Source organism: Lytechinus variegatus, chromosome 8, assembly GCF_018143015.1.
Source record: "Lytechinus variegatus isolate NC3 chromosome 8, Lvar_3.0, whole genome shotgun sequence".
NCBI lineage: Eukaryota > Metazoa > Echinodermata > Echinoidea > Temnopleuroida > Toxopneustidae > Lytechinus > Lytechinus variegatus.
In genome coordinates this window covers 15587642-15659730 of record NC_054747.1, presented here as the reverse complement: position 1 = coordinate 15659730, position 72089 = coordinate 15587642, and the positions used below count along the sequence as shown (strand labels likewise).

At 40.9% G+C, this 72089-nt stretch overlaps 2 protein-coding genes across 4 annotated transcripts; both read left to right on the top strand.

The window, feature by feature from the left end:
* The first annotated feature begins 12613 nt into the window (after nucleotides 1-12613).
* LOC121420046 (protein capicua homolog) lies at nucleotides 12614-38047 on the top strand. 3 transcript variants are annotated; one of them, XM_041614570.1, is made up of 21 exons: nucleotides 12614-12889; nucleotides 16954-17752; nucleotides 18397-18555; nucleotides 19725-19815; nucleotides 20839-20953; nucleotides 21437-21622; nucleotides 21966-22368; nucleotides 22878-23098; nucleotides 23481-23682; nucleotides 24681-26258; nucleotides 27060-27249; nucleotides 28018-28175; nucleotides 28529-28963; nucleotides 29458-30257; nucleotides 30800-31037; nucleotides 31915-32179; nucleotides 32912-33078; nucleotides 34181-34360; nucleotides 34841-34978; nucleotides 36152-36298; nucleotides 36698-38047. In XM_041614570.1, exons 1-21 carry the CDS (start codon nucleotides 12710-12712, stop codon nucleotides 37261-37263), a joined length of 7218 nt encoding a protein of 2405 aa, XP_041470504.1. In that variant the 5' UTR covers nucleotides 12614-12709; the 3' UTR covers nucleotides 37264-38047. The 3 variants fall into 3 exon arrangements, with proteins under 3 accessions (XP_041470504.1, XP_041470505.1, XP_041470502.1); XM_041614571.1 differs by having other exon boundaries at nucleotides 31912-32179; nucleotides 32933-33078; XM_041614568.1 differs by having other exon boundaries at nucleotides 31912-32179.
* A 31681-nt stretch (nucleotides 38048-69728) lies between these two features.
* LOC121419512 (uncharacterized protein K02A2.6-like) lies at nucleotides 69729-70118 on the top strand. The gene has a single exon (XM_041613965.1). It carries the CDS (start codon nucleotides 69729-69731, stop codon nucleotides 70116-70118), a length of 390 nt encoding a protein of 129 aa, XP_041469899.1.
* The last annotated feature ends 1971 nt before the right edge of the window (nucleotides 70119-72089 follow it).

Here is a 72089-nt window from a genome sequence, read left to right as displayed (position 1 = left end):
AATGTGACTTGCATTTGTGATTGAGAAAAAAAAGTGGAATGGGAGATGGAGAGAGAGGAAGAGAAAGAGAGAGAGAAAGAGTAAGAAACTGGAAAGAAGGGATTAGAGATAGAGACAAGACCGACAGAAAGGGAGAGAGAGAGAGAGAGAGACAAGGGGGAATTGAAATAGTAAGAAATAAAAAGGGGAGAGCTAAAGAAGATGTTGAGGAAGACAAGAGGAATGGAAGGCAAATAATGTGTTAACAGGAGGAGGTGAGGTTTGTCGGCATAGGGGTTAAGAAAAAGTGAATGGGTGTCGAGAAAAGGACTTGGATGATGTATATTTTGAGAAATAGAAATAATGTGTGTGACATATTGAGTGAGAGAGAAAAGAAAGAAAAAACGACAGACAACAGAGGATAGAAGGGATGAGAGACAAATGCGAAGGAAAGTTGATAAATGAGATGGATAGGATGGAAACAAAAAGTGATGAAGCAGATTCGGGAATATTATCTTCAATTTCAATTTGATTCTGAAATCCAGATTACGATACAAACAGATAGTGATTGACTTTTTTTTGCAAAAAAGATTTTCCTATTTTGGATGAGCAGTATTAAAAACAAAATTAGTGAGGTAAATTGTGAGGAAAGGGAAGTATACATAAAAATTTGAACAGTGATTAGAAGAGGAGGGAGCGGTTCAGATGCTTGCAAATACAAGGAATTGGAACAAGTATTCGGTCATGTTCTCGCAGACGTCATAATGTACTCTCCGTTTTCTTTTGCTCGATTTAACCATAGATCCTGTATGAGACCTCCACTCCTTGCTGATTGCCGGGCATGTTTTTGACATTATGCAATATTGCAGTTGAATTTTGGATGGTGAAACGCACTGAACTTAATGCGAACTTCAGAAGCATGTACATTCTGTTACTTTGGGGAGGGCTTAGGTTGTGTTTTTTACGCGAGACAACTGCTTTTACTTCTCGACCAGATCCTTTTACGATTAATGAAATCAGTCTGCTTTATCTTTGTTCGTTTCAAGTTGATTAGTTTTTCTCGTAAAGTCATTTTAGAGTTAAGTTTAGTGTTACGGGCAGTGGGTGGGCTCTGGAGTAGGAATTAAGTGCTTAGGCTGAAAGATGGGAAAGATAGGCTTGTCATTTAATACAAATTCGATGCGCTCGTTTGGTCAGTGTCCTTGCACTTATAGCTGTTCAGTCTTAAAGTTGCCGCATTTGACACTTTTGTGAAGAAACATTGTAGAAATCATCGTTAAGGAAAACAATGTGTGCATGGGAATGGTTCATGGAAATGAGTTACGAAAATAGTATTTTAATTACATGGTAAAAAGAAATCATAAAAGCAGGCTAATTGAAACATTAAGGTAATTATATACATGTAAAAACATAAAGCAGGATTATAAAAGAAGGTATGTAGAAACATAAAAGAAGGTTTAAAGAAGCAGGTTATAAAACATATAAAAGAAGGTTTATACAAATATATGTATACAGTGTATATATATATATATATATACACATATATATCTAAGAAGGTATATAGAAACACATGAAAGCAGGTATATTAATAGAAACATGCATTTATGATCACTGAAAGAAAGTTGTAAATAAGCTCCTAGATAAAGGAATAAGAAAATACGAGAAGTATAGCTTACAAAGAACCTCCAAAAGAAAAAAAAATAAAGAAAAGATGCACATGAAATAAATCAAAATGATACACTTTTAATAAAACATACTTTAGGATAGATGCTCACCAAAATATAGGACATGATTTTGCTATACAATGAAGTTGAGTCATCCATTAATAATTGAAAGAATCTTTATCAAAAATTCATCATCTATTTTCATCTATTTCTAATTCATTTTGATCATGACATATAGGGCAAATTTCATAGGAAAGTTTGGAGTGAATTTTTACCCCCCCCCTCCTGATGTCTCGGTTTAACCCATTCAATAAATTTGTTGAACTGTTTTGTATATTTGCTTTTGTTGTACTTATCTATTGTTAATTTCTTTCTTTCTTTCTTTCTTTCCTTCTCCTCTCCCTTCCTTCTCTCTCTTTCTGTTTCCTGTCTTTATGTCTTTGTGACTTTTTTTCTTTCTCTTTGTCTATCTTTATTATTCTCCTTTATTTTTCTCTTTCTTTTCGACCTCAATGGATTATCTTAATATTTTCTTTCATATTTGAGTATTTCTCTCCCTCATATTTCATATGTCTTTTTCATACTTCAATAAATTTCATCTAGTTGCCCACCTGTTCTCTGCTCTCCAGTTTTTGTCTTCTCTCTGTCGGTTGTTCATCTGCTGTGCCCCCTTTCCAAAGTTGCCCTTTCACGTTTCTTCTTCAATCAAGAGTTCAAAACATTGTGTAATAACACAGAAATAGATCATGAACGCCTTTTGCCTTGCATTGGCCAATTTTAATCAGACACGATGTGCGTTATTACTCTACAATGAGAGTGAATGCGAAGGGTTCTCTGGCCTAAAAATAGAGCGATACTTCACCCAATAAACTTGGTTTAACACATGTTCAGTGTACGACAAATAATGCTCTCGATATATCGCAATGAGACAGAATAATTGGCTTGACTTTGTAGCTCATATTCTACGTGTAATAGCTCTGGGGAAGCGAGGGGTATACATATATGCTCATCAACCAATTACAGTAATGGCTCAAAAATAAAAGCAAATATTTCCCCATTTCGTTCTCTCCTCGAAATTTCTCATATGACGATGACGTCGTCGAGAGTACCTCAGCCATGGGTTTGTGAGAGAGGTGCGTCGTCGGGATGACATTGCAAAGGTTTTGATGTAAAGCCTTGCTCCCAGGCTCTAGGATGTATTATATATTTTCCTTGTTCATTTTCATTTCAGGTGATTTGGATGATTAAAAATCATAATTTCCATGAACATGTATAATTATCCAGAATACACTGTATGTTTTAGACGATACTCTTGCAAGGCACAAAAAAAATTCGTTATGAAAAAGATGGTTAAGTTAGACTATCCATAGCCAATCTGGATATATTTTTAATCCTTGGGATTTAGAGTGTATAATTTTCTCCTTATAATTTCTCTCTTTTATATTTTCCCCTTTGTATTCTATTTTATATTTTACAACTACTAGTTACAGTGTGTGTTTGTGAATCTCTGTCCTCAGTCACACTTAACGAAACTGACCCCAATCCGACCAACGGTATGTCATTGGTAATAACACATTGGCTTTGGTCTGTTTGGAGTCTGATTCACTCGTGTGACTGTAGCATAACTATCTTTCTTTTGAAAAGTTGATTCATTTCTTTGTTCTCAACAAGCCCAACCTGACTCATCTCTGTATAATTGATGCAAGTATGAAAGGAAGGGTGTGTTTAGGCCAATGATATAAAACGCTTTTTATCGGCTTGTGTGCTGTATAAATGGCTGCTTAGCTTAATATAAATATTAGTTTGGAAGCGCATAGAGACATATTTAATTTTGCTTTCTTTGTTCATTTTGTTAGTTTGTTTAGTCATTCGTTCGTTTGTTCGTTGGTTAGTTCGTCCGTCCGTTCGTCCATCCATCCATGTCTGCATGGTTTTACAGTTAACATAGTGCGATCATGAGCATTACACCATATGATAAATATTTAAATATTCAATTATTTCACAATTGCATTTGGCAATTACACAGAAGCATACAGAATTTTCAGAAAAAAATACTTTATTTTTATTGATCCAATACTTTAATAAGCGAACATGATCTTTAGTAACAAGTTTCTTCCAAATCCATGATTCTAGACCAAAAATTATTCGCTTGAACACATTCTAGATGATGGGTTGGTCTGAAACAAAGCCCTGTATTTGATAGAGATGGAATCTGTAATGAGGAAATACTAATAACAGACTATGAATCATAAAACCAGCGAAGATCTTTATTGCCATTTGGCCTATTTAAACAAAAATTATTTTGGGGTAATGAACTTTTTAAAACAGTAAAAATACTGTTTAAAATTTTATACTTTATGCTGATTACTTTATCAACCTTTCTGTAGTTTACCAGTTTAAATTACCATTCTGAATTGATTGAAAATTGGATATTTGAAATTAAACTTTCCTGTTTGAGTTTTTTTTCATTTAGACATACTAATAAGGGAACATTGATCATAAAACCACTGAAGATCTTTATTACCAATTGGCCTGTTATAAAAGGGAGGGGGTAATGAACTTTTTAAAACAGTAAAAATGTTGTTTAAAATGTTGTACAATGCTGATTACTATGTCAACCTTACTGTAGTTTAACAGTTTAAATAGCCATTCTGAATTTATTGAAAATTGGATACCGGTATTTGAAATTAAACTTTCCTGTTTGAGATTTTTTATGAGGACATATACTAATAAGGGAACATGAATCATAAAACCAGTGAAGATCTTTATTACCATTTGGCCTGTTTGAACAAAAATTATTTTGAGGTAATAAACTCTTTAAAACTAAAAATGCAAAATTTTATACCTTAAGCTGATTTCTATATCAACCTTACTGTAGTTTAACAGTTAAAATAACCATTGTGAATTTATTGAGAATTGGATATATAATGAACTTTTTAAAACAGTAAAAGTGCTGTTTAAAATTTTGTACTGTACAGTGTAGATGCTGATTACTATATTAACCTTACAGCAGTTCAAATGGTTTAAACAATTGTTTAAAATCTTAAAGAAAGTGTAATATATAATTTCTCAAATTAAGCATGGCTATTTAAACTGTTAAACAACCCTGTGTAAGGTTTATGAAATAAACTGCATTGTATAACAATTTTAAACAGCATTTTTACTGTGTGTGGATGAAGGATTTGCATGCTTGTATTCGTTTATTAGCCACTTTTGAATGAAATTATGATATGGATGGGGTATGTGATCTGAAATGTGTTGAATATTAATAAATGAGAAGTGGGAAAATTTGGAGTGGATATCCAGTAGGTGGAATAATTTAATGCTATATTAGCCTTATTGAGTGATTAAAGAATGATGCATGGCATAATAAAAACAGTTATGGTAGGTAATGGTATCTTTGGAAATGCACCCCTAAAACTTTGAATTAGGCATTTTCTCTTTTGACTATTTTTATTTATTATTTATTTTTTTATCTATCTATCCATCCATCCATCCATAATGATGAATTTATAGGTATTTTAGATAAACATGAAGGTGTATATTTACTTCAATAACTCCATACATCTACTTGATTTGCTAGTTCAGCCCTCTGGACTGCCATACCCGAATAGAACTCCCAAGGATTTAAAAAGCGCGAGCGCGCCCTCTCCCGTTCAGGCTTACTACCCATGATCACCGCGCAATTAGCGTCCATCTTCCTCTTTTGCTTTCGGCAAGCCACCTGTCAAGACGTGCTCAGATAAGTCTCCTAAGAGCTCAAATCTTTTTGAGCTTTGGTATATTATTTTCGCTTATCTGTGGTGCATTCTCCCTTTTAATTTCAATCTTTCCATTTGTGTGTAAGATTGTGTTCAGAATTTACACTTGGCGTGACTTTTTAGACGTGTTTTTGGTGACACTTAAATTGTTTTTCTAACGTTTGAGTTCTCGTCGCGCCGCATCGCTAGCGCGTTCGCGAGGCACCGGGCTTGGCCTGCCTACGTGGCAGCAAGCCTTCACCACCTGTCATGGTTATTGTTCTTCACGTTCAAAGCGTGGTGGCTTTTGGTGCCGTTTTTGAATTAAATTCTAGACAGCCTCTACACTTTGTTGTCGAGGGTGTTATTGTTATTTCTTTTTGCAGGTTGGGATCTTCAACTCTGTTCCTTCCTTGCTTTCTGGAATTGATTTATTAAGATTTTCGATTGATTATTGATTGATTAATTCTTCAATTCTCTTTCCTTTCTGTTCTGAATAAATTTCTTAATTGATATTTTATTCACAGGCGGATCTTAAAGCTCAATTCCTTTTTCCTTTTGTTCTGAATAAATTTCTTGATTGATATTTTATTCACAGGCGGATCTTAAAGCTCAATTCCTTTTCCTTCTGTTCTGAATAAATTTCTTGATTGATATTTTATTCACAGGCGCATCCTAAAGCTCAATTCCTTTTCCTTTCTGTTCTGAATAAAATTCTTGATTAATATTTTATTCACAGACGCTTCGGGGATTGTTTAATTCGGCTTACGCAATTATACTTGATGATTGTTTGGTTATTCAATCCCCCCTAAAAAAAAAAAAAAAAAAAATTTTGTTCTTTACAGGTGGGGTCTCCTTCCTGTTAGAAATTTTTTTTGACCTGTCCCGGAATTGTTTTCTTCGTTCAATTCCCTCTTCCCTCCTAGTCTTATATATTTTTTTTTTTATTTCGACAGGCGGGCTCTACGATTCCCTTTGAGGATTTACTGTGTCGTTCTTCCTCTTGGAATCGTTACTAGAGACGTTCCTCCTTCCTCCTGTTCTGAATTTCTTTACCTTTCCACAGGAGGTTACTTTTTTTTTTCCTCTTGGAAATTATCGTAAAATTTCTCTTATCTGGAATTATTTGTCTCTCAATCCCTTTTCTTCCTGCTCTGAAATGCTTGTTTTTGTGTTTCTTCGCAGGTGGAAACTTCGTTCTCTTCTGAACTTGCATTCATTTTTGAATTTTTGTTTCGAATTTTTCCTTCGGGCACAAAAAAAAAAAAAGAGAATATAGTAGGGGAACCTTGTAGGAGTTTCTTTTTTCAAAGTCTCCGACCTCCTTTTTATTTTCTTACAGGCAGATACCTAAACTATTCTTAGGTTCTTCTTCCTCCCTACCCCTCCCCTCTTGTTTTGTTCTGTTTGCTCAAACAAACTCCTTTTAGGAGGAGGGAAAGACCACTCCGGTCTCCACTTTTAATCTAAGCGAGATCTTTGTAAAAAAAAGAGAAAAATTCTTGTTTTTCCTTTTTCAGGGTAGAGAGAGGTATCTTTGAATGGGACTAACACAGCCCCAGAGGACCTGGTGCCCTCCACGGGGACCGTCCCGATTGCAAGTTACAGAAGTCGGCCGCCTCCAGGCGAGCAGGAGGGACGCCGCGGTGAGCGCCCAGCGGCGGTGAGTATGAGGGTGCGTCGATCAGCATTCCGAATTTGCGGTCGGATGCTAAGAGAAGGAAGGCCGAGACTGTGGTGCCACGGTCTCGGACAAAGGAAAAAGTGGTAGCCAAGGCTTCCAAGCCTAAACTAGGTCCTGCCGCCGCAGCACCCATAGGGCTATGCGACCCACCGGCTACCGGGTCACCAGAAGTCCGGAGGGAGAGTGCGGTTCTCTCCCCCCGGCACAGGTCAGGATCTCTGCCGTATAAGTCGTCCTCCGTTGACAGCATCGGGAGAGATCGCCCAGCCCCTGACCGCGAGAGGCGTCACACAGACTGTAACCACAATCTGATCGTGACCACAATCTGACCCCGTCAGATTCGGGTGAAGTTTCGTTGTTGGCGGCCGCCCTGCCAGGGGCGGCAAATCGTGAGAGATCACCCGTGCCTCTTGTGCCTTCTTCTGCTCCGGCCACGCCGGCGGAGCCCGCAAAATAAGAAGAAGAAGAAGAGGTCGAAGGAGAGGTCGGCCAGCCCTGTTGCCATGGGCATTCCTCCTTCAGACCCTCTTATCGGTGGCCAGATGTTGCAGTCATACATGTTATGCTGCTATATTCTGCTACCGCGAGAGGCGTCACACATCGGGCTGTGACCACAATCTGACCCCGTCAGATTCGGGTGAAGTTTCATTGTCGGCGGCCGCCCTGCCAGGGGCGGCAAATCGTAAGAAATCACCCGTGCCTCTCATGCCTTCTTCTGCCCCGGCCACGCCGGCGGAGCCCGCAGAAAGAGAAGAAGAAGAAGAGGTCGAAGGAGAGGTTGGCCAGCCCTGCTGCCATGGGCGTTCCTCCTTCAGACCCTTGTGTCGGTGGTCAGATGTTACAGCTATTCATGCTGCTACATTCTGCTACCGCGAGAGGCGTCACACATCAGACTGTGACCACAATCTGACCCCGTCAGATTCGGGTGAAGTTTCGTTGTTGACGGCCGCCCTGCCAGGGGCGGCAAATCGTAAGAAATCACCCGTGCCTCTTGTGCCTTCTTCTGCCCCGGCCACACCGGCGGAGGCCGCGAAGAAGAAGAGGTCGAAGGTGAGGTCGGCCAGCCCTGTTGCCATGGGCGTCCCTCCTTCAGACCCTTGTGTCGGTGGTCAGATGTTACAGCTATTCATGCTGCTACATTCTGCTTTCGAGTAGTGCGGGTTCACCCCACCCTCGACGTCTACTCACCCCGCTGATGCCCCTGAGCATCAAGCGAGACAAGTGGGCAATAACCACCAGACACCCGGGAAATCCTCGAGCGATTCTGTTAAATCGCCAGCCAGTGCACCGACTAACCGGGTGCCCCAAGATCGCGTGTGCTTTCCAGCATTTTCGTCGATCTCAGAGCACGTGTCCCAGCCGACACGCGGGGCCACCCCGGCGCTTACTGGACAACCCCCCGGTTCAGTCCATAGAGCGAGACTCCCTTTACGAGGACAACCCCTATCCCGCGGTCGACTTTTCAGTAAGCGCTCAGGCGCTGCTTGACAAGTATCTACCTCACATCTACCCTCCGAGCGGGGGTATTGATGAAGCAAGGGAGTCCATATTTTCTCGCCCCGCCTCTTCAGGCGCTCCGAGCTCAATCGGCCGAATTGGGGGTCTCGGAGAGTGACGGGGTCGCTCTAGACGAGGCGGCTCCTACGACGAGGAAGCCGCCAGCTCCGTGGGTGTAAACCCACCCCCGCTCTGCTGCTGCCCGGAAGCGCCAGGCTCCGGCGCCGCCGTCTCGAAATTTTCAAGCCTCTCGAGGCTAGCGAGAAGGCAGAGGCAGGGGGGGGGCGATTATTATGCAGGTACTCCCGAATTCGCCCTCTACGTCAAGCTCACATACGGCGACGACTCCTTCAGCGGTAACTCTCTCCATTCTTCCCCCTAAGCGGGCCCGTAGATTGGAGGTATGAATCTCTTACATACCGCATGCCGCACTTGGCTGCTTTGAGAGGACAACCTATCACGTCCGCGGACCGTCCGCCCAGGCGACGGGACCGTCGCTTTTCTGGCCTGAACCTCACTTTCTATTCGAAAGTAAGGGTGCCCTGTCTTACTTAGCTCCTACCCTTGCAACGCCAGAGTCAGGGCTAGTACAGACACCCGCTCTCCAGCGATCGCCGCTGAAGAGAGGGCGACTCTGATATGAGCACCATCACCGCTCAGCGGTATGTCTCACTATCTCATAGCTCTCCGAGCTTATGAGTATGTATATCGGATCTGAATGTCACGGCGATTAAAAGTTCTCCTGTGCTTAATAATCGCTATGCCTTCACCACCCGGTGCATTATGGTTATGTTAACCTATTTGTCTCGTATTCGGGCGGCTCGTACGAACCCTGCCCGAGCTGCCATCACCGGTCGTCCCCCTGGACACCGCCGGCAGCACCCGCACCGAATACGTGGAAGGAATCAGCTTTTCATATGCTAGATATCCCTCCTGTTGACATTCACAGCTGTTCCCCGAGTCTTTCCCGGTTGGGTAAACATCATCTCGGAGGAAAGTAACCGCCGTACATCTCATGAGATTGTTGGCTATGTACGCGCGTTCAAACTTGTTTAAAGCCCCAGGATTCTCTGTCGGCATTCTATGCCTACTTTCTGGGCACACCCACCGTACCGGGTCGGCGAGTTCACACCAAACTGTACACCGCCAGACCATCGGTCGAGCTCTAACTGTCTATCTTATAGACTGCCCTCTATGTGGGTCAATCTTGCGGGCGTCTCCGCCGCTCCCTCCTTGTGCGGAGTGGTCTACGGTGGATGTCTTTACCGTGCCCGTTAGTCGAATCGGCTTCTTTCTTAGAAATTTTTTTTTTTTTTTCACGGCACACTCGAGTCGCCCCGCATGCTGCTTTCATCCTCCTTCCATGCAAGGCATGTGGCCAGGGTCACCGCACGACCGAGGATGATGTAACAGTGGATGGATGTATGCTTATGCCTTCCTAACCACGATCACTACGACCCGCCTTCTCTCGGGCCGACTGTGGATGAGCCTCTCCATGTAAGTGATTTACTTCACTGGAGTTCTTCTTTTAGAAATTTAGATTCTCATCCCCCGCTGCTTAGGGCGTCATTTTTGCCGCCCCCCCCCCGCAGCTTTTTGGAGCTCCTTATCTTACCGATATCGGACTGTTCCACGCTGCCGCAACCGGCGCCGGCGGTGCTCGCTCTTACGATCACCTGAGAAACAGGCCTTGTGACTGTTTTCATAAACAACTGGTTCTCACCGCAGACTGATGGAAATTTTGTGATTACTTCCTCAAGTCTCCTTCGCTTGTTTCTTCAAGCGAGGACTTCGACACTCTTAGCCAGTTTCCGTCCCTAACTTGACAGGACAGGGCCGTTGCTACCTCATTCGATTCCGTTGGGAATGTAACGGTTGAGGTATCATATCTGGCGATGTCTGTTCGTTTAGAGCATCTCTTGATGGTCGTTTACACGTAATATCGTGACAGATTTTTTTTCGCCAGCTCCCTCTGGCGTACACTTGCTGCTGCTAGGGATTCCCCCGCCCAGCGGACAGCCATCGCAGCCTAGCCTCACGGGCTCTCTCGGCGATGGTGGCTTGAGCCAAGCCACCTCTTCCACGGCGGGCACTGCACCCTCAGATGGGTGCTTCAATCAGTATGGGAGAAAGGGGATCCTGAGTTCTCTCTCGATCACTCGGTCTAACACACTTTTGTCGTGATGTGTACCGCGCTGTATCCCTGACACGCCCGGTTGAGCTGTTTTGACCAGACTGCTCTATTCTACATAGGCAACATGTCCGCGGCATTCCTTATTAACAGGATGGCACTCAGTCGCTTTCTCGACCCTTGTCTGCCTTACGAGTGGTTTTCTTCCTAAATCCCTACTCTCCGTCGTTCCTGGTCCCCTTCGGACCGCTAGTAACTTTTTACCACAGCTCTCTATCAGAATTCTGCAGATTTCTGCCCTCACGCATTTGAGACAGATATCGAATTCTGGGCGCTTTCTCCCACGCGGAGGCTTCCCCTACAGAAATTTCCAAGCTTGCGGGAAGCGTGCGACTAGCTTGCGAAAGCTTGCGGCATGCTAGTAACTAGCATGCGGTTAGCTTAATAAGCGTGTGATATGCGTGCAGAGTAATAGTTTAGCGATCTTTTAGCGAGCAGGGACTGTTCGCTAGCATGCACTCGCTTATTAAGCGAGTGCCCTGCTAGTCGCATGCTAGTTACTAGCAAGCGGCACGCTTAAATTTCGGTAGGGGTTCTGAGATATCTCGCCTTCTCAGATTGGTCGATTGATCACTTACTGAGCCTTAAAAGCTTCAGTTTTCCGATCACGATTCTTGTTGAAATTTTCAACAAATTTCAATTCTTACGCTCTAGTCAGCAGGTGATGTTGTTCTCCTGACACTAGGCCGAGGGCCCATGCTACTTAGTATTCCTGAGTATACAGGGCATTCCTCTCGAGGACATTTTTGAGGGCCGCCTTTTGGCGCTCAACTAACTCCTTCACTTCTTTCTACTTGAAGGACATTCCGTCCAGCGAGGCGAGATTTGCTGCTTCGGCGCTTAAAGCAGCTGCGGCTTTTTCCCCCTCTCCCTAAATTTCGTTGTTTTTGTTTTTTTCTTTTAAATTTTCTTAGGCTTACAATTGAAAACATGCCTCCCTACGGTTTGAGTCCGTGCTGGTCTAGCAAATCAAGTAGATGTATGGAGTTATTGAAGTAAATTATGAAAATACTTACCTGATTTTCTTATTTACGAGATAACTCATACATCTACTTGATACCCTCCCACCGACCCTCCGCCTTGCGTAGCAACATGTTTCAACGTATGGGCTTGCGAAAGGTGAGGAAGATGGACGCTAATTGCGCGGTGATCATGGGTAGTAAGCCTGAACGGGAGAGGGCGCGCTCGCGCTTTTTAAATCCTTGGGAGTTCTATTCGGGTATGGCAGTCCAGAGGGCTGAACTAGCAAATCAAGTAGATGTATGAGTTATCTCGTAAATAAGAAAATCAGGTAAGTATTTTCATAATTGTAAGGAAAAATGTATCGGTATCAAATTAGAATTCCCACCATTTGTTTTGCTTCCTTCTTTGGCCTCTTCTTAACATGGGTAATGACAAAATCCTTTGTTGTCGTCTTTCAGCTTTTCCCAAAATGGCAGAAACTAAGATTTAGGGAAACCAAATTTTGATCTATTTATTGTCTGAAAGGCTTTGCGGCTTTCAACAGCAAATCTTGTGGCTGGCTCGTGAAGAGCGAAGACTTGCTCCGACAAGAGTACATGATGCTTCACCGGAACTCTTCAAATATTGCCATATATCCCAACTGGAAGAAGATACAGCAATTTATAAGGTTCAAAGGATTTTATTCTGTAATGTCATCTGTTTTGCGGCGTGCCATTTGTATTTGATGTCCAGCAGAAAAGAGAACATAGAAAAATTCAAATTGTCATATATTTGAGATTAGAGGATATCAACCATGGTATCATGAGAGATTTATTGTAATATTGAAAAAAGATGAAAGTCTTGGATTGTATTCCAAGTAAACATGAAAATTGTCACTGGACATTGCAGATTGATCCCTCTTAAGCCAATATTTGTCAAGTATCCTTAATGTGTGTTCATTCCTTCCTTCTTTTCAGACTCGCGACCCCAGATTGACCCGTCTAAGTTTGACATGGACGAGGCCGAGGCTGCCAACATGCTGATATCGTTGGGCAACTCGCGATCGGGAACGCCGTCTTTCACACCGATTCAGCATCACTCGGCTCCCCACTCTCCCCGTACCGCTTCCAAGACACCGTCTCCTGCTCACTTCGGCCACCGCAGTCAGACCACTTTCATGCCCATCTCACAGGTATAAAATCATCATTATTATAGGCATTCAACAGACTGTGCTGCAAACAAAAACATCTTTTCTGTCTGTTTGTTTTAATTAGTTTTAAAAAGTTGAAATAGTAAGGAAGGTCTAGATAATTCATTTCAGAGGTCAACAAATCCTACTATTAAAATAACTTTACAGATTAATATTCTGACACATATGACACATTGTGCTGGTAGAGTTGTTGAACCTGGATTGATTTACCTGGATCGATCGGATTGATCGATCGATCAATCAATCAATAAATCAGTCAGTCAGTCTTTCAGTCAGTCAGTCTTTCAGTCAGTCAGTCTTCCAGTCAGTCAGTCAGTCAGTCAGTCAGTCAGTCGGTTGGTCAGTCAGTCAGTCAGTCTTTCAGTCAGTCAGTCTTTCAGTCTGTCAGTCAGTCAGTCAGTCTTTCAGTCAGTCAGTCAGTCAGTCAGTCAGTCTTTCAGTCAGTCAGTCTTTCAGTCTGTCAGTCAGTCTTTCAGTCAGTCTTTCAGTCAGTCAGTCAGTCAGTCTTTCAGTCAGTCTTTCAGTCTGTCAGTCAGTCTTTCAGTCAGTCAGTCAGTCAGTCTTTCAGTCAGTCAGTCAGTCAGTCAGTCAGTCTTTCAGTCAGTCAGTCAGTCTTTCAGTCAGTCAGTCTTTCAGTCTGTCTTTCAGTCAGTCTTTCAGTCTGTCTTTCAGTCAGTCTTTCAGTCAGTCAGTCAGTCTTTCAGTCAGTCAGTCTTTCAGTCTGTCAGTCAGTCAGTCAGTCAAAAGGTAGGTACTTTATTTTTTGTTTCAGAAAGACTGTATGTTTTATTGCAAATCCTTGTCTTTGATCCCTTTGAGAGTTGGTGAAAGCCATGCGCCGCCATCAACTCTGGCCAAGCTTCTCTGTCCATTCTCTTTATCTTTAAATTACAAATATTTTAAACATGTGATCAGTCATTTCTAAGTAAAACACCCAAGATTTGGTGACAATGCATTACTTTACATGAAGGTATGATTCAGGAAGACTGGATAAATTTAAGGATTCCTCTTCTGCGATCCCATTGAGAGTTAGTGATAGCCATCCTTGGCCATCTACTTTGGCCAAGCTCGAGCCTGTCCATTCTCTCCACATGTAATCATACACCTCTGCTGCCACCTGAAAAGAGAAATTAGGTTCTGGATGGGTCCGTTGTCATTATTCCTCTTAAAGGGTGGAAATTTGGGGCCTGTTTCACGAAGAAGGTAAAACTATGGTTACTCTGCAATTTTAGTGACTACCATCGTAACAGCTTTATAGCGGCCAGTCACGATAAAGCTTTTCAGGGTCCCGGGGGGGGGGGCCACTTACATTGACGAGTGGATACCATGCGCGACCAAAAAAACACGTAAAAAGGATGTCCTTTTCACGATAGGGCATGTTACGTACGTAACGTGATAAGGGTGTCAAAAACACAAAAATAATGAAAAAAGGGTATCTATTTCGCTCGGAAAATTACGTGTTTAGGGTCGAATTTGCGGGGATGATAAAACAAAATTAGAATGTTTTATAAAGGATGTCCTTTTTGCCCCAACAATACGTGTTTAGAGTCCTATTTGCGCGAAGAGTAGAAGGTGGGGTCGTACTAAACCAAATAAGGTAAAGCCGACGACCGAAGGACCCGTAACAATAAAACATTCCTGTACTTGTTTAGGGGTTCATTTCAGGGAATATTTGCCAAGAGTATCGTTTTGTTTCCAATACTTGTTAAGGGTAGGGTTTCACACGCCAATACTTGTTAAGGGGTTCATTTTCAGAATATGGATATTACGTGTTTAGGGTGCTTTTCGAGACCCATGGTCGCGCATGGTATCCACTCGTGAATTGAAGTGGCCCCCCGGGTTCAGGGTACTCACAATTATGGCAAAGTTACCATAGTTGTAACTCTTTTTGTGAAACGGGGCCCCCGGACCCCATCTTACAAAGACTTGTAAGTGATCTATTAAAACATATGTTGTAAGGAGATGTGATCAACCGCAAATTGAGTGTGATTTGAATTGAATCTATTGCAAAGTTTTATAAGACACGGCTGCTTGTGGTATCCGTGGAGGTGCAGACCAGTGCTTGCATGAAGATAATAATTATGCTTGCTGATATACATGTAGCGCTTAAGTCATTTTTTCAGAAGTCTCTTTAATAGCGCTCTACATGTTCAGTAACGCAGCATAATTACACACTGTCTTTAGCAGAACGGCTGTTATGTGCTCTGCGTTTCAAGAAATCTATTCCTACGAGGTACCCTTTCACCTCACCTGGGTTGAGTGCAGCATAATGTGGGTGAATTTCTTGCAGAAGGAAAACGCGCCTTGGCTGGGAATCGAACCCACTTCATTAGGATTGAACGATGAGAGTCATTACCATTAGACCATAATGCCCCCGCATAGATTTGATTGGTTCAGAGAACACATACGTCAGTGAAAATCACTGGACTATTTTATTTGCTTTAAGAAAAACTCCCCTGGCGGGTGCATCATCCGATCCCACCCACTACTCGGGTCTAGTGAGAACACCTCCCATATGTAGTCCGCTTTGTATGCCGGTCATGTGCCTGGATCGGTGAAATGAATATACCCGTTTCACCCAAAGCGGCATGTACCAGACAGCTATAACTAAAGTAATTGGTTATTTGCAAGACTGTCCTGTGCTGTCCTACCTCGCCTCAAAATATACATCCCAGAGACCTCATCTCCAACAACATCAGTTTTCCTTGCTGCCCCCATTTAAATCCTCTCTCCTCTTTTTTTTATTTGGGGGGTTAAATATTTTGTAGTCGTGTTTGAGTTTCCTAATATTCCTCCGGAGGCATCGTGTTATGTATCTAAGAAGGGTATCCAGTATTTATAGGGATAGTTGAGAGGTGATTGTTTATATGCTTTGATGAATGTGTTTGTTGATTATGCTTCACGTTTTGTCATGAAAACGCTCAATGGTTCATCAATCATGCCATTGAGGGGGCTGACGGGAATGGCAATGGGGGTGCAAAGATTTCCGGTAGGGACAATACAAAACAATACCTATAAAGTCTGCGAATGTTAGACATACAAAATCGATATTCATGGTGGGATGTCTTTGATGAATGTTGAACACTATGAAATCTAATCTAATTAAATGATCAATCAGGAATTGATAACACGAATTGATGAAGGAAATGATTGCCTACTGTATCGGAAGCGCATGTTGATACTTAAAAATCATCAGGTTTCCTGCCATTACCATGGCCAAATTGATGTATTGGGAAAGACATTTATTTGTCTGTCTTTTCTTGAATGTTTATGAAACAGCAGAATGAACACATTATCGATTTATACAATTTTGTTATCCTGAAAACTTGAAAAAGCTTTTCAAACATTAAAAGGTACCCAGTATGTTTCAAACTTTTCTTTTTCTGCTGCAGTGTTTTCAAGAAAATCCCACCTTTTGGTCTCATTTCACTCCATTACATTAATTTATTTGAACAAATTGAAACTGCTAATCTATTATACTTTGGTCATTTAATGATCTATTGATAGGTATGTATATTAATGTTTGTTTTTTTTTGTACAAATTTCTAGAGTACCCAAAGACTAAATTATGAAATTAACATTCAAAATTTTATACATATCATGTTCAGAATATAGATGTTTTTACAAAGTTGAATAGAAACTGAAATCGTTGAATGTAGATGAATAGTATTCATTGGAGGTATTTCATTCATCTGAGTTTATCATTATCCAACTTACTAGTTCTTATATCAATCATGATTTGTTTTCAAAGTGGGGAGGGGGGCAGGGGTGACCATGCAAAACATCACAATCATATGGTCATGTTTATGTTTTTACATGGTTTTTGAAAAAAATGGGGGGGGGGCTGAAGCCCCTCCATCCCCATCCCCCCGCTTCTGAGAGATTGGGCGTTGCATATATATCATTTACGCATCAGTATTCAAGTGTGAATCTTTGTCATACATGTACTTATATCTTTGTGAAACACCCCCAGGCTTCTTTCCAGGTCCAGTGAGAAAACTAACTGGTGTTCCCGATTCTGACATTTGAATTTTATCCGTTTTCAGATGCAACACGGCTCTCACTCTGGCACTCCAAGCCGGTGGGGAAGCAGTACACCAATCTCTGGAAGGTCATCTGAGGTCACATCCCCTAGACTCCAGCCTGGTCACAGCTCCAGCTCTACACCGACGGTGCAGACAGGACTCAATTTTGCAACCCCGGTCAGCCCTCACAAGCTCCAGATTCGCATGGAGCATGCCAAAAGGGAGTATTCCAGGAGAACAGATAGCCAGGACTCTGGAGTGGAACTAAGCGGAAGTACTCCCAAATCGCCCGTCTCGGCCCAGCTCTCTGGGTCGTCGTCAGGCACGCCTAGCCAGCTGTCGGGACAGCATATCCTATCGCCGGTCAACGTCACAAAGCAGCCAAGAGCAGTATCTACACAGGCTCAGCAGCAGCAGCAGCACCAACAGCCACATCAGCAGCATCCTCAAGGAGAGAAAAGCCACTTTGAATTCCCTCCACCACCATCTGAGAACAAACTCCGAGCTGCTCTCTTGGCTCCACCGAATCAGACAATGTCTGGCAGTATCCACGTCCAGGAAACCCAGACAAGTCCCAGTAATGATAAGACCAGTAAAGGAACACAATCAAAGGAAGGGCATTCTGGAGATGATGTATTTGTCCAAGAAACTAGGAGGCAGAAGAGCGGTGATCAGGGGCGAGATGTTCTTCAAGGTGGGCGCGTCGTACCCCAAGGCGAGCAGCAGGTTGGCCAAGCCCCCATGACTCCATCAGCTTTAGTACCGCTGGTGACAAAGGGTGCAAAGGACAGTAGCAAAGGAGATAAGAAGGATGGGAGTGGTGAGTATGATCACGTATGGAACTGTAGTCTGATTTAAAAGCGCTCTCTCACACAAGAGGTCCAGAGCTTGCACCTTACGAAATGGCGTTTCATTCACATGTGCCCCTCCTGACTGAAATGTGTGAAATAAGCACCTGAGCTCCGTAACACAAAGGTTTACGATTAATCTTAGTTCATCTACAACCAGGCAGTCTACAAACCATTTAGTGCAATTGCCATTTCAGCCATTTAAGCCATTTACCATATTGTCTAATTTACAGTCAGGCAAGGTCAGTTTTGTTCAATATTCACTTGGTCTTTTACCAAGTCTATAAGGTTATTCAAATGAAGTGTTTATGAACCAAATTTTCATTTGACAAAGTAAAAAAATGGATGAGATGGAAATTAGACAAAATGAGAATTAGACTTTATATATGTAAGAATTTGGCTATGAGTGGGTACTAGACCAAGTGTAGTGTTACCCAACAGGAGTTACACCGAAGTGATGGAGAAAAAATGGGTATTTGCCCAAATGGTATTAGACTGTCTGAGATCTATACCAACTGCTTGTAGACTCAAGTGAATTATATCAAAACCATTAAAGCTATTCAGGAGCTGATTCAAAAGACTGATTTAAATGCAATCTTCATTTTTTTTTCTGTAGCCCAAGTTGTAGTCCCACCTGGCCATGTACCTGTCTTTTACTGGCATTCTCTGGTCCCTATCTTCAACATCAGTCATCCTTCTGCTTCTTCCTCTCCGACACCCAGCGAAGCCCAGGCTGTACCTGGCAGTCAGCAGGGAGCAGCCAGTCAGATGCAAGGTGAGTTGATGATGTCAACAATGGGGGTGGAGCCTCGGGGCTTAAGATTGATCACTGATGGCAACATTGCCTTGATGCTAACGTCCGTGGCAGCCTTGCTTATAATGGTCAGTCAATTTTTATGTCCATATACATGGCTAAGTTTGCAATCTATTCCATCTGAATGCATACTAGGTCCAGGTGCCCATTTAGGGAGGGAGATGCAATCAAATCATTCCCAAGAATTTAAATGCATTCTGATTTTCTTGCAATCAGAAGCGCATATTTCAGACTTACATGTTGATTTTGCTCGATCACAAACTACATGCAACGGTTTGAGGATATTACTTGTTTCACATAATGGACAATATTGTGGTAATTTACTCTAGCAATCAGAAGCGCATATTTGAGACTCATGTTGATTTTGCTTTAATAAACACAAACTGTCTGATAATTCTGCAATGGCCCATGGACAGTACATGTTTCATATAATGGACAATGATGTTACAACTTCGGAGCTCTTGAAGTATTTTGTCGTGGGAATATAACACAAGGATGCTCTTATTTTATTTTTTGTATTTTATTTTTTGATGCATTTTACATTTGATTGAGTCAAGAATTTGAAACTCAAGAATTTGATTGCATGCTGTTTTTCTTGCAAACATACATGTAAGTGCATATTTGAGACTTTCATGTTGACTTTGCTCAATCACAAACTACATGCAATGGCCCGAGGTTAATACTTGTTTCACATAATGGACAATATTGAGATAATTTTGATCTAAATACAGTATATTATACCAAGTATTATAATATAACTCAAGGATTTTTTTCTTTCAACAGTATTATGCATTGTACAGTATATAGAGTTTGCTGTGAAAGGAGACTATGGCTTGTTACGTGTCTCATGCTTCCCCTTTGTCCTCTGATATCTCCACTTGTTCTTTCTATCTCTCTATCTCTGTCTTTGCTAATTTATTCTACATATCACATCTCCCTTTCTCTCTATTTCACTTCTCTACCCTTCTCTCTACCCCTCTCTCTCCTCTCTCATTCATTATACCCCCTCTCTCCATCTCTCATCCCCTGCTGACCTCTCACTTTTTCTCTACTTCTCTCCTTTTCTCTCCATCTTCTCTCATCTCTCACCTCCTTCCTTCCTCTCTTCCCCTCCCCTTCTCCTCTCTCAGGTGATACGATAAAGTTGTCTGGAGTGAGAACGGTGCAAGGAACGACTATCCTGGGAAAACACGATGGACTCCTGCCAAAAAGGGAAGAAGGGTAAGAAGTCACTCACACTCTACCTGTCTCTCTTAACCTGTCATTGAACCCGGGGAGCCTTTCATGGACAGTTTTGCAGTAATTTTCACCAACCAACTTGCTCTCGGCCAATCGGGTTGAAGGATTTTTGGTAGCTTTTAACATTTGTTGATGACAAAACTAACAAAACTATTCATGAAATGCTCCTCAGTCTTGATGAAGAAGCCATTTTTGTGATATGATTTATGCTATGGAGTTATGATTCTTTCTAATCTAGAATATATCAATTAGTCTCTTTCTTTCTTCTTGCCTGATTGATGTTGTGGTTGGTATTCATTGATTATTCTTGGGATGGTTATTATTATGAGCATCAGCATATCAACATCACCTTTATAATCATAATCTACAATCATTATTTTACAACTCCCAAGAATGTTCTGTAATCTGATTGGTCCAAATCGGATCACATGATATTCAGCAAATTGCGATATTGCATCCAAAATGCACTATCCTGCACTCTGACGTCAGAGTGCAGGATAGTGCGAGTTCTGGCATCATCTACATGTAGAATTTAGATCAAATATATAATTCGGGGCAACTCAGTAACATGGGTGGGGTGTATAAAACAAGCAATGCACGCATTCTTGTTTATAGAGGGCCTAAATAACAAACTCTGTGCTTGACTCGCCAGATGGATATCCTGCGGACCTTGATGCGTTACATCCATTGGCTCTTCTCGCATGTCATTCATTATTTGGCCCTGCATGAACGCGCTTACGTTTATTATTTGTTTACTACCATCACGATCACTACCATCATCATCATTAGCGTTATTACCACCATAATTGTCATCCTCATGATGATGATGATGACGACGACGACGACGACGACGATGACGATCATCATCATCACCATCCTTATTGTAACTACAGTAATTGTGTTAACCATAATATGGATATTACCTTTGCTGCTATCATGATGACAAAGGTAATTACAATTATTAGGTATGATCATTCATCCTATCTGTCTCTTTTTTACGCTCAGACCCAGTGCGTTCACCTTTCCTCCCACTGCCGATAGTGTATCTCCCAGTAAGAGACGATCACAATCTCTCAGCTCGTTACCCAAGGATGAGAAGGAACCAAGAAGTCCAAGAAAGGTTGGTCAAGCCCCTACTTTTCAAAGGTTTTTTCCTTCTAAAGGGCTTCAGAAATTTTGTGCTCAGAAAATTTGTTGCACTATTAACTTTGCTCATTGTCCTGAAGACGACATGAACACACCTGTCGAAACATTGAGTTTGGGTGGTCCGTTTTAGGACCAACATTCGCCCAAGAAAGATACATAATGTTCCGTGAAACCTACTACGCTATTCTTCTTCGCCATGGAAACCTTCAGAAGTTACATCTATTAATTGAATTATCATAGAGCTGCTTTGCTTGAGGATATGATTTTTTTTATTTTTATTTAATTCAGTTCAAGCCAAATGACACTTCATATTGAGCTTAGTAGCAATTATGGAGCTATGTTTCATTCTATGAGAAGTATTCTAAACATTTTGTAGGCGAATCCACCATTGGCTATTCATATTTTTTACCTGTAGGCCTTTGTCTAGAGTCTTCACTTTCCTCCTCTTTCTTCACAGAGTCGAGACAAAGACCATGTGAGGCGTCCCATGAATGCTTTCATGATCTTCAGCAAGCGACATCGAGCTCTGGTCCATCAAAGACATCCCAACCAAGACAATAGAACTGTCAGCAAGATCTTGGGAGAGTGGTGGTACGCACTCAAACCAAAGGAGAAACAGAAATACCATGAATTAGCATTCCAGGTGAGTTAACGTCTCTTGGCTTTCGTTAGCATTTCTATTGTAGAGTCGTTGGTTCAAGTCCCAGCCTTAAGAAAGGTGGTTACAACATGGCAATAGAATTGTCAGCAAGATTTTGGGAGAGTGGTACGCACTCAAACCAAAGAAGAAACACAATTACCATGAACTGGCATTCCAGATGGGTTAACAGGTCTTCAGAGTCCTTAATTTTCTTTGGAGAAAGAATGTACAGATTGATATTGTGAGCACAATCAAGAAGAAATGTTTGTGTATTTGTACAATTATCTTCTATGAGTTGTGAATGATTTTGATGAAGTGGGGTAAAATATGTATTTCTGTCTAACAGGTGAAAGAGGCTCACTTCAAGGCCCATCCTGACTGGAAGTGGTGCAGCCGGGAGCGCAAGAAGTCGGCGAGCGGGGGGTCGGGTTCCGGCGGGCATTCCACCAGCCCCATGGCTAGCCCAGGCCCCCTGACAAGCCCCGGCCCACTGACCAGCCCTGGTCCCGTCACCAGCCCGCTCCTCCTCTCCCCATCACATCACATGATGAGCCCACTGACCAGCCCGCTGCCACTGATTAGCCCCAGTCAGCTGACTAGCCCAGGTTCTCTGCATCGGGCTAGCCCAAGTAGGATGCTGAGTCCTGGAAGGCTTCGGAGTCCGATCCATGGGGAGATCCATAAAGAGAAGAGAAGACTATTTGAGTCTGATAGTGCAGACTCTGGTCCTAGTCCTGCTTGGGAACCAGGTGAGTTATAGAAAATTATTGACTATTTGAGTCTGATAGTGCAGACTCTGGTCCTAGTCCTGCTTGGGAACCAGGTGAGTTATAGACAATTATTGCCTATTTGAGTCTAATAGTGCGGACTCTGGTCCTAGTCCTGCTTTGGAACCAGATGAGTTATAGAAAGTAATTGACCATTGGAGTCTGAGATTGCAGTCCTGCTCGGGGACCATGGGAGTTATACAATAATTGGTAATGCTGAGATAATTGAACTTCAAACAAACCCATGTAAATATGATAGAGCTATAAAAAGAAGTGAAAAACTGTTTAGTCCTTTTGTTTGGACTTTGATCCAAGTCCCACTTGTGTACATGCTGAGTGCTAAAACATAAAGCACTGTCATGAACACATTGATAAACATTTGAAAGTACATTGGATGGGGGAAATGGGGAAAGTAAATACAGAGTCTAAGAGCAAGAATAGGGTTTTTGTTGTATTGCTCATTAATCTAAAAACTATCCTTTTCCCTGTAGTTAAATCGGATACAGAGAAGTCTTTATCGCTTGGCCCCATCCCTGAGAAGGAGAAAGCGCCCTCGACCATCAAGCAGAGTCCAGTGCCCATGGAGCGTTGCCAATCGGCGGCCATGTTGCAGCTCCCACCTAAGAAGCGTTCGTTGAGTCTGAGTCATATGACCATGGGAAGTCCGACCAATCTTCACTCTCCAAGGCCGACGCCTCCCACACCCAAACAGGTATTAGAGTGTTCGCAGTCCTGATTTACGGGACTTAGTACGTATCTACATAGAATAGAGTGACATATAGGCAGAACCATAGTATTGGAGAAACCAAGAAGTCCAAAGTAGAAAGTAAAGCTAATGAAATTAAAATACGTTGCAAGATAAACAATCCATTGCACCTGTACATGTACATAATTATTCAAGAAAAGATGGATAAAACTTTATAAATAGAATCTTAATAGAAATAGAGAGACTTATAGGCAGAACTATATTAATCTGCTTCTGTTGAGGTAACTCCGGTAGAATTTTGGCGAATAATTTGGAGCAACAAAGTATTGGGGAAGCCAGGAAGGTCATTATTACCATAACTCTGTTCTAATGATTTGTATAATTCCAGACCACACCCAATCCAGACAGTACTCCGGGCCGCTCCTCCCCCCTGAAGCCCAAGGCGGGTGATGAGCCACCGTCGACCACCAAACCTCTCGCACCCCTGACCCCTCTCAAGCAGCACCCCAGACCTCGGCTAGAATCGGAGGAGACGCTGAGTGACGACGAGAGGATGGTCATCGATGAGGAGGGTGATGACGATGTCATTGGTATGTTTTACTATCTCAATTTAATTCATGCATTTTGTAATGACTTTTGAAAGTCTGGGCCCCGTAACACGAAAGTTAGCGATGTTTAATCGCTAATTTGAAAGAACAATGCTGATTGGTTCCCAGTCAGTCTACTGAACAAAATGCGCCTGCAACAGTGATCGTGATCAGCCATTTCATTTAGCAATTAATCGCCAACCTTCGTGTTACGGGGCCATGAGGTTCCTCTTAATTGAAAAAAAAGTGGAAGTGCTATTTGCATTCTAGGTAAGTATGTGTGCGCTTGTTGAAGAAAATAAAGAATAAAGAATAACAATAAAAAATATAAAGCCCGTGCAACCAATGTTCATTATCATAAGATGCCTCTTTTTCCTATAGACCATTTTGTAGTTACTTCATGGACAAGTTTGGTCAAATGACCTTTCATTTCTTTCATCATGATAGGCAGATTTCAAAGCAAGATATTACGTAAGCTTGCCTTACGTAGCAGGATGAAGAAATTGAATAGACCAGGTGACTAGAATAGCACACAAATGAACACTTAATGAAGGCATTTGTTGCATCCCTTCTTTGAATGCATATCTTAGTATGTTGCACAATGTACTTTGCAAACTGTGAAATACCAGTCGTTCGTGGAAGTATTGTTTTTTGTGGATGTAAATGAAAAAGACAATTCAAAAGAATATATGAATAATCAAGACATCAAAGTTGGTGCTTATCTCATTAGATTTTAAAGCGCCATGTCACTTTAGTACAAATGACCTTCTGATCATGCGTAGAATCTTTTGATCATGCGCAGAAAGGAACTACGAACTGGCTTAATGGTTGACAGCTTTTTCATATGTTGCACCTGCACTGTGAGTGAGAATAGAAAAGAAATATTCAACTGAACAATGAAATTCTGAATGCAAGAAAGAATAAGGATGTCTTATCAGTGAGGTCCCAGAAAAACTTCTGTTGTAATGTAATAATGTAATTATTTTTTGTTTCATTACTAGCTGCCGATGGAGAAGAGAGAAATATGCCACAGAGCAAACGCATTGATCTGGAATGCAAGGAAAACGTGGAAGTCAGTGACTCAGAGACAGAATCTGAAAACGAGACGACGATCGAGAACAAAGCGTTCCCTCAGCAGCGTTTCTCCCCGGTCATGAAGCAGCAGCTCCCACCCTCTGACAAACCCTACAGGCCTAAGCCAATCAAGATCAAGCCTGATTCAAACTCACCAATCAGGAACGAGATTGGAGGAGATCAGACGGACGGAGCATCCTCCAGGCCGGTGACGACGAAGAGCACGTTCCAGCCGACCGGTGCGGTGTTCAAGGCGCATTCTCCGCGTGGGAGGACGGATGCTGTCGGGAGCAAAGCAAAAGCTTTCCACGAGTATCATCCGTGGAAAGGAAAAGCAGACTCAAATCAGCAACAGACTTTATCTAAATCTGAACCTGCAGGACAGGAAAGGACAAATGAATCTAAGGATTATCAGGGTACAACGCATCAGGGATTGGATGATAGAAGCGGGAAGGACCAGAGAGACAGTAGCGTGTCTGGACAAGAGCCTCAGCATTCCGCACCCCGAGAGGCATTGGTCAGGAACACTCATTCGGTTGGATTACCAACCACCGTGCGCATTGCGCCAAGCCCCGGGGCGGTGATTGTCCCAGGTCATGTGACCATAGCTCCGAACAGGCCGTCGTCTACTCCGGCCAACTTGAACCAGTCATTGCCAACGTCTGTCATTGTTGCGAGGACATCGGACATACAGAGTAATGTCCAAGGAAGCGGGAACTTGGCGACGTTAGTGCCAACCTCAGTCCAAGCAATTGTTAGCAGAGGATCTACCTTACAGCGTGCCTCGAGCATGGAGTTCCAGAGTGGCGTCGTTCAGATTGGGAGACCGGGTGGACTCACTAATGTGACTATTGCTTCGCCGAGTACACCCACGACTCCTAAACCGGGATTCGCAAACATCAAACCTCTCACTACGAATATGATCGCCACGAATGCCGTCAACGTCAATACAATCCAGGGGAAGATACTAGCAACCCCGCCCCCAGCAGAAGCACCTGTCCAGGTCCCAACGACCCCAACAGTTCTGACCAACTTGGTTTTGAAACCTAACGGGAGCGTGGTTCCGGTGCAGACGTACAACATGGCCCAGAATCCTGCAGTGGCGCAGCTCCAGTACATCCTGCCCTCTATCCCACAGATTAACACGGGGTCGAAGGTCACCGGCACGACCAACGTCCAGGTCGGGAGTCTCCAACTGACCCCGACACAACCCCAGTCTCAGGTGACCATCAAGGCTGTCCAGCAACCAAGCCAAGTCACCCTTGTCACCAATCAGACTCCAGGGGGCGCACCACATGCCATATCGGCTACCTCCATCAACCATGCTGCGCCCAACACGGGAATGATCACCCAACAGATCTTCAACCATGGGAACATCCACACCGTTATCCCGGTTATCACGACGCAACCGCTACCGATGAATCTTGCTCAGCAGGTAGTCACTGTGTCTCAGTCATCGGGATTCCAGACGAACACTCCGCAGTCTCAGCAGAGAGTCACAATAGGTGAGACCTAAGGCCGTTTTATAAAGCTGTCTGTTCATCACGCACAACTTTTTGCATGACTTGAGTTACCAAGAATTTTTCCCATTTTAACAAATAGGAGCAAGCTTTCTATGAAAATTCTTATCAAATAGCAAACTTTGCATTCAAATTTGCTTATTAACAACAAGAAGCTTAGTTATAATATAAAAAAAGGGTCAGGCCTGCGATCAATTGGGCAAAATGAATTTTCATTATTTCTATTTTGAAGGATAAAATATGGATTTTTAAAAATTCATTTCCAAACTTCCACATTGAAAACACATCATGAATAAAACATATCGAATTCAACAGTCCTCAATATCGATTGATCTGACTTTGTGTAATAAAGATCAATTGCGATATGAAGTTGATTTTAATCTGTCCCATTTGTTGTTGGTCATGTTTCCAACATCTAGCATCTTTGCAATGCTCTGGATTTTCATAATGGTAAGAAAATATTATGGCTAAAGTTTTGTTAATGTCTTTCAGATGAGCATTTCACAAAACACTGAATATGAATGATATATGTTATAAGCTACTAGAAATGCTTGCATCTTATTGGCTGAGAGCAAATTAGTTATTGAAAATCACTGACAAAACTTTTCATGAAAAGCACCCCTGTTTTCCAAACCTTAAATCAATGACATCTGTTATAAGCTACTAGAAATGCTTGCATCTTATTGGCTGAGAGCAAATTCGTTGTTGAAAATCACTGAACAAAACTTGTCATGAAATGCTCCTGTCCATTTTCCAAACATTACAAGATTCTTTCTTCTTTTAAAGGGCCTGGGGTGAGCTCGCAGCCGGTGAACATCATCACCCAGCCCTGCAGTCCAGTGGTCACTGTGGCCGCAGCGGCCATGGGGAAGGGTACCGTGTCCACTCAGGCACTGACTTTCTCCAATACGGCCCTCCTGACGACACAGCACCAACAGCAGCAACAACAGAAGTTTGTCTTGCCTCAAGGTCAAAGGTTAATTATCATTCCACTTCATTTGATTTAGTTTATCAGTTCTGCATCCTGTTTTTCTTGCATACCAGGGGGGGTGTTTCACAAAGATTTAAGTATGACTTAGAGTTGCACTTAAATGTCTAGTTGCGCGCAGTATAAAAGGCATGACAGCATTAGTCAGATCATGCCAAGAGGACGCGCACTTCTGCGTATTGATCAATAAAATTGTGCGTTGCATATCATGTATGCGTCAACATTTAAGTGCGACCTAAGTCATACTTAAATCTTTGTGAAACACCCCCCAGGACCCTATTTCATAAAACCTGTTAAAATGACAGTTTAAAGCTACTGAAATCATCGCATTTGATTGTAAACTTTTCATAGAATTAAATCATAACAAGTCTTTATGGAACTGGCCCTAGATTTTTGAATGAGTTCAAACTAATTTACCTTTTTTTAGAAGAATTTGTCCGATTCCACAAAGAGGTATAATTAATTTTTGGTCACCATTTTCACAAAGTATTTATGTCTTACTGCTTTTGCTAGTTTATTTCAGTTGTAATGATAGTGATGATGGTAAATATAGACATTTTTATTGTATTGACTTGACTGGAATGTATTAAGTTAATTTGTATCTCTTTGGCATGGAAATGAAATCAAGAAAATGAAAATGGCTTGAAGCAGATGAAAAATATATCTTTCAGCATCAGTCATGTTAGGCACTGTAAGACTTAACTGAAGAGTTAACTTAAGAGTTAACAATGACCTTTGACCCTATTCCATTCTCAGGACTGTGACGTACGTTCAGTCGGCAGCAGCGGCCTCGCCTAACCCTGTGATCATCCAGCAAGGAGATGCACTGAGAGGGAACGGGGGCAAGACTAAGATACAAGTACCCACTCTGATTCAACCAGCTCTCATGCCAGTCAAGACCACCAATACTCAGGGTAGGTACTTCTCTACAGTGAAACCCGGTCTTTCTTGACCACCCAGGGGAACCACACAAAATATGGCCTTTATAGACAGGTGGCTGCTATTAGCCAGGTTCGTATTTGCTACACTTGTGCCTGACTTACCAATAAAGCTCATCAAAATGCTATCCGTCACCCTATAGCTACACAGCCACTGGTAAAACGATTTGGAAAGAGTCTGAAACCCAGAGTTACCAAAAGAATGTGGCCTTGAATGACAGGTGGTTGCTATTTACAGGTACTTATACACATAATCATCCTCCTTTAGACCAAGTATGAATAAATTCATGCAGAAACATCTAACTCTTTTATCATTTCTATATTCATAGGTTCCGCTAAGATTCTACCAGCAACCAAAGCTCCCGTTCAGCCCCAGTCACAGCTCACCGTTGCCCCCAAACCGGTCAAGACAGTACCCCCTCTCAAACCAGTCCTGAGCCTCGCCCCTTCCCCGCAGGCATCTCACCCTCCATCCCAACCCATCACCGGTATCGTCATGACCAACCCCGCCCCCGCATCCTACTCCCTATCCACCCCATCATCATCATCCGTGACGATGTTTGCGGGCCCCCAGCCTGCGGGGATGACGCTGTCGACGGCGATGACGACGACGTCCACGCGGCAGGTTGTGATGCAGGGGACGACAATGGTCGGGCAACCCATCCCAATCACTGTCTCCATCAAGCAAGGGGATGCGGCATCCGGTAGAGGGAATATCAGCGGGATGCTGCATCACTCTAATACTGCGCCCAACGCAACAATAGGTAAGAATCCTTCCCTCGTGTGAAACAGTTCCCTGATGGATTCTGTATCAGCTGATGTCTCGTCTGACATGTGTTTCACAAAGAGTTATTGAACCTTACGAGTCATACTTAAACACCATTTTACATGAGGTAGCTCAATCATAACTTCATTGATGAATAAAATGATGACCTTTGTGGTGGTATATACCATATGCAACTGGGAATTCCAGTGCAATACTTTATCACACAAATATTTTTGAAACACAACCTTACTGTTTTAGTTGTTTTGCCTCTTGAATCCTAACGTGTTTCAGTTGTATTGGTCACATGCAGCTTGAATGAACTTTACTTCAGTATAGGGCCTGTTAACACAGAAAATTTATTTCAACCCTTGCATGCCTTCAGCATCTGTTTGGGTATGTCCCTCTGTCAGTCGACTCAATTTCCTTAAATTAAGATTATCAGTAAAGCAGGGTATATTCATGTTAATGTTTTTTCTTCTTTTTTTTTGACAGGTCAGACCCAGCTTCAGATCGACAACTCCGGCATCCAGCCGGGACCCAAAAAGATCAAAGCCACCCTGGCTACCATCCCAGTCGTGACTACCTTGCCACCCCATAGTCCCTCGGGGACGGGCCGTGCGACCATGGGCACCACCATGCAGATCGGCCACTCCAACGGCAGTGTTTTCACATCCGGGTCTGCCCCTTCAGCCAGCCAGGGCTACGCCAGCTACAAAGCCATGCCCAAGCTTGCACCTATCCAGAGCGCGTCCAGTGAGAAAGGGGGCGGGAAGAGGAATGTGATCGGCAGTGGTGGGAAAGAGGGCAGTTTAGACAAGAGTGCTGCTCCAGGGAAGGTTGACATGCATGTCCCGATCAGGCAAGGTGGTGGTGGCGAGAGCCACGTTCATGCAGCACAGACTGTTCAAAGCTTAAGAAATCTACCAAGGAACTCCCAGGAGGACCCCAGAAAGGACTCCCAAACAGATACAAAAGAAAAAAATCTGAACAGGGAGGAGAAAGTGAATAGGAAAGACACTGAAAAACCTTCACCCCTTTCACACGCAAGTGATAAACCCGCAAAGCAGGGGGACGGCGGTGATATGAAGACGGATAAAGACAGACTGGAAACGGACAAACCAGAGCTGATCAGTACTAATCAAGGATCGAGTGGACATGAGACGGGTCATGAGGATGACGGAGGTCATGAGGGGTCAAGGGTCAAACCACAGAGGTCATGCAAAGGTCGTCTGTACAGGAAACATATGGAAGAGAATGGCAGAGGCAACAAGCCGCCGAGGAGAGAAACCAGGGTAAGAATACAAGTATATGAAAGGCCAGTCAATATAATGGCCTGAAATAAAAAAGAGGTAGGATATGCTAACAGATGTTGAATGACTGAAATGCATTGATTTAACCCTTATAGAGAGCTATGCTATTTGGACCCACTTCACAGCTGAGTAAGGCAGTGGGGGGATTGGTGGGTGGAGGAATCCCCATGAGAGCTCGTCCTCGACTTCTTTGTGACAAAAATTGGCATACGGGCATCATCTATTATGTATTCTACAAAATTTAGTTGTCGATTACTTTTAAAAGAAATGTACATTCAACTAATTACGAATTTCAATTCAATTAATTTATTGGGTAAAATTAGATTAGTAGGTATAAATAAAATGTGAGGATCATCCGAAAGCAAATTTACAAGGCAACAATAGTCAAAACTGACTAGTTTGCCTATTCAAAATAACAAAACGCCCTAGGAAAGCCAGAGGCTTGAGAAAAACCTTTCTTATTATGGGTTGATGAATTTTGTGCCTTACACCTCCCTTTGGATCTTGTTTTTTTTGCTTCATAGTCTAGCAAGTCGGCAGAGAGCCCAATCCAGGAAGAAGAAACTGTCTTTCAGTCGCCTAGCAACACGGACACAGACCCACCCCCACCCTCCTCCTCCTCATCGTCATCTGTTGCAATAAGGCCCGCTGAGGGAGGAGAGAGTCAAGGCGATGGACATGACAAGGAGAAGACAGAAAGTGATGGACCAGTCGATTCGGAAGAAAAGAAGGATGAACGGTCGCAAGAGGCCTCTTCACAGGGTAAGTGCAGTCAAACCTGTCTATAATGGCCCATATGTTACAAAAGTGGTCTTTATGAGCAGGTAAACATTAAGGCCACCGCACTCCTTACGACTGTTCGCTATCCGACTTTGGAACAATTCGCATTTTGCTCATTTTCTGAAAATGTGAATCAAACATATTTTATTTGAGGTTAAAATTAATTGAAAGGATACTAATGTAACCATTTTGAAAGATTGCAAGACTTTATTTTGGAGTAAGGGCCAAATTAGTTTCAAATTGTAGCCAATCGTACGACTGCTATGACGTCGTTTTACATTTTATTCTGAAATTGGGTCGCAGACCAATTGTAAGGTGTGGGCCGCCTTAAGGCTCACGTTTCCTTGATACATGTTTCTATGAAGAACGTATCCAATGAACTTACTATAGACACTGGTCTTTGTAAAAAGATTTATAGGTGGTTTCTCAAGCAGGTTTTCTTTCCACTTAGAGATTGATGCCAGTTGTAAAGTTTCAAAATGAGTTCGTACAGAATCCAATAAAATGACAATCCAAGTGTCTGTATGTGTATGAATAAAAACGTGTGCCAAGGGATTTTGAAAGGAATTCTGTGAGTGTTAAGAAATAAACAAAATGAGCATGTTTTTCACAAAAAATGTCTGTTCTTTTTACAAGCAATTATAATTTTTAATACACTGTCCCACGTGTCTATCTGTGTTGGTGATCTTCAGTGTGATCATATATTAGCTTATATTTCATGATTTTACAAACTTCAGTCATATGTAACTACCAGATCTAGATCTATGATGATATAGTGACAGTTATCCTTGGTTTGAAAGACTTTCTCATGAAATCAGTGTTTGCTGCAACCTCCTTCATGTATCTTTAACTTCAGCAGAGCCAGCAGGACAGGTCGAAAAGCCATCCAACGAACGGCCTCCTTCCCCATCCCCTCAGCCAGCTCCAAACCAACAGGACACGAGCACCCCTACCAAAGAAAATGGACAGGCCCACAAGCCCGCCACCACCAGCGATGAGGCATCCGCTTCAACCTCTGTGGCCATGGATACGCATGCATCGACCTCGGGAGCAATGGGAGGAAAGGACGGCAGTAGGCAGTTCTCGCACATACTGAAGAGAAAAATTGACGACGGGATGGAAAAGTAAGTGACATGTTTCTTGTTGCTACGAGCTTCGGCAACATCCTTTCTGGGATGGACTCTGTCACAGATATTTTGGGACGCAGTTACGAGCTGAATCTTGTACCTTGTATAGTGTGTCTTGTCTAGGGTGTCCCTTATTCTTACAAAAAATTATTTCTGTGGTCCTACCCAAGTTTTCCTTTTCCCATTGCAAAATTTGTACCAATACTTGTACATCTCTTTCACCACTAGATCAAGTTACCTAGTTCTTGTTTTCTTCTCTTATCGCTTCAAAGCTTTGATTTCTTTGCCCTATTATAAGCTGAACCCAGCATCGTGATGCGTCTTGGTTGTACAAGGGCCTCGTCTTACAAAGAGTTGCGATTGATTGGATCAATCAACTATGGACGGCCAGCTTAGTCATCATATAAAATGCATGTTTGTTCCAAAAAATTCTAGATATGAATGTATATCTGTAAATTCATTGGTTTCTTGGCAATTTGGTGTGTTCTCCTTTGCTTACAAAGGACATTTTGCAAAATTCCTGTAGAAAAAATGACACTGATGGATTTCCATAGAGTTACGATTGATTGGATCAATCGTAACTTTTTGTAAGACAGGGCCCTGCAGAAGTCCACAAGGAAATGGTTCTCTTGACAGAAACATCTGTGGGCCAAGTCTTATCTTTCCCCATTGCATCTAACCCTTTCACGCCACGAGGAGTTACCTAATTCTGTTTTTCTTTTGTAATTGATTCCGTACGCCACAATCCAGGGTCCTTGAGGAGGTAAACTTTGAAGCACAGTTCCGACAGCTTCCCGAGTACCACCCTGAGGACCACACCAATGAGAGAAATGTCATCCCGCTCACCCCTGAGGCTATTGTCAGCAGCTATAGGAGGAAGAGGAAAGGATCCACAAGTAAGATGACCAAGCTTTGCTACCCCCTCTGGGGGCCATTTCATAAAGCTGTTCATAAGTTAAGAGCGACTTTAAGAATGCTGGTGATCCTTCCTGTGGTAAATGGTATTCACCATTAAATGTGGATGGGTGATTATTTAGCGCATAAGAAAGGATCACCAGTCATTCTTAAAGTCGCTCTTACATACAGTTTATGAAACACCCACCTGGGTTACTGTTCTTTTAAGGACTACACTCAATCCTGACAGATACTCTTTCTTGCCTCTCCATTTCACTTCCAGCTCTTCCAGCTCTATCCATTTTCCCTTAGTCCTTTCCTGGACTTGACACATGGTGTACCATAAACCACTTCCACGAAGCAAGATACTGTCCTCAGTGGCTGGGCTCTACATCAAAGCTCAGGAGCCCATTTCACAAAGAGTTGTAATTATTGCAACTCTGACATTTTGTAACCACCATGGAAAGTTTGATTGTGATTGGTTGATGAGCTCTGTTACCATGGTAGTTGCTATTGTGGCAAAGTCACTATCGTTGAAAGTCTATATGAAACAGGCCTCAGGATGATTGTTATGTACAAAATGAATGGGATATTATTGAAGCATTGTAAAGTTTCTTCAATTGGCAAGACACTTTATCATTAGGTGAGAGAGGCATCATGAAACTGCAGATCAACTCCTGACAATATTCGGTAATGACTCCTGAAGGAATAATGACATGGCATCATATATCATGACAAATACGACAAAATAATGAATGTTCAGCTTTTTGCTGATTTCGGCTATTTTTTAAATTCAATTTTTCAGCTTTTTTTTACTTTATATAAGATAAAAGGAACCTTTGAAATTTCAGCTAGTTTAATTCATGATCACTAACACCCCTGAAATAAGGTATTTAGTTAATTTTATTTTGTAATATTACTTTATTTCATTTTATTTTTTGCAATTTCAGCTATTTTCATTTGTGGTCACTCACCCCTCTGAAATAGGTCAACCCGTTGACAACTGGAACGGAGTGATACCTGTACAAAGTCTATAGGAATTACAGAATTGAGTATTCAACATGTGAAATGAGTTTACTTGATATTGTACTATTATTCTTCCAGGTAAAAGCGAATGCGATTCTGACAACGACCCGACGTCACCATGCAAGCTGAAATCACCCCACCGTAGGAGCTCGAGCAGCTCCGAACCCAGTACGCCAGGCAAGAGAGTGATCGGGGACGACTCTGTCTTCAAGTTCAGCGACAAGTCAGCTGTAGAGGCCTTTACCACCAACATGCGAGGTATGAATAACGATTTGAATTCATTCAAGTCTTCTAGCAGTTGGTCTAATTTTCAGATGCATCAGCAACAAATTGAATCAGGGTTCGAGGTTTGAGCCCTTGTCGAATCGTTCTGATGGTAATGTTAATGATCGATCCCAAGTATAAATAATCTCATCTACTTGAAAGGCCTGCCAACTACATGTACTCCTTTTTTACTACCCTGTTTGTAAGATTTTTTATCAACCAAAAAGAGGAGCACTCTATTTTTTCCATTTATTTAAAGAGAAATGCCAGTAGTTGGAGTAAACACTGATTTCATGAGAAAGTCTGTAAACCAGGCTTAATACATTGCATACATTGTATGCGAGCATGCAAGGATCAGATGACCGGGGTAATAATATATCTGTAAAGCGAGACGTCGTTCCGATGTGTTAAGCACTATATAAATGCGGATTATTATCATTAGTAAACTATATTTTTTTTTTCTGCTACTATTAGATGAGTTGGATGAATATGAAGGAGAGCTTGATCGCTCTGCATCGTCCTCCTCTTCCCTCTCCACGCTGCGAAGGATCTTGGATCAGAGACGGATCCTCGTCACAGAGCTCTTCAAGACCAATGGCTACTTCCCATCTGGTAAATCAACTATCCCTTTCCCCCTAGATGATTATCTTGGAAGCATTTTGGGATAAGGGTACATACAGTGATGCTAAAAATAGTTAACCCCACCAGAAAGGGAACATAAGTTAAGTGTTCCAGTTCTGCCATACTTTAGATATTTAATTGTTTCTCCAGGCTCACCGGATGTTGTAATAATATAGGATATTTATATTGCGCACATTTCCACCTTGTTAGGTGCTCAAGGCGCTCTATATTACCCGGCTAAGCTAGGCGTTCATAGCGCACACAGCTTCTTAAGGAATTACTTCCTACCGGTACCCATTTACCCATTGTAGTGCTGTTTTCTACATTCAACACCAGGCATGAAGAAGTGAATTTTTTGGTGGGGTTCACTAACGTTTAGCACCACTGTACATCACCTTCACTGATATTGTAGGCAAAACTACGGTACGCTCTTCATGGTGGGCATAAGGAAGAATTATCCACTTCAGGGTACATGCATACCTTTTGGTAGTTCCTGTCGTGTTTGGGGTGTTTGGATTGTAGGAAGTTGCTGTGTTTTGGTAATCTTGCTAATAGCCTGAACAGAATGGTGTGCATTATTTGTTTTATTGAATATTGATATGGCTCTTTGCATTCAAAGGTATTGTTTAACTTTGTGAGCAGCCGATTAAAAAAATTCTCAAACCAAGATGAAACATGTGTACAAGTGCATGTATTAGAACTAATAAACCCTGAAAACAACCATTATTGAGAATGAAATGCTTAAACTACAAGGCAAATCCCGAATTTTGTAAATAGGTGCTTTATAGACGCCTAAATAGTACACATAAGTGTACGGGATGAAATTGAGATGGGATTTCCAGTTACTTTATATTTCAATTTTTTAAGCACTAAATAATTATTTTTGAAAGCAATTTTTTCTGGGCTTCATTTTTTTAACATATCACAGACACAGGTGACAAGTGTAACCTTCTACCTCAGATTTTTTAAGTCAAACCAATGTTAACCAATCACTTTAAATGTACTTTCATCTTGGTTATAATATTGTACCCAAGACTGGTCTTGCATGTTAGTGAAATAGCATACATGATTGATCATGTGTGAGCTGTCAACCAATCATGTGATCAGGATCCTCTGCAATCGTGGTATATTATTTACTATTGCCTGATGACCTCTTATCCGCAGCTGCATCCACTGCCGCATTCCAGTCCAAACACCAGGACATGTTCCCATCCAAGAACTGCCTCCAGCTGAAGATCCGTGAAGTCCGCCAGAAGATCATGCAGCAGTCGTGGGATGAGGAAGGCCAGGAAGGAGAACCCATGGTACCAGGTGAGGCTTACTAGTCGCAATCAATCTCTTAGGCCCGATTTCACAAAGGTGGTTTTGAAAACCCACGGTTGAGTCCATGGCTTATGCAGATTTCCTGTATAAATTACGCTTATTTTACTGCGTATATTAAAAAATTCCAATGCTGATGCATGCTTTTGTCACATTGCGCCAAATTGACGCCTGTTGCTTTGGTTATCCAAGTTATTTTATTCATGTATTGGGTTCCATGGGCCGATTCCAGTCAAATTCGGTTGAGGTATTTCATCATTCTCTACTGAAATATAAAAAAATGCAGAAATGAAAAAAAAGGGCAAATTGATGTCGTACTTCGGTGCTGTATATCTGTATGAATAAGATATTTAAATGTTTGCATTGATGTTTTATTTCTATTCTGACCAGGTACCCCATCCACACCCAAATCTCCAGTGCCCGGGAAACTTCACCTGACGTCCGTCAAGAGCGTTCGCCTCGGCGGTCCCAATCCCACTAGTAAGATGGCCCTGTCATCCACCCCACTCAGCAGCTCCAACTCGGCCCTCACCGCCAAGTTCACCCTGACCCCAGCTCCGCCCCCGTCCCCCATGGCGAGAGGGGGTTCCCCTAATCCCCAGGGAACACCAACCATGACCAAGTTCCACTACTCCCCGCACATGAGCCAGCAGCCCAAGCCCATGTCACCATTGGTCAAACTCTCCAACCCCCAGCCAGGGTCTCCGGCCCTCCACCCCATCTCGGTCGCCTCCCCTGCTCTGCAGCATGGCCAGACCATTTTCGTCTATCCGGCCAGTCCTGGTGTGAACCAGTTCCAGCCGGCCCAAGCCGCCCAGTGCAGGCCTCCTACCTCAGTTGTGCAAGGAGTGGCACCCCCCGGTGCAGCCAGTTCGGGGGTGACACATATAGCTCTTCATGGGCAACCGCATATCAATCTGCAAGGGAGCGGGAGTGGTAACCAGACACCAAAATGAAAGCCCTCCTATCTTAGTCATGCAAGGAGTAGCACCCCCGGAGCAGCCAGTTCAGGGGTGACACACATAGCTGGGCAACCACCTATCAACCTGCAAGGGAGTGTTAGTCGTAACCAGACTTCAAAATGAATGCAAGAGAAGAACCCTTCTGTGTTGAAGAATGTGTCTTCATAAACCCTTTATAGGCAATTTAAATCATAATGAAACATAAAATCATGTTATTGAAAGTCATCTCAATTTTCACAAAGTTACATAAACCCCAAGTATAACAATGTTCTGACCACTTATAGGTATTTTGTTGAAGTCATACAAAATCAATCCAATGTAATAAAACCCAATCACTCAATATGCATGATGATTGTCAAATTAAGATGTTTATGTTTGATGCATGAAATATGAACAATACTGCTCAGCGAATGAGCACCATGCCAATTAAGTGCGTTTGCTTTCGATATATCCTGTCGCTTGCAATTCTCATCAACGCTTCGCAAAATCTTTGCTCCCTTTGTTGGTATTCTCAAGGAGCCTCAACGGAAAAAGTTCAAAGCGATGTTATGAATAATTGATGAAGTAAGGCAATGTTCTTTTTACAATATGGAGGTATTTGGTGATGTCAGAGAAGTTAAATGGAACAAAGCGTGTTTGCTTGGTGCAATGAAGGATGTCCTCATGTTATAGAAAATGTTTTTGAGAGAGTGTTTACTGGGCAGTTCTATAATAATAATTATACTTGCTTATATAGCGCTTAATACTTTGTCAGAAGTCTCTAAGCTCTCTACAGTATTCGAGCATAATTACCCTGGCTTTAGCAGTGCAGCTGTTACGCGCGCTGCGTTTCAAGGAATAAATTCCTGCCAGGTACCCATTTACCTCACCTGGGTTGAGTGCAGCACATTGTGGATCAATTTCTTGCTGAAGGAAATTACGCCACGGCTGGGATTCGAACCCATGACCTTCTGTTTCAGAGTCCGTAGACTAATCCACTGGGCCACAACGCTCCACAATAATATGATCATCCTTTTTCGTCTAATCCCCCATGTCTCTTCGATTTAACTTCATGAACTGCTCAATCCGTGAACATTTGAAAGCATAGCGACTTTAAAACAAAGACAAAATTATTTCAGGAATCTCCAAAATAGGGAATTGGACATGCATATTTTATGGCATTGCCCAGATGCAAGAGGTTATGAAAACAAAAACAATATTCTTTATCTGTGAATGTTATGATGTCATGTACACGGTGAAATATTTGAAATATTACTATCTCTTATATAAATGATATCGGAGGAACCTAAAACAGGAGATGACGATTCTTGTGCATGTATCAAGCCGGCGGACATCCCACTATTTGAGAGTTTCCACCAGAGATTGAAACAAAAAGTATGAAGTGAAATAGTGTTTCTATCTTGAAGCAAAAGTTATATTTTAAACTAAAAAATTTAGATTTTTCTATATGAATGATATTCGGAGGAACCTAAAACAGAAGATGATGATTCTTGTGCATGTATCAACACTGCGGACATCCCACTATTTGACAGTTTCGTCAAGAAATTGAAAGAAAAAGAATGAAGTGAAATGTTTGTATCTTGAAGCAAAAGTTATAGTTTACTCCCCAAACATGAGATGGAATTTTTCTAATATGAATAATGTCAGAGGAACGTAAAGCAAAAGATGACGATCGATGTAAATGAAGCAAGGTCACATTCTCTCACTATTTGAGAATTTCCTCAAGAGATGAAAAAAAAAAGATGAAGAAAAGTGTGAATATTCATAGGCATGAAGCACTGATTATGATCACATAACTCTGGAATGTTTTCAATGTAGCTTTAAAGATAAAGATTAAATTTCAATTTTATTGTGTCAAGTAATTTTTAGTATAATGACCAGGGGGCCGTTTCATAAAGCTGTTCGTAAGTTAAGAGCGACTTTAAGAACGACCGGTGATCCTTTCTTTCGCGCTAAACCATCCCCACTGAATCTACCGTTTACCACAAGAAAGGATTTCCAGTCGTTCTTAAAGTTGCTCTTAACTTACAAACAGCTTTATGAAATGCCCACCGGGAGAATGTTTCTGATACATATCTGTTATAAGCTATGGAAATCCTTGCATCTGATTGGCTCAGAGCAAATTCATCAATTAAAGTCGCTGATTATTCGCTCCATGAACCGAGGGGGCATTTCACGTAAAGCTCCGTCTCTCCCCTCAGCCAATCAGATCCATGGATTTTAGTAGCTTGTAACAATAGTCAGTGTAAATCATTGACTACATTATTTACTACACTGCGCTATACTTACCTATACCATCTCATCAAATTGCTATTCGTTACCCTGACTCGAATAGCCACCGGTAAAAAACTCCCCGAAAGAGGCTAACTGCAAACAGATAGCCTGGGAAACCCGTCACGGGACGAGACCCATAAAACCCCCTCGCCACATATAAGCCTCCTCTTTCGTTACCGCGACGTCGTTGAGTACACTCGAAACGTTTAGCCACCGCGCAAATTTTTTTTTATGAATCACGATGTCTGAAGAAATAACTGAATTAAACATTATTAATTCCAAAGCCTCCCCCAACCCAAAAGATCTCAATTAAAAGGGGAGATCAACTCGGTCAAGATAAAGCCGAGGCCCTTTATCTCGGTCAAGACAAAGCCGAGAAATAATAACAGCACGATGATAAGGCGGCCAAGATAAAGCCGAAGAATAGGAAGTCTAACACTTATAACCCGGCCAAGACAACGCCGGCTAATGACACTACACAATCAGACACCCAGCCCCTTAGGCGGGAGGTAGACAAGGGTACGGATAAATCGGAAGAGCCTGTTTACACTCCTTCCGATCGGGGTAGCTCCTCATCAAAGACTAGGGCGGGCAAGAAGAAGCCTCGCGATGACCACTCGTGTTCTAATGACAATCAGGCTCGAGTTAACGACCCACTACAACCCCTATATTTCTTATAAGAAGCTTCGACTGGCCCGGGATTGTGACCGGTCAGTCCATTCATTGCCAGACCCCGCCGAGACGGGTCATCATCAGTTATCTATAGTACAGTCCACCAGGTTGGTGTATCATCGTACTTGTAGAATTGTGCAGGAGTTCATACAGTGCTGTGGAATTAAGATCTATTCTACGTACATGCGGTTTAAAATAATAATAATAATAAAGAGGAAGTATTAACAATTGTAGTAGTTGGATCTTGGAAGCCTTGCAGGCGGTCCTCCCCCATCGGGTGCTGCAATCGACCCATCCCGAGCCGCCCGAGACAATGGGCTAATGAAAACTCGACTCATTCTAGACCATAATTCAATGCTCTAGACGTAGAGAGAGAGGCCTAGATCGCCTCATACAGATCGCGGAGTTGGGGCTAATGATAACTCGCCTCGTACTAGCCGTAGATAATAGGAGTTTTCTATCGTGGGAGAATCTGATTCGGAATTCGATTACCACCGACCCAATTCATTAGAAGAGATTGGGGGCGATTTCCCCCATCAAATTCTTATAGCAGCTCCTTGCATTCCCTGAAAGCTGCCCAGAAAATGGGATTCGATCGAAGAGATTCACCATTAGGGGTACGAGAGAGTTCTGGCTTACTCAAACGCGATACTCCGACTAGTGGGAACATGCATTTTAAATACTGCCCTCATCTTCGGGCCGAAAACAGTATACCAGTAGCGTAGCGAATATAATGAGCGAGAGAGAAGTCAATCTTCCGCCTGAACTCGTCCGTCTGCGATCAAGATGGACGCTCCGTATATAGATCCTGCTTTCGGGACGTCCGCTCCCAGATAAGCAACACTCTCGGCTTATACCCATCAGTAAAGAAGTCTCGAACTTTTATCGGTTTGCCGCTCAAGACTGAGGATTTTTTGTGCATCCCTTCGGCCCCGGACGTTGCTTTCCGTGTCGGGGATGCGGGAGCGAGGTAGACTAGATCGGGCCGTAACCCTCGCCGCGGCACTGGTTACCACTCAGCCGACTATCAGCTTACAGTTTGCAGCGCTGGACGTGGCCGTGGCCGCCCGGAGCGGGTAGCAGTAGCAGGAGGAGCATTTTCGCGATGTACGGTACTAGGGGTATCTGATATCCGCTCGTAGTGAGGCTGAGCGGCTTGGACTGAGTCTCTACCAATGACAAGAACTTATTGCTAGAGTCACAAAATCGCTGATCTCCAGTATGAGCAAGCAGCAATCAACACTGCTATGCACAAGGGCAAGGAGGGCTAAAGACTAGATGCTCTCAAGATGATTGAGAAAGGGGCAGCTACTGAGCTGGACTTCTCATTCTCAATAAGTTTCCTTGCAAAGGTAAGGACTTGTTTCATGGACACTTTCAAGAAGTATTGCACAAATCTTTTTCAGCCAGCACCACAGCTGACAAGACATTTTATAAGCTCTCCTCGAGTAGACCTAGTCCAGGGCCAGACCAGAGACCTCCATACGCTAGCTCTAGCTCCATACCCTAGACCTATAATGAACTTAAAGGGTCATCCCCCTCTTCCCTCGCTCTGGTAGTGACGCCAGGAATGAAAGGGGCCGCTGGGAAAGTCATAGGAATCCTCATGGTGGGGGACGGGGCCGCCAGGCGTTCTTTCAATGCACCAATTTCAGGGCCCCCACTCATAACCGGGACTTATGACAATCTAACACTAACCCTTCCCCACAAGCAGTAGGGAGAAGACTATTTCTTTGCCTTTACTTTTCATTATTTGAAATCTGTTCCAAGCCCACAGCAATATGTAATATTGAGGTGTTCATGTGCCCAAAAAAAAAAAAAAAAAAAAAAAAAAAAAATCCTTTCATATCAGAAGAACATAGAAAGGAGGAAATAGTGGTGATGGATGAGGTTGTCAAAATCATACCAGGCAAATCATACAGGCATAATGGTAAAACTTGCCAAACTTGGGTTACTTACAAAGTTGCGTTCACTTGTATAGAATGTAGACCTAGTAATATTCTTGATAATTTTGTGGCATCTGAGGTATATATCTACACTATTTTTGGCTTATAAAGCAATGACAGAAGTAAGTTGTAGATGTGGTTTATGGAGTGGTCCTTGGATGCTCAGACAGTCTTGAGATCTCAAACCAAGGCCTGAGGGTGGTGAACCCTTAAGAATTGCTGCTATTGTCCATCAGTTTCTACCACACTTGCCATAATGATATCAGCTTCTCCTTGGAAATATTTATGACATAAATCTACTGTGTGTTCCAATGATAAAGATTCCCATACAATCCCAGAGTTCTCAATCAGGGATTGTGATTAAGATAATATTTTAATGTTCGTAATAGAAATCTGAGTTTAGAAATATTCCAAAATTCTTTTTACCCAATTTATTGTGAGCCCGGCAGCCACTGTGCAGCTCCAGACCGATGAGGCTCTATACTCTAAATGTTGAACGCCGAACAGGGTGGTAGCAAATACCCCCCCCACACCTGTTTGTGAGAAGTACATTCTACCAACTGATCCAACTAACTGGTTCTGAAAGTGTACAAGGGGTGGTCAATTTTTTGCCTACATCAAATTGAAGGCCAATATGGTATCTCATATATTTTGCCTGCAACTTTCATTAGGAATTGGTTAATGATATTAAATCAGTTCTTGTTTAGCACATATCACATTATTTCCAAAGACCTGGATATTATTACCCTGGGTTTTCGAGGAATAAAGTCCTGCCAGGTACCCATTCATCTCTCTTGGATTGAGTGCTGCGCAATGTGGATTAAAAAAAAAAAAAAAAAAAAATTTGCTGAAGGTAATTATGCCATGACTGGGATACGAGCCCACGACCCTCTGTTACAAAGTTGGAAGACTAATCCACAGGGCCACAAAGCCCCACATCATCTGTACGATATTCATTACTATGCAAATGTCATTGGTTTGATCATGAAGCCCTTGTCTGATATCAAAAAGTCGCTATGGACCTTGCAGCAATCCAACAACTATCAAAGGGTTGAGCAAGTGCTGTTTAAAGAGGTTTCCATCCAAAATAACTGTTTGAAAAGGATAGAAAAGACAATTCTAGATTTGTTAGGGATTCCACCAGAAAGGTTATATCTTATGATATGACAGGTTTGTTCTCAAACCAGGGCCCTGTCTTACAAAGAGTTACGATTGATCCAATCAATCGTCCAATTAATCGTAACTATATTGAAATCCATCAGTGTCATAAAATTTTTTCTACAGGAAATTTGCATAATGTCATTTGTAAACGAGAAGCTCACTGAAATTTTAAGATAACAATGAATGCATGAATATACATCATAATTAGAACACTCATGATTCTAGACTCCAGAGATACTTCAGATGGTGTGGCAGTTTACAAATTGATCCAATTTCTGCCTCTTTAAGTCAGATAGCAGATTTATTTCCTTTATTATTTGATGAAGGTTTATCAGTCTCTTTTATAAGGGGTTACTGGTCAACCATAGCAGCCATTCATTCAGGCTTCTATAATAGGGAAACTACCTCAATTCAGCTGTCCTTACCAGACTAACAAGATCCTTCTTAACAGATTCCTCCCAGCCGAAGACTCTTCCCCAATTGGAACCTGCCAAGAGTCCTTTGGTGCCCTAGCCAAATCCCCCTTTAAACCCATACATAATTGCTCCCTTCTTGATCTTTCCATTAAGACAGCCTTCTTGTTGACTATAGCTTCAAGTCTAAGACGTAGTTTGCTTCATGCACCACGGTGAGACCGGGTCTTATTCGTTGGGAGAAGGACAGAGTCCGCTTGATCCCTAGACCTGATTTCCTAGCTAAGAAAAAGAAACCCCTAAATCCTGTGATGTTGTTCTTCCAACCATTAGGGGGATATCATGGCTGAATGGATAACGCACTTGACTAGCGTCCTTGGAGTCCCAGGTTCAAGTCCTGGGGTGAACAATGTGATTTTACAGTCTCTCGTCAGTTTCCGAAGATAGGTTATGTTGTCCTGTACGTGCCTTAAAGTGGTACATTGATTAAAGTACATTCGCACTTCCCACCAACTGTTCATTAGTTCAATAGAACCTCACAGCCCTGTTAATCCAATTACAATTTCTCGAAGGTTAGTGCAGGGGATCAGGTCAGATGGAGAAAATGCCATTTTATCAGGATCCTTTAGAGCCCACGATTCACGGGGCATAGCAGCATCTTGGGCGCTTTTCAGGGTACCTCTTTGGAGGAGATCCTCCAGGCATCCTATTGGACCTATTCAAGACCTTTGTATCTTATTACTTATTTGATGTAATAGCCAAGACACAGGTTTTGCCTTGGCGGTTCTTGTCTTGTCCTAATTTTTCCTAGGCTATTTCCAGTTGATATATTTCATTAACGTGGTTGATGATTCTTATCCCTTTATTACAAGAGTAGCTTCTCCAGTTGGGAGACTACTCCATTTTATAGTAAATCAGTTTCTTTATCATTGTTATGCCTACTTGTCTGGAAAGGGTCTCGTTTCTGCCCCTCCTCCAGTTTTTCCGTGCTATTCTAGCAATTTGATGAGATGGTATAGGTAAGTATAGCGCAGTGTAGTAAATCAGAATGCTCAGTAGTGAGCATATTATTTACTAACAAGCTATACTTACCTATAGCTCCCCACCCGTCCTCCCCAGCAGACCTCGCCCCTCCTTGGCAACGAAAGAGGAGGCTTATATGTGGCGAGGGGGTTTTATGGGTCTCGTCCCGTGACGGGTTTCCCAGGCTATCTGTTTGCAGTTAGCCTCTTTCGGGGAGTTTTTTACCGGTGGCTATTCGAGTCAGGGTAACGAATAGCAATTTGATGAGATGGTATAGGTAAGTATAGCTTGTTAGTAAATAATATGCTCACTACTGAGCATTCTGGTACATGAATCACTCCCGAGGAGAGGAAGTAGACCAAAATTTCATGGTATTTGCATAGGTAATGTAAATTATGATCAATTACATCTACTGACTTATGGATAAATGACCTGTAGACGATTTGTATCGATCTTATTGTTGAAAATGTTGGAAGTTTTGAGCAAAAAAGGAATTGGCATGGAGGAAAAGTGATTTGCTAATTCTGGTAATCCATCAGTTCTGGGTACCCAAGTACTCATTGAGTGCCTTGGAGGAGTCTTTGAAATTTCAAGTTATATTTCAAATTCTTTCATCTGTATTGATTTTAAAACAAACATATATAAAAACATTACACTTCCTTTTATATAATTGTTAAAAGAAGCTCTCCATCGTTGGCTCTTTTCAAATCAAAATTAAAAACATATCTCTTTAGTTAAGAAAATATGCTGTGTAGACATACGTAAAAAGAGCTCTGAACAAGCGCAGCTGAATATATCCATATAAAAGCTACACTATACAAATTAATGTTTATTATTATTATTATTATTAACCCAATTTCTATTTTGCATGGTTAAAACTCATCAAATCTTTAAAGTTTTACAACTATGAGCAGAATTTGGCTAAAGTAGTGTGGATTATCTTATTCCCAAATTTACCTGTGAATGTTACGGGACATGAATGACAATTCAATTAATGAAATGGGAAGGAAAGTATTGATATGATCGTTCAGGAAAATTGACCAGCTCATCTCTTTGCCCTTCCCTTTTTAAATTTAATCATGGTGACTCGAATTGTTGTGGGAATATTAAGTTTGAAAGCAACACAAAGAGGGAAGGAAGTATGGTAAAATACTTGCTTCGAAACTCTGTGATAACCTAGATGATATAGATTAATGCTTTTTGTTCTAATACTGATTCATCAGACCCAAAAATATTGTCCCAAAATCAGAATATTAATATCTTTTTTATCAGATAGATTGCTTGAAACCCATTCACACAAAGCTCCTTTTTTGACAAGCAAGGTGTGTCCAGTTTGCACAGTGAAGTGTGAACGCACAATATGTATATTTTTCGTGAATTCAATGGTTTGCATGTGTATTCTGCTATCAGTTTTCACGTTTACAAACCGTAAGAAGAGGCGGGAATAGGATTGGAGCACATAAGTGTCTAAATACATTCATGCTGCATGTGTACAGGGCCATGTGATGTAAAGCTATGCAATTGATCTCGTGCCAATTTCTACGATTGATCGCATTGAGTATTGTGTATGATCAATCGTAAAAAACCAGCCCCACGATCGATTGCCAAGCTTCATGTCACACGGCCCAGGGTCCTGTAACACAGAGATTAGCGATTAATCGTACGCTTGAGTTTTAAATTGATTGTACATTGTAGTCAATGGAATCAATCGTTAAGAAATGTTCTACGATGATTGCTACGCTTTGTGTCACGGGCCCCGGATCGTTTTTTGACTAAGATTGTTTGATAATGAAGTATGTTCTAGTATTCTCAGAAATATTACAGTGTGTGACTATGGAAGTGGTATTATGCTTGTGTATAGTGGTTTTCATACTCGTACGTTGCCATGACAATGCATGACTTTCCTTCACTCTCATGGCGGAGCAGTGTCTTTTAAAATTGCATTTCGGATGACGGCAGGTAAAAAAAAATTCAGTGGTAGGTTATTGGGTGTTTTTTAAAAGAAAATTTGTATCGGGCAGTTGGATATGATCATTCCATCAATGTTTTTGTTATCGACTGTGTGAATCGTATAAGTGGGTTTCTCCCATATAAAGGATGCACTTTGTGATTAGTTCGTTGGTTATTGTGTCAGTGGCTTAGGTGTTATTTCCGTGGGAATGAACGACCTTGAAAAGATATGAAGTTGTCGTTTTCAATGAAATGCTTACTGTGAACTGTTTGCATGTACGTTTCGATGAAATTCTGACCGTGAACTGTTTCCTTGTACATTTCAATGAAATTCTTAATGTAATTTGCTGGAGCTCTTTTGAATAGAAATGTAATTTAACAGTAACTAGATGAGCTTTATGTGGTGAAATGCTATGCTTTTCTTCCTCCATCGACCTTGTTCTGTGCTTGAATGCGTATCTTGAATTGCTGTTGTTTTTGTTTGTATCAAGATACAAGCTAACATTATCATAATATAATGCAAATTTCCTGACTGGTTGAAATGCATATCTGCGTGTCAAATCCACCTCAAGTGGGATTGATTATATCAGTTTGGTCTGTCTCCACAAGAGTCCACATTTAGTACAACTTGTATAACTTAGCGAAGATAATTTTGAAGAAATCCAACAATGAATGGTTTTGTAGAAATGTTTGGATTCAGTAAGTGCTTTCATCGGTGATGTTGGATGATATTTTAATGTGTACTGTAATGAGAGTGGTTTGATTAGAATGCTCTGTCGAGATCCCAACTGATGTAACCTGAAGTTAACCCATTGTCTCTCTCGTAAGGTGGCTCCTGTTTAAAGCTTCTCAAAGTGTGGGCGTTCACTGGCCAACAGGATAAATGAAGTCGCTCATCATGGTTCCAAGCAGATGAATCCTTCAATGGGCTGTGTACATAATGCCTGTTGAGAGGACTACCTGATGTAGCAACGGTACTCTCTTTTCAAAATAATGGAAGTTTACTGCAGAAATTGTTGCAGAAATATGTACACAATGCCTTGTGAGAGGACTAGCGATGTTGCAACGGTACTCTCTTTTGAGAATCATGGAAGTTTACTGTAGAAATTGTTGCCAAATTGGGATTGTATTACTCAAAGAGTACATTTATGGATGACTCATGTACGCAGTCGGTGTTGTATATTGTATATGTTTAGGAATGTCATTGTCTCAGCTATAGACTATACACGTATACTGCATTCTTTCATTGTATATCGGTCCTTTCTTAAATTTCTTTTCATTAGAAGATTGGGATGGGATTCTTATGGTATTTTCACTTCTAGATTGATATTCACAAATTGTTAACATTTGTTGTGTAGATAGTGTCACCATACAAATGATATTTTTGCTACATTTGGTAAAAAGAATGTAATTTGCGGTGTAAAGTGTACATACTATGTCCTATCCTTTGTAAATAATTTGTATATATACGTGGCAAATGTATAGAGTGTGAATGGCGGGCTGTTTCACATGGTGGTCGTGTCGGAGCGGGATGGACTTAAGTACGGATTTGAAACCTTCTTGCAATAGATCATGTATGTACTGTAGATAAAGAGTTGTGTGTATATGTGATGCTTTCGTGAAACGATGCCAAAAGTGTATAAAAGCTTGACGAGACGTATTAATCATAAACCAAAGTTATTCCACCCCAGCAGGCTTAGCGGGTATGTTGCTTTAAATATCAGACCACTCCTTAGTTTGCTAGTATAGTGGTGAATGAAGTGATGTTTTTCTTCTAATTGATTATTTGAATAGGATAAAAATGCCTTTGTTAGATTCAAACAAGCTGGTTTCATTATAACTGCGCATACTCCCCACGGGTGGCTTAAGGTCGTAATAGTACTTTGTGGTGTTGTTTTTAAAAAGGTAGATTTTACATTGATAAATCCTGTGTAAAGTGTCTATGCACATACAAATGGAACATGCAATCTCATTGGTAGATTATGCTATAGTGTTCATGATCTGACCAATGAGGAGGCGTGTTGTATACTGCATGAAGTCCTGGTATATCGGCATGATTTCAATTTTAAATCAACGTCTTGTGAGAGCCAACCTTGGCCCTGTGACAATCAAAGATACGATCAATCATACAACTAAGTGTAACTGGAAGCCTATGGGGAACCGTGTACTACAGTTACAATTGATTGCAAATATTACTTGTATCTATTACAGGGCTCTGTTTCACTGTGCATTGCTGTGTTTGATATGTAACAACATATAGATAAAATATGACTTCATGCATACACACGATGTGTAAAATGTGATATGAAAAGATGTTAAAAAAACATCTTTTGACTTTTTTTTAGAGGGGCCGGGGTGTTTCCCTATCATTCATTACAGAGAAAGATTCTGTACTTTTAATTGAAAAAGAATGAGCTTAGTGTTGGAGTGGAATGCGTGTTTAGCAAAATACATCTATTTTTGTATAGTGTATAGATAGAATTGTTAATGTGTTAACAGTATTTATGAAAGGATAAACTAATGTTTCTTGATTCTTGCCTGTTCATCCGTAGGAGGTTGTGTGTTGTATTGAGAAAGCCTGCCATATGGGAGAGAGCGGTGCATGGTCCCCTCTCGTGGTGTATGATGCGATGCCTAATTGAACAAAACTGTATCAAGTGTGTGATTGCTTGTCAAGGGAAAAAAAGGGAGTTTTACCAATCTGGATTGGTATTTCTCCCCTTTTCAGAAGCCATTTTGAAGTTGTAATTTTTTAAAGTTTCTGTTGTGAGCTGTTACGAAAATCAATGAAGAAATTGATTGCAAAAAATATTAGTTTGGAAGCTTCATTTTAATAGGAGTTGAACTTTTTTTCTCTGCGAGTTATGAAATTTTATTTAAGTCAAAATTAGCTTTTGTTGGAGGTGAAATGTATTATTTTCATTAAAAACACATTACGTGTACTATTGTATAAGGTATGTACTATATAGTGCAGACCCAAGCTCTGTCATGTACTGCAATCTAACAATATATGTCTTGAGAAATAAGTGCATGTATTTATTCAACTTTAAATTCATGCTACAGCCTTCTTACACACATACCTAGACATGGACAGCTAGCTGTTTAAAACTACGTTTTGAAAATGAATATGCGACCATTTAGCACCGTCTGAGGAATCAAAACCAGATGATATTGTTACATTGCAATATGTTACAGGGATTTTGTTTCAAGGCGTATTATATTTTCATCCTTTATTAATGCTCGGAGCAAAGCGTTTAATTTATGCTGTATATTTGTTATTTTGTTTATAGAAGAAAACTGTTTTACGACTATTTTTAACCGAAATAAAGTGCAATGATTAAGATTTTCTATATATTTCAGTAAGAAAAAAAAAACTATATTCTAGATTTAGATACAAAAAATGTGTGTATTCTGAGAAGATAGGTATGAAGTTGGTTGATGATCATAATAATGATGTATGCATTATATTATAGAGTTCCATTTTCGCCCTACATGTGTGTTTAAGATGATTAAACTTTGTGATGCATATATATTCCTGCTTGATCTACACATATATCCCATGAAATAGCGCAAAAAAATGAAATTTACTATAAAAGAATATAGTTGGTCCTAGAAATATTTGAGAATCTTTATATGTGGAGTGTTGTGATGCATAATGACTACAGTATTTTTATAGGGGTGGGTGAATTACTCCGCGGTCGAGATTTGACGAGGCTTTGTGCACAATCCTCGCAAATTTGTAGAATTTTCGGAGTGTGTAATGCATTTGTATATGTTGCTATAGACTCCTACGAGTGGTTGCACTTGGCAACCCATTTCATACCCACTGTTTGTCGTAATGTATGGTGGAGTTTAGGAGAATAAAAACCGAGAAAATCTAGATAGTGTGATTTTGAGGAGTTTTTATGTTTTTGTCAGGCTGCCATTGACTTTAGGAGAGAGAGAGAGATATAGATAGAGGGGGAGAGAGAATGAGAGAGGATTGGGAATAGGAGATTGGTTTGAAAAGGAGGGGAGGGGGAGATAGAGAAGGGGGGGTAGGGAGAGAAGGAGAAAAAATGGCCCTGGTGGGGTGAAGAAGACACTTTAAAAGAGCACAAAAAACAGGTACATGTAATTGGAGAACAAAAATATCATTGAGTATATCATTTTGCCAGCGCCATAATGTGGCTGCGATGAATGCAAGGAATGCTCCCCAGGGAGTGGAAATTTTGCGCGTTTCGTGCTTGATTGAAATGAATCCAATGACCGGGGTAATAATATGCTGTAACGCGCTTTGGGCCACTATGGGAAAAGCGCTTTATAAAAATTGGCTATTATTGAGTAGAAATTAAACAAAAGTAGAGTAGAAAATAAAATGTTACAGGAGAGCCGAGAAAAAAAATCATAAAGCCATCACTGTATCCTTAGCAAATCTACGACCCGATTATTGATCGCTACGTTAACCAGATCAAATCAAGCCACTCCGGTCATCGCTGAGGAAGGCTGCAATTAGCAGCCGAAAATTCGCGGTAATTTCGAATTTTTTCTTTGTGTTGAGACCAAAAGTTTCAACTTAATGTTACTGTATCTTGTTTTGTTCTTGCCCCTTTCTCTTCTCTTGGTCTTCACCCCGCCCATTCTTACTCTCCCATGAGCAGAGCACCCATCCTGAACAAGAGAATTTCAGTTATTTTAAAACTTGAAAATCAATGATTGTTAGGGAGACTGGGTGCAGGCGAAGTAGAGATCAATGGGAGAATGTGACGAGGGGATAATGATCTGATAATAATGGATCAATTCAATTCAAAATTTATTTCAATCAATCAATCATAAAAAAATACAGGTATATACATATTAGATTGGATTGGGGGCCCCTGGAAGTTTTCATTAAAAAAACCTGTGGATGGGACACCACCATCTCTACAATGAAATACGAATAAATATAATACATATACAGTGCGTCCCAGAAAAAAACGAAACCGAGATTTAGCGATCATTTATCATTACTTAATCATAAATGAAATAGACAAATGACCTACCAATTAAAGCTTAGAATCTCCTCTTTCATCTGATATTAAATTATTTCTCATTCCCGCATGAGTGAGCAAATACAATTTGAAGAAAGGATATCAAAAACTCATTTGGCGGGGGTATCTGGGTTTCAAAAAGAAAACCACATTTTTGAAAAGTTCAATATCTCCTCTTTAATTTGATACCTAAATTACAGAAAATGGTCAAGAAATAACAAAGTTCTGGTCATTTGAAATAAGGCTTGAATTTCAATAATTTCATAAATTGAAGAGGTTCTCCAGGCTGGCTTTCAAACTCACTCGACACTCCGTTTTGTTGACGATCAGCCATGCATTAAATCTTTTGTTCACCATGCGAAAGCTTCTGTGGGAAACCGGTGAAAACACGTTTATCTCATGAAATTATGGAAATACAAGCCTAATTTCAAATGACCAGAACTTTTTTATTTCTTGACAATTTTCTGTAATTGAGGTACCAAATTAAAGAGCAGATATTGAATTTTTCAGAAATGTGGTTTCTTTTTGAAACCCAGATGAGTTTTTGGTATCCTTTCTTCAAATTGTTTTTGCTCACTCATGCGTGAATAAGAAATAACCTAAGTAATATCAGATGAAAGAGGAGATTCTAAGCTTTAAATTGGTAGGTCATTTGTCTATTCTATTTATGATTAAGTTATGATAAATGATCGCTAAATCTCGGTTTCGTTTATTCTGGGACGCACTCTATAAAGAGTGAACAACAAATAACATTGAAATACAATTTAAATAAAAAAATGAATAAAGAAACAATGGGCTAATATAGGAGAAATAAACAAATGTGCCATTGGCAGGAGTTTTTATACTGAGAGAAAAAATCAACTTTCAAAAGTTTTTAAAACTTCAGGGTTTTACTTTGTTTAATATCATTATTTCAATCATTCCACAGCTTGATTCCTCTACAACCTAGAGTTGGGTAATTTTATTTTTTGGAAGATATTGGTGAAGATCTAATGGAAAGAGGCATTTGCGTTGAAGAGATTATTAAAAATATTTGGCAAGAGATTTGAATGGTAATTGTACATAAATATATAAGTATAGATAAGATCCAAGTCACAAATTTTCAATATTATACAAGAAATCACTTGTTTGTGTGATTATTGAAATCTATGTAAATGTAATCGCTAGAGGGTATTCATTTGTCTCGCAATCTACTATGGTCAACAAGGAAATTCGTGATCACTCTCGCAAAAAGTGTTCACTGGCTTTCTAGGAAATTCGTGATCACTCTCGCAAAAAGTGTTCACTAGCTTACAAGTTCACGAGCTTTCGAGTGCCGCTGCAACTCTTTATCAAGTGACACGGATTGTCCGATATCGTACTCTATTTATACTAACCTCCAAGACCGTACGCACAAACGCGAGAACAATAGGTGGGCACTGATCCGTTGTGTGATTGGTCAGGAGGAATGAACCCCTAAACAAGTACAGGAATGTTTTATTGTTACGGGTCCTTCGGTCGTCGGCTTTACCTTGTTTGGTTTAGTACGACCCCACCGTCTACACCTCGCGCAAATCGGACTCTGAACAAGAAGTGTTGGGGCAAAAAGGACATCCTTTATAATAATAATAATAATAATAGAACAGCTTTTGTATAGCGCATTACACCTTACAAAGGTCTCAATGCGCTTTAGAAGAAAAATAAATGAAGGGTAAGCTGCTGGTAATGCTTTGTTAATATTCTTTTCAGTTAAATAAATGTTTTCAATGCAGTTTTAAATTGCCCAATTGTGTCAACTTGCCTTAAATTTTGTGGGATGCTATTCCAGAGTTCCGGCGCAGCATGCGCAAACCCCCGTTCACCATAAAACTTTGTCTTAACAATCGGTACGTTATATAAATCCTTATGAAGTGATCTAAGATTTCGAACAGGTTCATATTTTACAAGTAACTCTGGCAGATAAGTTGGAGCCATTTGTCGAAAACACTGAAAAGAGAGTGTCCAACACAACGCACTGCAGTACGGTCTCTGTTGTAAAATTCGCACTCATTCACTGTCATGACTGTAACAAAAATATATTTAACCTTGGAGCTGAGCTGATTGGATAAATATCTGGCCAGGGTCCCTATTTCAGTGCGATGTTTATTATCATTTTTTCTTTTTCAATAAGTGCAGCAGTGCTTGTCATTTCTTTTCATATTTCCTTCTCACTTAATGCAATAATACTGATTTATCATAAACCCGTACGCGCGGCGGTGGCTGCGGAAGGCACTAACTAATCATGTTCTTGCTATTACACAGTAATGCACCAAACATGCCAAAAGTTAGCGGCCGCTACTTTACTGAGCGCCATTTTGAAACATTAAAAGGTCTCTGTCTAGTAAGACGCTTTTATAGTGCCATTTCTTGGCCTTGCCACTGTTCTGCTATGGTTACGTTTCCGAGTGAAGACTGTAATAGTTTTGCTGCCAATTAACTTGGGTAAGAGGACAACATTTACTATATTGTGCTGACTTTTAACAGATTTATAACACGGAAATGATTGAAATGGAAATCTCCCAAAGTTGCCTATTCGAATTAAGTGCTTAATTTTCATACATTTCAGTTTTGCAGAGTGTAGCAGGCCATTAAGCTGCGATTAAAACTTTGTTTTCCTTTGGAAAGAAAAGGTCATGGTGATATAGATGTCCATAATTGAGGAATGTTTGATATAATTTAAAAGATGTTTGATATAAATAGAAAGATTAAATGAGAACAAAGTTTGAAATATAATATTTATTTTATGAGTAATTTGGAGGGAGATTCCGCCCGCACATGCGCAGTCATCATTCAAAGCATCAAATATGACTCCTGATAAAATAGCAAGAACGATAATAAACTAAGATGAGAACAAGTTGGAGCTAATTTCGCCCTTGAGTAATGGGAGGGAGTGGGGGCCTGTAATCTCTTCCTCCAAATTACTCATAAAATAAATGTTAAATTTCAAACTTTGTTCTCATTTAATCTTTCTATTTTATTTCGTAATTCTCCTGGAGAAATTACAGGAGATTTCAAAGCTCAGGAGGCATATTTGATACCAAAATTACACCAAGTCACAACCCTGGTGTGAACACAACATAACCTCTACAACCGAGTATGAGGCACTGCCTAACAAGGAGGCTGAGAAGTCACTTTTCTGATCCAAAGCCTTATGGTAGAATTGTTGAAAAGTTTTCTCATTAGTCCATCCAGCCTGTCTGAGAATAGCAGCAATGGGAACTTCTGACCTCTCAGCTGCTGACACCAACGCAGCCCTCGTGGATTGCGTTGGTGTCCAGCTGCAGCTAGATTTACTCGTATCCAAAGGGAAATGGTTTGTTAACTAATCCCCCCATGAGGCTTCTGATAGCTGATAAAATGGAACTTTTATGATCCCCTCAGACGTTCTGTTCTTCGAATATAATGTTTTAGATAAGGAAGAACACACAGTCGTTTATCTAGAGGGTAAGCTTCCAATGTCATATCTTCAGTGATATGCCCTGGTCTGTCTTGTTTAGTAGTTGACCAAAACAAAATGTAGCTCCACTGCTAGTATCTTTAAGAGTCATATGCTCAATGTTTAACTGGTGAAGCGACTGCACCCGCTGCGTAGTCTAGATCTGGACGTTCGTGGTTATTATTTATTTGGAAAACCCTGCACGCATTCACCGCACACATAATATACCCGCCCGACTTTAACCTACCTCCACAGGTCCAGATCTAGACTACCCGCTGCGCTGAGGTTAGTGCTCAGAGGTGACATTTTCAGGCTCAAGAGCTTGAGGCTAAGGGTTCTCGCAGGTGCTAGCTTCCTTAAATGATTCAACACTAATTTAATGTCCCAGATATGTTAGTGTACCTGGGTTTGGGTGGTCGAAGTTGAAAGGTTCCTTTCATAAAATGGTGCACTAATGGATGAGTTTCCACTGTAAGAGGACCATCTAAACTAAAAATTTAGACAAGGCACTTCTGTAGTGTTCAAGGTACTACATAACCAGCTCCGGCCGTGTTCACACAAACTTGTAAGGAACTCCAGTAAATATCTGATGATTGAACATAACTCCAACCTTTGTCTAAATAAAGTTTTTCCATTTTCTTATGTAGATACAGCGCATAGGGACATGCTATGCTATGTGCGCTATACAAGAATTGATCATTATTATTATTATTGATTTTTAGTAGTCTCTCCGTGAAGACCTTATGATCTCCATGGTCTTTTTATTCAGTCTCTTGAAACGTTTCCGGAGATCCTGCAACATAATAGATCAATGTGATCCTAAAAGGGGTGAAATTTGGGAAGGGTAAAGTTAGTAACCCTTTCCTCCTCTTGAATTCTACAGGTTTCCCTATAATTTGGAGCAAGGGAAACCGAGACAGGGCCAATATGGGACAACTATAGCCCGTATATCCTTGTCATTCAGAATTTTCTGCAAGCAACTTGGCATGAGACAAAATACGTGGGAAGACATAAAAATTCAACTTGGCCCAGTTTAGAAAAATTGCATCAACCAAAAATGCATTAGGATCGGGTTGCCAAGAAACATACCTCGGCAATTGATTATTTAGTCGAGATGCAGATCAAGTCAATATCTGGTGAGCCAAAGTAATGAGTATATTGCGTAAAAGCTTGCTTATCCAGTGTCCATTCTGTCCTATCATTGAGTTTCCGAGACAGCTTGTCAGCTACTACATTTAGCTTGCCTGGAATATAAGAGATAGAGGGCCAAATATTTCTCTCTAAACACCATTTCCATATTGCATTTGCAATTTCATTACAACTACATGATCTATGCGTATGGTATTTTTCATATATGTACAAAAGGACTTTAGTCCGAAAGGCTGCCAGCAATTCAAGATAATCAATCTCATTATTCTGAGCTTTGACGAGCCCCTCGGCATTCCATTGCACACCTTTACTAGAATTTAGCTCTATACATGTACTTTCCCATCCCGAACCGCTTGCATCGGAGTGCAACTACAGGTCCGGTTCTTTACTCTCGAAAGACGAGTATACAATGTGCAGGTTTGCTATCCACCATTCAAGATCGTACCGAGCTGCCTGCGAGATTGGCATGGGTCTATCAAAATGACCTTTGTTAATTTTCAGTGCTACAATTTTGTCCAATTCCAAAGCCCGATAGAAAAGAGGGCCATATTGGACAGCAGGGAATGTTGCTACAATTTTCCCAATTGTTCTGGAGACTGCTCTAATACTAGGCAAGTTAGTTTGGAGGAGGTCTATAAGCAACACTTTTTAACTTCATTTACCTTGTCAGAAGGGAGTGTAATGGACATATTCACTGAATTAAGGACCAATCCAAGGAAAGTAATTTCCTGTAATGGTTTGAGTACCGACTTATCAGGGTGAATAATAAACCTAAGCTCTGATAAAAGGCCAACCGTGGCATCAATTGCCTTCTGTACTTTGTCCTTATTATTACCAATAATACATGTAATAGTGTTATCAAGATAACCCACTTCCTTGATGCATTGTGGCAAACACTGGTTTCAAAATTATGGTAAAGAGTCGTGGTGCCGTACTCAAACCATTTGGTAAACATGTAAATTGAAAAAGCGTGTCTTGCCAAATAAATCTTAAGTACTTTCTATCTGAAGGGTGAACTGGGACCGAAAAGTAAGAATCCCGGAGGTCCACTGAGGCAAGAAAACAATTTTCTGACATTGTGTTGCTGTATGTATGCTATCCATCTTAAAATGCTGACAGCCATACTTTTTCAGGTCAGAAAGATTCCGAATAACTCTTAATTAGCCTACCATTTTTCTTGGGCCGAATAAAAATGTTGGACACAAACTCTCCCTTCTCATTGGAGCATTGTTCAATCACCTTTTTCTCAAGTAAGTGTATAATTTCTTGATTTTAATTACTTCAACTGTTCTGATATGAAAACAGTGTGGGGGTAGTGAACGGTATGGTTTAATAGATAAATTTGCAAACTCTACTTAATACCCCTCAACAGCTAATAAGATGACGTGATCAGAAGTAATATTATTCCAATTGTTTGCAAAATGCCTCAGTCGGCCACCAATAGGAAACTGAATAATCATTAAGTTAACTCGCCTCTTCAGCAGAAGTATAGTTACTTTGTTTTCTTCCAAGGTGCACCCTGCTTTGGGGGAAAGGGGCTGTGGAGAGGCATTTTGCTCTGCGACCCTGGGTTCTGCCACTGGTCTTGACCCTTGTTCTTGCGTCGTTTCCACTGGGGATGCCCTAAAAAAGGGACCCTCTGGGTTGCCACAAACCACAAATCATGTTGGGCTGATTGAGCCCATCCAGATTCACGAGTACTGGTTTTATTCCTGGCATATGGGTGATATGTGTGAGACTTGAATTGCTTGTCCTTCAATTGGCCTGTCATCATCCCTGCAGCTGCCTTTTGTTGCTCACTCAGGTCTTTCACTTGCTTAGCAAGATCATCTCCAAATAAGAACTTGCCCACTTGGGAAGATTTGCACAATGGTGTAAATTTCATATTCATATCAGGTCTGATAAGACGTTTCCTTGTGCAATTTAGCTCAAAATTGGCATTGCTGAGCAAAGCGGGGCAATCTTGTTGAGCTTCAGAAATATTCTCTGGGTCTAGTAAAGATATTGCATGAATGCTGCCAAACCTCTGGTTAGTAAACGTTGATTTTTTGTAGTTGAAGGTTTCTTTGTCTAGTTAGGCCTATTGTTTTAGTTTGTCCCAAATGGGAGCATTAACTCTTGGCACATCGACCAAGGTTATCAATTACCGTGCCCCATCTCTTGGGGCTGGGCAAACTTAGCGGCTAATGCCGGTATGCCTGGGCCTTAATGGCCCACATCACTAAATGGGTTCCTGTACCGTTTGTCTTTATCCAGTAGATGCTGAATCAGCAATGTTCACAGCTGTGGATAAAGCAGAACAGTAGAAGTAGGTTTTAGAATCCTCTATCTCCCCCCAAACCTTTGACACGACGAGAAGCGATGAAAAATGAGTCTCGAAATCTGGAGCTTTTGAATTGTCATCATTGACATTGGTCACATGGACCTGACCTGCGTGGAACTGTATTTAAGAATTCTGATCATCATAACCATGATTATCATCGTAAAAAGACTCAGCCTCAGAAGGAATACTATCTTGATAATGGCTGACCTATGCCTGGGGAGTAACTGGCTCCCTGACTGGTTCTGAAAAGCCTGGTTCTCCATTGCTTCAGTCAAAAGCGATTCTAATTAAATAGTAAGTCTCTCCTCAAACTCAGAGTTTGAAGTTGAGAGTTTTGGGGCGTGGCTTTGTTGCATCGGTTCCTATGCCCGAAGAACCCGACGGAGATTTAATATCCCCTTTATCTTTAATAATGTTTTTTGACAATTTTATTGGGCTTGGCTTTCAATAGTGCCATATCGGTACCTATGCCCGAAAAGCCCGACGGAGATTTAATCATATCTCCTTTATCATGAAGTTATCTATAACTGTATTCGACAAAGTCGAATACGTAGACTGTTGATGCGAAGCTGGTTGCTGGCTCGTGGAACGGGTCCCTGCGCCCGGCTTCGCCGGCGTCTGGCCCGGTGAAGAAACGGCACTCCGCTGCGACTGAGTCGCTGGCGGGCTGGTACCCACATTCAAGAAATCACGATTCATAATCGTATTTTCGCCAGAAAGTACTCCAATTCGAACCCAATGTTGTTATAGAAAAGGGTTCTAGCTCATAATTTCCAACAACCAACTCGAAGAAGGGGAAGAAAAAGCAATTTTTATCTTACCCCAAATGGCGGAAAATGACTGCCAAATCAATGCTGCGAACGTAATGACTGCGCATGCGCGGGCGGGATCTCCTGTAATTTCTCCAGGAGAATTACGAAATAAAATTGAAAAGTTTTATGAAAATGGTGTATGATTTAGTGATTCAATCTTGAAGATAAGTATAGCGCAAGGGCTAGCTTATGCTACGGTACGGTCACATTTTCCCTACGGCGAATCGAAAACAGCCGCTTTATTTATTTTTACTCAACCACACATGTTACAAAAAAATGTTGATATGGCTGTTTTCGCCTCGCCGTACGGCCGCCGTACAGTAAATTTGACTGAGGTATTAGCCTTAAATTGTTGTGCTCACTCTAAACGTAAGGACAGGAAACACCCCAACACCACTTAAATCCGAAAGATTTAGATCGAAGTACAATTCATAGATATTATATCACTTTGCTGTAAGTAATTCAGCATAATTATGTTAAAACTCTGCCTAGAGACACCGTATAAACTCCTTTCCTCTTTGAAGTTGAAGACATTTTCTTGTAGGTAACTTATATTTTTGGTGAGAAATTACAACCTCGTATCTAAAACTTGTAAAGGAAATCATTAAAGCTCACAAACGTAGAGTTTTTTATAAAGATATAGACCTTAGTGGTATACTTCTTTTTATATATTTATATACTTATATTTTCTTTCAATTAATTACTAAGTGATAGTTGAATGGAAGATTCATTTTTTTAAATAAGATAAACATGTTACCTCTAGTAAATATAATAATTTCTATTGTAAAATACAATTTTGAACAAAGAAGAGATGAAAATAAATGGATATATTAAAAATCTGATGAATATGAAATGTGTGCCTTACACTATTTTGTGAACAGAAATTTTCAAATATTATTCATAATTATGAAAACCAGGGGAAGGGTGAATGGAAAGACGTGTATGTTTCTTCTGACAATGTGTTCTTTATCTGATTAACACTGTAACAATACTTCTCAACTGATGGATATTATTGTCAGACAACAAAATAATGATGATAAAATGCTATTGCTTTCTTTGAGAAGAGGAGGGCAATACGGAAGGAAAGAGAGGGAATGAGAAGAGTGAATTGGTATAAGTGGTAAGGTTGTTTCTTTTTCAGAAGAGAAACTTACACGGGAGAAGGGGAGAGAGGAAGACACGCAGAAGAGTTATGGTGCTATTGGCTCAAATCAACATTTATCTGGGGTGGACTTGCCCTTTTTTGACAGTGATGAATTTTTATTGATGAAAATTTCGGGGGAATTTCGTCAAGATTTTAGTTAAAGCTATATTGCTAATGTGAACTAAGAGTCGTTTAGATTTTAGTATCATCACAATATTAACACTTTTAGTAAATGTTATCACCACGATCACTATCATTATTATGATCATCACGATAATCCTGATAATTTAAAATTGGCTCACCATCCTTTGGTAAACTTAGATATTATGACCCAGCCCTTTCATCCTTGAAGAATTTGAGGGAAATTATTATTATTATTTATCTTTCCGTTTTCTCTGTCTCTATTTCACTTTCCACAATGTCTCTCTCCCTCTTCAACTAAACCCACAGACACAGAAACACAAAGATCAAAAGGCGCACTACGAACAATATGTTGTACAGCTAAATTGGCAACGCAATTTTTTCTGCTTGTATATTCAGTCTCAGTCCGACACGCCTGTCTACAATTTTTTCTACTCTTTCGGTAAATTTGAGAATATTTTTATGGAATATTAATATATTACGATGATTTACAACAAAAGGTAGGTGATTGACATCCGCAGAGATCTCCAGGGATACGTACGTTATAGTGGGTGTAAAAATAATAATAATAATGTTTAATATTGATCAAACTCGACTCGAGGTTCGACTGTTAGCACTCGCATTTCTCCACTGTCATGACTGTGCTATAGCAGTGCATTTGGCTAAATGTGCAGCTCGTACAATAATTCGACAGCATGATGAAACATTTTGCTAACTGCAGCGAGCTGACTGCGGGAACAAGCCATTTCCCAATCAATGTATTTTTTCACTTTTTTAATATATCAAAAATACCTCAAGGGCAACTAAAGCAACAGTTAAAAATCAAAACACTTTTGATCGCCTGTGTGGTAATAATAATAATTTTATAGATCGTGCTTGAATAATATGTTTTTCGTAAATACCAATTTAGTTCGATGATGGCCATAGCAACGAAAGATTTTGAAATATTTAATTATATTTGTACCAAAACAAACAACACAAGATGTTAGACACCAAAATCGATTACAAAGGAACTATTGTTGGGTTCCATGCAACGGTAACTACCATAGCAACATTATATTTTATCTAATCAAAATCGAGCATTCAAAGAAAGTTACCATTCTGTTATACAGTGCGTCCCACAACGAAACCGAGATTTATCGATGATTTATCATAACTTAATCACAAAGACTTTAGACAAATGACCTATCATTGTAAAGCTTAGAATCTCCTCTTTCATCTTAAATTATTTAGATTGTTATCTAATTGAATTGAATACTCCCCAGGGAGTGGAGGATGTGCACACATTGTGTGCGGGAATGACTGATTGAATCCGATGACCGGGGTAATAATATATCTGTAAAGCGCTTAGAAACGTCGTTCCGATGGATTAAGCGCTATATAAAAGCGGATTATTATTATTTATAATTGTTTCTCATTCACGCATGAGTGAGCAAAAACAATCTGAAGAGGGGATACCAAAAAGTCATATGGCGGGGGTTATCTGGGTTTCAAAAAGAAAACCACATTTTCAAAACGTTCAATATCTGCTCTTTAATTTGATACCTCAATTACAGAAAATGGTCAAGAAATAACAAAGTTCTGGTTATTTGAAATAAGGCTTGAATTTCAATGATTTCATAAAATGAAGAGGTTTTACAGGCTAGCGTTCAATCTCACTCGACATTCTGTTTTGTTGACGATCAGCCATGCATTCAGTTTTTGTTAACCGTGCGATAGCTTCTGTGGGAAAACGGTGAAAACACGTTTATTTAATGAAATTATGGAAATACATGCATTGTTTCGAGGGAGTATAACTTTTTTTACTTCGTGACCATTTTTTGTGATTAAGGTATCAGATAAAAGAGCAGATATTGAAATTTTAGGCATGTGATTTTCTTTTAGAAATTCAGATACCCCCGCCAAATGAGCTTTTGGTATCCTTTCTAAAAAAATGATTTTGCTCACTCATGCGTGAATGAGGAATAATCTAAGTAATATCAGATGAAAGAGGAGATTCTAAGCTTTACATTGGTAGGTCATTTGTCTATTGTATTTGTGATGAAATTATAAATCATTGCTTAATCTCGGTTTCGTTTTTTCTGTATATAGTTTGAATGTAAAGAATAACACAAATGTGTAATGAGGTCTGAATGTACAGACTAGCAACATGTATGAACAGACATTTTGAGTTAAGCAAGACTGAGACTTTAATTTGAACCCCAAAACATAACAAAATTTGGTGACAAGATGCGGGATATAGGGATCAACAGTATTTGAATCATTTTGCCTGAGCCCCCCCCCCAAAAAAAAATAGTGGATGTGGATTGATTGCAATTTTGGATTGTGAAACAATTTTTTTTTTGTGATTTAGTCAGTGCCATATCTAGTTGCACACAGCTTTTGAGTTATTGTGTGTGAAGTATAGCCACCTGCGAGAGTGTAGTCTTAAGACCAGGTCTAGTTGATATAGACTAAGCCAATGCAGGTCTAGTAGAAGTATTGTACAGTGTAGGCCTATATACAGCCAAATCAGTTTAAGTGTAAGTACTAGTCAAGTACCCGTGATGGCTAGGGTATTGGGAATGCCCCCAATTAGATTCTGGTTTCCCATTTGAAGAATGGACCGAAGTTTTAGAAGCATGGTTCACCCTTAATGACATAAAATCAGATGAATCAAAAGCAAAAGTAACTGTTCTTAACAGGATTAGGTAGCAAGTGTTATCAAACCCTTCGTGCACTGTTACAGCCAGATAATTAAGCCATTAGCTAAAACATATAGAATGGACGAGAAAATCCCTGCAATCTGATTGGTTGAGAGCTATGCAAGAATTTTTACTGGGCTGCATGAACGATATCCCGATAATCAAAACGATATCCACTGTAAACAAGCTATCGTCCGAAAAGGTCATTGTGATGTCATCGCACATGGTATCACAGGCCTAATTCATTCCCCATAGACTCGTGTGTTAAATTGGCACTTTAAAAAAATCATAAAAATAAGGATGAAATCGGGGTCGAATGTTTACTACCAGTGGATAGGATATATATATGGCTATTCATATCTGACCAAAAAAGGGTCACTCGACCCGGGGGGGGGGGCACTCGACCAAAAAAGTGGTGGGGGTGTGCCGCGGGCGAGACAAAAAACGGGGGCCTTGGAGCGGGCTTATTTTAAAAAGGAGGGTCCTCGGAACGGGCATCGGAACGACAAATGTTTGTGAAAACGGGGGTCCTTGGAACGGATCGCCAGCGTGTGAGCGCGTATGCATCCCTACGGAACGGTCATGCGTGCATGATGCAGCTAGTGCGGCCTCCGCCGGGGAGCTCTGCGGTCGCTTTTCACCAAAATTGCAGCTCATTCAATGCGATCGGAGCGGCGTAACGAAAAATATGCGAAGCTTTGGAGCGGATTTCTCTCTTCTTTTTCTCGATAAGAAGAAAATGTTATGCCTTGGAGCGGCTTTCTTTGTTCTTTTTCTCAACAAGGCAAAAATGCTATGCCTTGGAAGGGAAATTTGAGTGTAAAAATGGGGGTCCCCTCCGCGGCACATACCCACTATGCGTTATATACTGAGTGCCCCCCCCCCGGGCACTCGACCGGCTCATTTTAATAATAAATTGGCGTGTTTGAAGACATCGTCGGGGGGGGGGGGGGAGGGAGCAGATTCATCACCTCAAACAGCAAAATAGCCCTATTCCTTCCACCAGTCAAAGTATAGTCCAAAATTGGTGATATATCTTCCCAATTTGGGAAAAGGAAGTTCGGTAATTGCCAAAAATAGAATCAGTGTTAGATGGACAATCATATCCATACACTTTGTCAATCAGCCATATCAAAATAAAAAAATAGCAATGGGTTGGCTCGAATGAATATCTACGGCCTGCCACTAGTGATTAGGCCCGTGCAGCCACATGTACTGTTACGCTTGTTTACGTCAAAATTTTGAATTTTCGATCAAGGCAGAATAGATCAAATAAAGGATGCAAAATCATGCATAAAGGATGCAAATACGGTACCGTAATTGCCATAGGGATTAAAACTGCCTGTATACTAGTTAGTTTAGAAGTCCAGACATACGGTCTAACGTTAGATCTCCTGCCCTGGGCTGGCTGTGCACAACCAAATCTCCACTGCAGGCCCAGGCAGCCGTAGGCACTGGCCCCCGGCGCGGCCCGGGCATACATACACACAGCTATTGGAGGTCTGAGGCTGCCTCATAGATCTAGTCAATGCAAAGCTGTATCTGGCATTTTGGGTATAATAATGCCTTTATGCCAACAAATTATCAAGTTAGGCATACATATTTATGTTGTCCAGGGTTATCAAAGGGTCTGCATTACATTTTGGAATGTTCATGCATCCGGTAATAAATCATGTGTCCGGTAAAAAAAATAATGCATCCGGTAAATTGAATTTACCGGACGCATGAAATTATCATGCATCTGGTAAATCATTAATTTTTGTGGTTTCTTCAATAATTTTTTTCATTCTATAATACAGATGATGCATGGTTTTTTTTAGTGGGTCAGTGGAAATGTGTGCACGCGGTAACTTTGGCATTATGGTCTAAACCATGCCAAAGTTACCTTGTGCACAGTTCCTACTGACCCACTCTAACCCATGCATCATTTGTATACAAAGAATGTAAAGATGTACTGACTACACACTATTCACCAAAGCCTATATAAATCGTACAGATATATAGATTTTACACATGCACTCAGCAAACAAATCAAATAATCCCTCAGTTCTTAGCAAAGCTCAGACAGCTTAGCGATGGTTGCAACTTCAAAGAACTTGAGAATATGCTGAGAGACAGATTAGTAGTAGGATGTTCAGATGTGAACATACACCGGAAGCGATTGGGAATGCCCCAGTTGACTATTGAGAAAGCAGTCAACACTTCGACAGCCATGGAAGAGGCAAAGCAAGATGTGGAACAGATCAAGCAGATACAAAAGCCACATGATGATCCTACATCGGTTCATAAACTTCAGAGGAAGGTGACCGCTGAACCACAGAACAGGACTCCAGCAAAGACGGTTAAGTACAAGGACGAGCGTTCTACTCCGAGCCCAAACAGATGTTGGAGATGTGGTGGTAGCAGCCATGAGCCAGCGATTTGTAAATTTCGCGACGAACATTGCTACAAATGTTCCAAAACTGGTCACACGAAGAACCAGTGTGAACTAGTCAATGCCTACCAGCAGAAATTCTATCAAAGAAAACACAATCTTCAAAGAAAGCACATCACTTAGATGATGAGGACTCTGCATCAAACTCCGAAGAAGGAAAACGTGATTATTTTGAAGACGAATCGATTTTCAGATTATCACATTCTGATCCTTACATGACCACTATGAGAGTGAATGGCGCAGAAGTCCAGCTCGAAATTGATACTGGAAGTCCATAGTCTATTGTTTCCAAGGCAGTCTTCAGTAGAATCAGCACTGATTCCAAGCTAACTTCTAGTAACATTAGACAGATAGGAAATCAGATATTTCTGGCGAAGCCACTGTTGATGTTCAGCTTGAAACACAGATGAAGCCGCATAAGCTTAGCTAGTTGTTGTCCAAAGAGGTGCCAGCCTAATTGGAAGCGATTGGTTACAGAAGTATCCACAACTGTTAGCACAGTTAGCCAACCATGTTGCACAAGAAGCAAGCCTCAGCAGTATGCATAATTTGCAAGATGTTATGCAAGATGTATTAAGAAAACGTGCTGAGTTGTTTGATGATAGTTTAGTTGGGAAACTGATAGCTTACCAGGCCAAAGTGTATCCACAAGAAGAGAACAATGAAACAAAGTTCTACAAAGTAGCCCCTGTTTCCTATGTTGCCAGGAAGCAGATAGACAAAGCATTAGATAGCTTTTGGGAGGACGGCATCATCAAGCCAGTGAAGACCGCAGATTTTGCATGCCCAATCATTGCAGTCCCTAAGCCAGATGGACGGATGAGAATCTGTGGTGATTACAAGTTAACTGCAAACAAAGTCCTGAAGGTAGAACAGTATCCCCTGCCAACTCTGGAAGGCCTTCTACAGGAACCCGTAGGTGGAGAAAAATTCACCAAGCTAGATTTAAGTCACACCTGTCATCAGATAGAATTAGATCCGGAATCCCTCAAGTACATAACAATAAACACACATAGAGGTTTCTTTGAGTATACAAGACTACCTTTTGGGATAGCAAGCGCTCCAGCAATGTTTCAGAGGACTATGGAGAGCCTCTTGTCAGACATGTGCAAGCCATATCTTGATGACATAATTATAAGTGGCGGACTGATGAAGATCATCTGAGGAACTGGAAGCAGTTCTTTAAAGACTAGAAAGCAATGTATTTCGCTTGAAAAAGGAGAAGTGCGAACTGATGAAAGACTCAGTTGACTACCTTAGTCATCGCCTTGATAAGAAAGGTCTCCGGCCTCTTCAAGACAAACCTGATGTCATATGTCAGGGAGAACGCCCAGCGAATCAAAGCCAACTCCATGCTTATCTTGGTTTATTTTGATATTATCGCAAGCTTATATCCAATCTATCCCAAGAGATCGTGCACTTGACTGAAATGCTGAAAGCAGAATTCAGATCAACCTCAGGTGGGAAGAGAAGCAGCCAGCCAGACTCTAAGTTCAAGTGGGGACCGAAGCAGGAAAAAGCATTCCAGAAATCAAAGCGTCTCCAACAGACTGACGCATTATGATCCAGCCAAGTCTTTTCTGCTTCAGACAGATGTCAGCCCATATGGATTAGGTGCGGTGATAATCCAGACGTACAAGAACACCCTTTAGCATTTGCTTCACGCACCCTCAAGCCAAGTGAAGTTAACTATGTGCAGTATGAGAAAGAGAGTCTGTCGATAATCTTCGGACTGAAGAAATTCCACAAGCAACTTCAATGGAAGGTCATTTACGATTGTGACAGACCACAAGCCGTTGATGGGACTCTTTGGAGACCACAAACCAGCGAGCCCGATGGCATCGGGTCGTGTTGCAAGATGGCACATGATCTTGTCGGCATACAGCTACAAGATAGTACATCGTGAAGGAAAGAAGCACCAAAACGCAGATGCGTTGTCTCGCCTACCACTCCACGGAGAAGAAACTTCATGGAATCATCCAGAGCTCGCAGAGATAGATTAAAACACCAATGTCCAGAATCAGCATGCTGAATGACCTTGACACACGCCCTGTTGATGCACAGGAGGTGAAACATGGCACCAAGAAAGACAGAGTACTGTCTAAAGTAAAGCATCATATCCTGAATTGATGGCAAGTATGGCCTGAATGGATGGCCAGATGAACAGTGGCGTAACAGGCGGGGGGGGGGGGGGGCGGCAAGCTGCCCCCTGGCGGATTTCACCGGGAAAATAAAAGAAAAACGGGAAAAAGAAAAAAAGGAGGGAGAAAGAAAGGGAAAGGGGAAGAAAGGGGGAAAAGGAAAGGAGGAAAGAGAAAGGGAAAAGCGAAAAGAAAACGAAGAAAAAAATTATTTTTTAAATGGAAAAGGAATTAGGAAAGCGGGAAAATGTACTAAAAAAGAATATTTGTGAAAGAACAAATCATTCCGAGATAGGCTTATGTAATGCAATAGCACGGTGGGAAATAAATTAAGAGATGACAATTTGGCAAACAATAGCGGGAAACGAAGGTAGAACGGAATTGGTCAAAAGCTAAATTGGAAAACAAAGAAAAGGGACAAGAAAACACAACCGGGCTGCCGATGATTGATATTAAAGAGCGGGAAGAAAGATGGACTGCATACAACATTGTGCTATAAGTTTGCTAAATTTAATGCAAATAAGCAGCAGGGGCTTTGCCCCAGACCACACGCAGTAAGGGCTCTTCATTTATAATTTTCAAATATCTCTATTACGCCTCCCCCGTTCAATCACTGGCATACAGGCGCGGGTGGGGTTCTTGGTTCCAAAATAAAAGAAATTATAGGAGACAACGTATAATGAAATGAATGGAAACAATGAAATGTGTTATTTGCTGAATACAATTGGAAAATCTATCACATAATTGCAATTCAATTTCAATATTTTTATTTCCAGCTCGCTTTGCACGCTGGCGACTTTTTACAAATTTTTCCCACATTGCTATGTTTTGCCCCCTCAAAACATTTGGTTAATTACGCAACTGGGTTGAATATATGTGTTGTGTAAAAGTAATATTCTGTATATGCTCGCGATTTGATTAAATATAGCGGCAATCTGCGACGTTTAAACGGCTTTGATATCAAGAAGTTCCGGGGGCTCCGCCCCGTACCCCAACCACGTACACAGCACTGCGTATGGAAGGGTTGGGCCATGGCCCCAAAAAGTTTTACAAACAAGAAAAAAAAAAGGAGAAAAGAAAATCATAGGTAAAGTGTAGGACATGATACTAAATACAATGTCAAAAAATAGCTCAAAGTTAGATTCACATAAAAAGGTGATTTTTTCGCTCGCTTCGCTCGCTCGGGACTTATATGAAGCAGCTTTTTAGCACATGTGCTATATTGCGCCCCTCTTTTTTTTTTTACTCCTCACGCTACTGCTGCAAAAAATCCTGTTCACAGTGGCGTACAGACCACAAAAAAGGAATCTAAAGAGAGAAGAGTGAAATATATTAGTTTGTGGATGATGTCATGTCAAAATCTATCACAAACTTGGATTTTTGTAGTAAAAAGGTCGAAATTTTTGCTCGCTCGCAACTTTTTTTTAAATATGAATTCTGCCCGATACGCGATATCTGGCCTTCTCAAAATATTCGACTCATTACACCATTACGCCTGTTCATACCATGATATGACCGGGAAATTTTGGCTCTTCCCCCCCCCCCCCCGGCCACCGACCCCTGTTACGCCGCTGCAGATGAACTGAAGCCCTTCGCAAGTAAGAAGGACGAGCTGTCAATAGAAGATGATATAATCCTTTGGGGATCCAGAGTGATCATCCCTGACAACCTACAAATGAAGGATAGAATCCATAACGAGTTGCATAGTACGCACCCAGATATCGTGAAAATGAAGTCACTAACCAGGTCGTACGTATGGTTGCCCAAGATAGACAACCAGTTGAAACAGCACGTGAGATGTTGTGAAAGCTGTCGACAGAATCAGCACAGCCTAGCAGCAGTACCCATACACCCGTGGGAGTTTCTTGAGAAGCCATGGAGTAGGATCCACCATGATTATGCCTCCACTGATGACGAGGATATCCTGATCGTCGTAAATGCGCACAGCAAATGTTTCGAAGCTATTCGGGTGAAGCGAGCCACAGCCCATGCAACAGTGGTCGCCCTTAGACGGTTGTTTGCAACACACGGATTACCAGAGACCGTGGTGACAGACAATGGCACACAATTTGTTTCAGAAGAGTTTGCCACTCTGACTGATGAACAAAAACAGTATTAGCCATATCCAGACAGCACCCAAGCACCCAGCCAGTAATGGTCTTGCAGAGAGGGATGTACAAACTGTAAAAACAGCAATGAAGAAGGGACAAGGAAGTGACTTGGAAAAGAAACTTCAAAGGTTTTTGTTGTCCTACAGAGTCACACCACAGGAAACAACAGGAAAGACGCCCAGTGAACTGATGTTCAAGAGGAAAGTCCGCACAAGACTCGACAACTTGCATCCAGATCTAAGCAAATCGGTTAGACGGAAACAGTCTACCATGGAGAAAACAGGAGATCGAGGAAGCAAAAAAAGGGTCGTTACTATCAATGATCATGTGATGGTCAAAAACTTCAGCTCAGGTACAGCATGGCTTTACGGAACAGTACTTGAAGTCATCAATGAAGTCATGTACAATGTACAACTGACTGATGGTAGAGTTGTCCGCCGTCATATTGGCCATATGAGGAAGTATTCCCATCCAGTGAACATGCCAACAGTGAGAGGAAGGAGGGCACACCTCCAGAAGAACCTTCAGAGGAATCATCAGTTGTGTTCCCTATGCCTGACATTAATTCAGAGCCAGAGAGGGCTCCAGAAAGTGAACCAACAAAAACAAATGAAGAAAATACAAAAGAAACAAAACAAAATATGCCAGAAAACATAGACATAATACAACCCGAAAGACGAATGTCTTGTAGAAATGTGAGCACACCAAAAAGATTTCAGGATTATTTGGTGTATTTCTGCAAGTAAAGCATTTAATAAATAATAATAATAATAATAAAGGTATATTTACCCAGGGTAGCCACTTCAGTTCCGAAAACTGTTCTCCCAGCGGGCCCTGCTATTATCACCCGGCTAAGCTAGGCTACCTTCTCGGTGCACACAGCTTTTTGAGGAATTACTTCCTGCCGGTACCCATTTACCTCACCTGGGTCGAGTGCAGCACACTGTGGATGAATTCCTTGCTGAAGGAAATTACGCCGTGGCTGGGATTTGAACCCACGACCCTCTATTTCAAAGTCCGGAGACTAATTCACTGGGCCACGACGCTCCAGTAAATTTTTTTTTTACAAAAGTTAAAAAAGTTGCCTCATATTTAGTTCCAGATGTAAAAAAAATATGTTATATGTTGTAATGTGTCATACAACTGACAGTAATTCATTAAATGCATAATTAAGTTGGTATTAACATGACGTTAAATAAGAATTAAACAAGCCAAAATTATTGACATTTTGGATACCAATAAGGAAAATTCAAAATTCAAAATTAGTTTTGGTAACAGCAAAGAAAAGTTAGTCGTTGATTGTATCTTGGTATATATGTTATGTTAAAGGTAAAAAAGTTAAACAATTTTACAGTTAATCAGCAGTTTGAACAAGTGAATGCACAGGAAAAAAATGTGTTTTGTTAGAAATTAAGGCATATAGGAATTACTTCTATGTTTGATTGCATTTATTCTTTTTTTCATTCCAAAATTTAACAAAAGTTACAATGTATAGCAAAACACAAAAATATGATATACAGAAAGGAAAAAAAGGAACCAACTGGAAAGCGAAGCTTGTTATTATGGGTTCCCTGCAATAAATAGTTAATTAAAGTATATCTTTGATCAATGAAATTCAAATCGTAAATTAAAAAGGTTTATACAATGAAAAAGAATACTACTGGGGTCAAGCTTTTTATGCTATACTATGCTACAATTAACAAAAAAATATTATATCATGCCCCTGCTGTATAAAAAAACATGAGTACAGGAGTGTGTGAACAGACAATCACTTGGACAAGACAGGACGAATTCTGAAAACAAAACAAAAACAAAAATGGCACACAAACCACAAAAGGAAAGAACAAAACAAGACAGCAAAAAAAATAAAACAAAACACACTACAAAACATAGACAAACAGGAAAAAAAGAAAAGAAATAGAACTAGACATTAAGGTGATAGGGAGAGAACAAAAAGAAATGTGAGAGGGAGGGGGAAA

Excerpts from the sequence above, each read along its gene's own strand:
- LOC121420046 (XM_041614568.1), top strand. The coding sequence starts at position 12,710 with ATGGACGAGGCCGAGGCTGCCAACATGCTGATATCGTTGGGCAACTCG. Across the intron at positions 27,250-28,017 it reads GTCTTGCCTCAAGGTCAAAG|GACTGTGACGTACGTTCAGT; the intron begins GTTAATTATCAT and ends TTCCATTCTCAG. Across the intron at positions 34,979-36,151 it reads CAATGGCTACTTCCCATCTG|CTGCATCCACTGCCGCATTC; the intron begins GTAAATCAACTA and ends TCTTATCCGCAG.
- LOC121419512 (XM_041613965.1), top strand. The coding sequence starts at position 69,729 with ATGAAGTCACTAACCAGGTCGTACGTATGGTTGCCCAAGATAGACAAC.